Genomic DNA, 70,988 nt, shown 5'->3' with positions numbered 1-70,988 from the left:
GGAAGACGCCAATATCGGATGAGGCCATCCCAGACATCCGTGGTGAGCTCAGCGGGTTTGCCACGCTCATACCCCTTCACGATCCAGTCACCCTTCCAGTTGGAGACCGTGTCCAACAAGCGAACTTTCGCCTTCGCTTCAAACTTCTTTCTCACCCTCTCAGTGATCCCCAAGGCCCAATTATATTTTTGCTGTTGGAAAAAATAATTTATAATTAGTTTTTCAGAAAAAATATATATATAAATAATAAAAAAATTTAAAGATATATATTTAATTAATAGAACTTACAGCGTAAATTTTGAACCACGTCTTTCTGACGTAGTGGGGCGTCATTTTCCAGTTCGGATGTGCCATGGAGAAGTAACCTTTTATCGTATCGGTTACGTCCGATGCAAGACAATTGTCAATCCCCCACCTGAAAAATACAAATTTAAAATATAAATTATTTTTTAAAGTTATAAAAGAATTTAAAAAGAATAAAAAAATAATGAAACATACCATAAAGTTCCGTCCGGTCGGTCGGGGTCGATGACTGGTAAACCTTCTCTGCCTGGTAGACGGAGAATGTCCTCTACGGTGTACTGCGAGTAAGGAGCACTCGGAGGCACCATCAAATCGGGATGAATCTCGCCCGCGGGTATCGGAGGTGCCGGCATCGTAGGAGGCACAGGAGGAGGAGGCATCTGGGGAGGCACGTGAAGAACCGATGGTGCACTAGAAGAAGGAGATCCAATGACTCTCTGAGTGTACTGAGTCTCGGGGACAGTCTCCTGACCCGAAGAACCGGGAGCTGAAGAAGACGACGGGTCTAAACGACTTGAAACATACCCATCGGGGAACTTCACTTCTGATGCCACCCAGTTGAACAACACCGACTTTTTTTCTGAAGACAGTCTGAATATCGGAACAGGAACTTGTCCATTGCTTTTAATATGTAACTCGCTTCTTGAGCAAATATCCGGCAAGTCTAACCTCGATTTTATGTTGTCTTTTGTCTTCCCTGGGACATTCAATATTGTATTCATGATGTTCTCAAAGAAATTCTTCTCTATATGCATCACATCGAGGTTGTGTCGCAGAAGAAGATCCTTCCAATATGGCAACTCCCAAAATATACTCTTCTTGTGCCAGTTGTGATGAACACCGTAAGAATCAGGCATATTACGAGGGACATGCCAATTACCACCCCAACGAACTGTTTCGTTAGCTCCGTAGTAGTCGATTTGTGCTTCAATTTGTTCTCCAGTTAGATATGGTGGAGAAGTGTCTCTCACAACCCTTTTGTGCCTAAACAAATTCTTGTTTCTTCGGTAAGGATGGCCAATGGGAAGAAATCGACGATGACAATCAAACCAACTTGTCTTCCTACCATTCTTCAGTTGAAACGCATCTGTCGTTCCATTACAATATGGACAAGCTAATCTTCCATGTGTAGTCCATCCAGACAACATCCCATATGCAGGAAAGTCACTTATGGTCCACAAAAGCATAGCTCGCATCGTAAAATTCGTCTTCGTTGAACAGTCATACGTCCTCACCCCTGTTGACCACAAATCCTTCAACTCTTTTATCAGTGGTTGTAGGAAAACATCCAGGGACCTTTTTGGATGGTTCGGACCAGGTATCAATATCGTCAAGAATAGCAACTCCCGTTGCATGCACATCTCCGGTGGCAGGTTGTATGGCGTAAGAAAGACTGGCCACAATGAATATTGTCTCCCTGACATTCCGAACGGACTAAATCCATCTGTGCATAATCCGAGATACACATTCCGGCTATTGCTAGCAAAATCCGGATGTACTTTGTTGAAATGTTTCCAGGCTCTTGCATCTGATGGATGAGTCATCTCACCATCCGTCTGAGTATGCTCGGCATGCCATCTCATCTTTGCAGCAGTCTGCTCTGATTGATACAATCTTTTCAATCTGTCTGTAATTGGTAGGTACCACATCCTTTGGTACGGTACCCTATTACGTCCCCGTCCTTGCGGTTTGAATCGTGGCTTCTTGCAGAATCGACATACTTCTAGCTTCTCATCATCTCCCCAATAGATAATGCAGTTGTCGATGCAGACATCTATCATCTCCGAAGGCAACCCAAGACTATAAACTAATTTCTGAATCTCATAATAAGAATCAGCAGACACATTGTCTTCCGGCAAATACTCTTTAAACAAGTCCGCCCATTCGTTCATGCAACTTTCAGGTAGATTGTGATCAGTTTTAATATTCATCATTCTAGCAGCCAACGACAATTTAGAGAGACCTTCTCTACAACCACTGTAAAGTGGTTGATTCGCCGCGTTTAACATTCCGTAAAACTTTTTTGCATCTATATTAGGTTCTTCATCTTCATCATGAGCTACGAATGCATCAGCTACCATATCATGAACCCTATCATAATCTACCATCTCCTCCTGATGGTAACTATGTTCATTATGCAAATGATGATTAACCGGTTCTTCCTGAAAATTGCTATTACTACTACTAGCTTCATTCTGATCATAATTATAACCTTCCCCATGTTGAAACCAGATATAGTAATTTGGCGTGAAACCTCTATTTATTAAATGCTTCCAAACATTTTCACGGTTTGCCAATTTCGAATTGTTGCATTTCCGACAAGGACAGAACATCTTACCACTTTCTTGGGCGAGCGGTGTTGAATCTGCTTGGTGCATAAATGTCTCCAGCCCCGCAAGGTATTCTTTCGTCACTCTCCCGTTAGCATCTCTATGTATATGCATCCAATTCCGCAACTCGTAAATAGTCCCAGAGCCAGCCATTTTTTTTTCTTTCACGTTTTTTGTTGTTGGTGTGTTTAAAATGATGTTCCAACATCCATATTTATAGAAAATTTCGAATCTGGTAGTTGTAATTTTACTATGAAATTACGACGAAAATTAATTGTATGGCCAAAAAAAAACGTGAGCCACCTACCAAGTTGGTGGATTCAAAATTTCCTCGTTAAGTACACGTAAAATATTTCGTCGTAAAGCACTCGCGAAATTTACGTGGCTTTTACGAAGAAAAACTATTTCCTCGTAAAAGCCACGTCAATTTACATCGTCTTTACGACGAATATTTTTTGTCGTTACCTTACGACGAAATAACGATGCTTTTCTTTCCCAACGTACTTTCCTCGCAAAATCAACGTTTCTTTACGAGGATTATTTTTCCTCGTTAAACTTCCTCGGTAAAGATACGTTTTCTTGTAGTGCAAGTTGAAGTTGAACATGTTCCTGGGACCGAACAGAAGGCCGATATACTAACCAAGCCTCTCGGAAGAATCAAATTCAACGAAATGAGAAGTCTTATTAGAGTTCAAGATGTGAGTGAAGAAGAGTTCAAGCTTAAGGGGGAGAATGTTAGGATAAGCTTGAAGTGACTTGAGGAGGAAGTCAACTTAATCCTACCAACTTATGGTTATCTAAAGGATTAAGGAAATATCTAAATATTTTTTTCAAATAGGATTAGGAGTTATATAGTTCTATATAAAGAGTTTTATATGTGGTTGCATTAGTCATGAGTTGTGTGATTAAGAGCTTTAGTTTTTGAGTGAGTTTTCTAAAGCTTAATAAAGAAGAGTGTTCTTTATATCTTAATCTTTGAGTTCTATAAAATATATATGAAAATACAATATGTATTATGGTTCCTTTACAAAGTTAGTAAATTTTTAGACTTTGAATAAGGGTTTAGAGTAGAATGATTGATAGGATATCAGTGACATGTGATACACATGAATTTTTATTATATGCTATATGACAGTGTATATAGATTTATGTTTTCGATATTATAATGTGACACTGTCTGTAAATGAGGCAAGATATAAGAACGTGTTGGTAAAGATATATATTAATTTCAAAATTAATTATACCAAACCGAGCACAAATTATAACTCACTGATTTCAATTAATTTGCTTTGATATTGGATATCGGATTTATCAAGATTAGGTGTGTATTAGAAGGCAAAAAATTAAAAAAAAAAACAAATAACAACATTTATTATGATATAGTTAGAAAAATATAAGGTAGTACCAAAAATAATAATTAGTTACTAATAGGTGCAACAACTTTTTTAAGTATATTTTTGGGGATGATTATCTTTTAATAATATACTAGATTTTGACCCGCGCTTAAAAAACGCGGGTTTGTTTTTTCATTTATAAGAAAACAAATAATTTAAAAGTTGTTCTATAATAACTTTAGTTTCAAGAATTTTTTTCATATCCGACCCATATCCGTTGTCGAACCGTAGACCCAGTACGTTGTATATAACTTGGTTTGGATTTAATGAAAAAAATCTTTAATTAAAAATTTGATAGAACCCGGTAAAACCCAAAAATTCGCTATTAACCCGCGATCTGATATCAGTGATCCAATGAAAACACCAAATATCTAATAATATTTTTAAAAGTTTTTGATTAAATTTTTCATAACCTTTTTAATATTATTTAAACTTGTGATTCCTTAGATTTTGATAAAAATTTATTATGTCACCTAAATAAAAATGATAATGTAAAAAACCTTTGATATGACATTATTAGTTTATTTTCGTTATTAATAATCTATTATAAGTTTATATTTTTATTTCAGATTTTAAATTTGATTTTAAATTTTAAATTTAATTTTATGGTAATTTTTAAAATATTCTTAAACACTCATAATTGATATATCAATTTTATGTATAAAATGACATAGTAAATAATATTTTTTAAACCCATAAGTCCAATTCGAAGTGTAGTTAAATATATAGTCTTTACTTATATAAGTCCAAAAACGTAATGATTGTTTTGCCATTAGTGATTATTTAACTCTCTTTAAAATAATATTTTATTAAAGGTATAATTCGGTTTCATTGATGATCTTCTTTTAATGGTATTGATTATTTTTATTATTGTTATAGTTTTTTATTATGAATCAACCATGATTTCTTCTATAATACATAATAATTAACATATCTTATAAATTTTAAAGAATGAAGGTCTATTTATAATATTAGGGGTGAGATGGTATAGGCCATCGAAAATTAGAGTATAAATTTTTAAACATTTTGGTTGTTACTAATAAGAGATCTTAAAAGAATCTTTAGATATCATTTTTTATAAAATTTGACGATAGTTATGTAAAGCTATTAAGATAAAAATATATCAACATCAATAATTTTCAAAATCGTGTATAATACACAATCTAAAAACATGCATATATTTAGGATTCCAAAAAAGTCTCAATATTAAAGTATAAACTGTGTGTTTATTATTTCTGTTGCAGGGTTTGGTTTTGTATTTGTAATTCAACAAATGTAACGAAAAACACAATCTTAATTCTTATAACTAAGTTTTTAATATGAATCGAATAAGATGATAAAGAAATGAATGTATAAAATTGTTTTGACATATAAAATGAATGTATAAAATTGTGAGTGATTTACATTCAAGGTCACTTTTTGAATTTTTGTTACATTCAAGATCATTTTATGCTACTTAGACACTTTCTTTAACTACTTTCTTTCTTTTCTAACTACAACATAACTAGGATAAAACCAGTAGGACCCACTATATTATTTAATCCTCTACTCATCACTTCACCAACTATCACCTTCTCCTCGTAATCTTCATCAACCTTCAATTCTCAAATCTGAGTGACGGAGCAGTCATCTCTTTCTCCACGTGGTCGGGACTGGAGTGTGTCCACCGGAATTGTCGTGGCTTCAGTCACAGATCAGAGAGAAAAAGTGACGGAGTAGCCGGAGAGCTCCATTACAATCCGCCTCAAGAAACAGTCATCTCATCCTTGTTGTGGTCGTCATGATCGGGACCGGAGTCATGGTCGCCGGAATCGTCAAGGCTTTAGTCGCAGATCAAAGACAAAGCTTGATTTTAGCAACAATGGCAGATTTATATTATTTGCACCTCTGGTCTTTCCATTCTTGTTAATTCTCAAATTTGTCTCAAACTGCTAATTTATTCAAGTTTCTTTACAATTAGCCCCAAAGCTTTTAATTGTGCAATGTAAACTAAGCCCCATATAAGTTTTAAATACATGTGCAAGAATCCACATGTACACCTAATAAGTTTTTTTGATACATTTACAATTTGCAATGTCCATCATTTCACAAAAAATCTCATGTACACCGGGGTAAAAAATGTCATGGTTTTAATTTTTGTTTTCAAAATTTTGGGAAGTTTTTGTTAGCGAAACTATCGATTTAAAAAGGAAATTTAATTATTATAAAATGTAATATGTATACAGTATCCACACATATGATGTATATAATACTATGTACACAATTTGTTTCCATTCTTATGTACATCGATACACATGTACATCAGTTAATATGAGCAGAAATAAAAAATGAAGGGCCATTTATTAGGAGGAGCTGGGATAAACAATCAAGAAGTTAGATGTTAATTAGTCTAATTAGATAATATATTTGTGTACGTAAATACACGTGTACACATTTTCACATTGTACAACAATTACAGATGTACATGTGTACATCATATATTAATAAAAAAATATACCATGAAATCATGTTTACCCTTTAAAATCCCGATGCGTGTTTTTTTTTGAAACCCCAATGCAAATTTTCCGTCAAACCGCTAAAATCATATTTTCCCACAAATTTGTTTTTACCTCTACTTCTTAATTTAAAATGCTAAAACTGTAACATTATTTTTTTTATTGGGTTAAATTAACAGATATTTATTTTGCAACTAATTATGTCACTTTAATTATTAAATGGATAGATAAAACATTCCACTATAAAAATTGTAGTAAAAATTGTGAAATCGCTTTTTAATCAAAGCCAAAAATATTATACTATTAACATGTACACTAGTTCATTTGTACAACGAGAAACATGTACAACATTTCACAAAAAAACGATTCAATGGCTTATATCGTCAACGTGTACACATGTTTCACTATCCACATGTACAACATTTCACAAAAACTCCTATGTACACTGGTTCATTTGTACACCGAATAGAGTTTATCATTCATTTGAAAATTTGAACAGCCAATATAGTCTAATACAAACTAAAATCGTCTATCATAAACACGAGTGGGTGGGATTCATGTGAAAAATAAGTGATTCAAGTATTGGGGTTAATTTGCATCTCTAAAAAGCATTGAGGTTAAAATCAAATAATATAAAAATTAAGGGACCAGATGTGCAAAAACACTAAAGGTAGCCATTGTCTTTCTCGAGCTTTTCATGATGGTTGAAGGGCATGACAGAGAGGAACGGAGGTCATGGCGATGATGAATCACGCCTAGAAAGAAGAAACTGGAACACGATGCGGAGGATTGACTTCAAGTGAGAACGCGACGGAGTTATGGGTGTGACACCATGAGGAAGACGACAGTGAGTTGGATATCAAGCTTGCATGAGTTTCTCTGGCTATTTCGGAGCAATAACAAAGCACGGCGACACGAGAAAACAAAGACGCCATGGTTGAAGCTTGAACGGATCTCTGCCGTCGTCGTGGTATATATCACAATTACACCACCATTAGAGATGCAACTTTACATATCTCAAAAGATAAATCAAATCGTAGAAATAATAATTAAATCCAAGATTTTTAAACAAATTTTTTGAAGAATCAGATTTGATTTAACAAAAATAAATTAAATTTGGGAGGAAGAAGACGAAGAAGAAAGTTCTTTGGGACCCATTTTATTTTAGTTAGCATAATGGATATCAAAATATTAGCTTTTTTAGTTAGTGAGTGAAAAGTAGATTTAGTTAGAAAAAAGTGTGTGAGTAGTGACAAGTGACCTATAGTGTAATTGTAAACTACAAAAGTGACTCATGGCGTAAATCTTTCTAAAATTGTTTTGATCTTAAGAACTTGATGCTCTAATGGACGAGATGAAATATAAGATTGCTTTATACATGCCCCCGCTGAAAATCATTTGATCTCATTGAATAACATGTGTATGGAAAAAATATTTGATAAAAAAAATATTAAACATCACATTGATGCCTTTCTGCAAAGAACTTGATGCTTTAATAGAGGGGGATGAGACATATATGATATGGAGATATGGCCCTTTTGTATTGGAACATTTTATCTCGTTTGATAAAATGTGTGTATGAAATATCAATCGCATAATTTTGATAAAAGTAATTGTTTATACTTAATTTTTGGTTGATATAAACCGGTGGGTGCTGAAAATTATGCCGTGGAAGGGTAATATAAATTATGCATTTTGGTTGCATATAAAAGGTTAGGCTGAAAATAAATAGGTTTAACAACCTTGCATAAGTAGATTTTTTTCAAAATGTTTCCCTTTTAATAGTATATATATGTTGCATTGTAAACAAGTAAATAACCAGTTTGAGTCTCTATTCATTCATTTTATATTCGTATTAAGTAAAGGTAAAATCATAATTTTGTGGTCCTCCTCTTCTTTCGCTTATTTTTTTTGTATGGCCACCATTTATAATTTTTTTTGTCGAGACATCTTGATAAATTTTCGACAGGCGATTTTTGACGAATTTCCAATGAAAAAATTTGCATAAATGATTATCAGAAATTGGAAATAATATGTGCTATTTTGAAAATAAATACATGATATCCTTCTATGCAATGTCCATCCATATAACATATCATATGATGGAAAATCATATATTGTCCACATAAATACTGTTCGCATATGAAAAGTTTCTTCGCACGAAACATCGAATGTAAGAAAAACGTGCTTCCATAGTAATTCTAACTCATATACCAATGGCTATCTGAAAAAAACCATCAAGTGGTCTCTTAAGATGCTATAGCATAGAAACAAAAATGGAGAAGAACAAAAACTTTTGTTGAATGTACAAATCTGGTGGTATATTATAAGTTGTCACAATTACTGGCCACAATGAAAACTGCCTTTTTTGCTTTTCACACGGAAACTAGCAATACATAGTCTGCGATAGACATTTCTTCTCTCATAAACACATTATGGATATTTTGATTAGAAATTTATCTAAGCTTCAGCATCTAAAGGATGTGTAATCTAACAATATGTTGAATGCTCTGCATGCCATGTCATTGGTCATATAGTTTGTTTTAATTGATATAGTCTTTTCAACCTTGATGTCAACATAAAATAGCACATTCATTTATATGGAACTGGAACTCTTTCACTTGTCTCATGATACGAAGTTGTTGATAAAATTTACATCTCTTCTGGCCTCATCTGCTCTCATGTAAATCAATCAATTATCAATGCATACTTTGATCACTTGATACAGTAAACTAACACCAGCTACCAGTTTCTAAACTTCGAAGTATAAACCATGTGCACGATTATTCCCGGGTAGAATATCTCTCATAAAATCAAAAATTGCATCCACGCATTCCTAAACCAAATTATAATGTCTTTATCACCATGAATCTACTTGTATATGATAAAGGTTAATGGTCATATCTACATCTTTTGTACAATGAATGCGTAGCTGCATCTAACACATAAAAAACCTCATAACTTCTAAATTGGTTCTTCTCGTCTATCTCCTTCTTCTAAAGTTGACGAGAAATTTTCCTTCAATGCACCATTTTCTATCTCAAAAATACTTACACCAAAATATACATCCGTGCTAGGTTCATTTAACCAATCTGAAGTATGAAATTTGTTAGTACTACCATAATCTGATAATTTTCTATAAAGTTACCAAATCTTGTAATCCGGCACAAACCACTTAAAAAAAAACATATCCTTCCAAACTTCTGCATTCTTAATATGTTTATTATTCTTACAAGTAGAGCATGAACATTTCTAATTTCAACTTACCGGTTGTTGTTTCTTCTGGTTACCGTTGAGTTAATGCAATGAATTCGCTAATACCTTGTGCATATTCATCTGTAAGTAAGTTTTTATTCAAATCCATATAAGATTTATCCTTACAAAAAAAAAAATAGGAGAAAACATGATTTTTGTGCTTTGTTTTGACAAGTGAATGAATGGGGAGGAAAAAAGTATTTGTAGATAAATTTGAGTAATTTTCGACAGATTCCCGATATAACAAAAAAAATCCTCGGGAATTTGGAACTTATCAAACAGCTCTATAAAAATTATAAAATCCATTGAGAATCCATCATGACAAATTAAATGTTTCGTCAAAAATCTATCAGAAATTACAGCAGTAAATAACACATAGATTTTTTCCTCGAAACTTTGTCAGAAATTTACTGAGATTAGTTTCTTTTGATGATTTCCCATGGAAATATTTTCCATCAGAAATTTCAGATGCCTTTCCCATATGCATTTCCAACTGATAATTCCTTGGGTTTTCTCGGGATTTCCGTATGTTTCTTTTAGTGAACTACAAATTTTAAAATAGCCAAATAAGTAACTACTACGCAAAAATATAAAAATATTCAGTCATGTAGATTGTCACCTTTTCGTAAACTATATATATATATATATATATATATATATATATATGCAAATAAATAGAAAAAATCATTTGCCTTTGCGATTTGCGTTTGCGATTAACAAAAAACAACAACAAATGCTGACATATATATAAAGATATGTTAATTCTAAGGATGGTTTATATCTTGGTATCAATACAATACTAAAAGCTGAATCTAATCAACAGAGAAGCTATCCACGTTGGACTAAATAATCGACCAATAGAAAGTTTGCTTTTTGCCACATCAGCACAGATCTTGGGTATTGTTGGGTTTTTCTTTATATTTTTGATCTGTTTTGTTTGATTTGTCTAGCCCACGAAACCTAATCTGAGAAGCTGAGAAACCAAACGATGAATCCCTTCTCTTTCATGTTGTTCTTTGTCTCTATTTCTACCGTCTTCTCATCTTTCCTCCTCATACAAAAACGTTTCCCGTTTCTTCAGTCGAGATTGTCTTCTCATCTCCCGTACTTCCTCCATCTTTCATGATTATATATGTCAAAGTCACCAACAATAGATCAATCCAATTGTTTGTTTTAATTTCATCACCTAACCATGTACCAACCGTATTTGAAGTTCGGATCTCCGCCGTTCTTCTTCGCCATGGCCTCCGTGAAGATGCGAAAGGCTAGAATCCACGGTTTCTGATGTTTGGTGCGGTAAAGGAGTAGGGTTCTCGACGGATGCGGTGTCGCTGGATCCTCCGAGGAGGAATCTTCCGCCGTCGCGTCGCAAAATTGACGTGGACAAGAACAGTTCGAACCAAACAGAGGTAAAGGTGGTAGCCTTATGTTCTGTGTATATAATTGCAAGTCAAAGTTTGAGTCTTTTTTTGGTGGTGTTTTTAGGTTTAATACATTGATTTTCTCAGCAAATAGTTTGGGTTTAGGCAGAAACTGTTTGGAGTGGTTGGAGGTATAGTCATTGTAGCATCCCTATGTTGTTGCTGGGGACCAACAAACGTCATGTCGATCTGGTTCTAGCGACTTACTTTGCTAACGTGATTCGTGTTTTCTCACAGGTACTTACTTATATTACTCTAAACAGTGGCTTGAATCGATCGATTTGGTGATGCTGATTATCACCAGGAGACAAGCTTCTTCTCAGAGTTAGGGGAGCTCCGCTTGCTCTGATTCATGTCTCCTCCTCTGATCCTTTGCCTCACCTTAGTATCAAAAACACACCAATCTTTAGTCTCTCTCTCACTTTCTACAAAGATCTCACCTTTTTCGATTTTGGTTGGTGGAAAGTGACATCGTTTTAATGTTCTTGCAGGAGACATCATCTGCGCAATCAACGGTACACTGCTGCTTCCAGTGGACAGAAGCTTCAAAACTCTATAATAAGCGCTTATGAGGAAGCTCAAGATGATCACTAAACACATGGAAGCTGATATTGAAGAGAGTCTGATGTAAGTTGAGTCCATTGTTAGCCTATTCTTAGATTGGTTATGATGTTTTTGTGTGGGTAGATTTTGATTGATCTCAGTGTGAGATCATTGGATTGGTTTCCTTGCTTCAGGTTCTATCAGGCTTGCTATTGAGTGGATCTTTTACATGATTTTTTTCCAAAGCCGGAATTACCCTATTCCATATTATATCTGACTTCATAAGAAAAGTGGGCTCGATGCCACTGGATATGCCAGTGAGATGCAATGGATTGCAGGGTATTTGGTAGTCAGTAATGTGAATATGGAAGAAGGTGCCCGCTGAGTTGTTAATATCTCAGTCCTGCAATTTTGCAAACCAAGTTTAACACCAAGGTCAACAAGTTTCTTTCTTTCTTTGTCGTTTGTATATTCTGAGTTTTACCTGTGAAGAGATATGATCAGCTCATCCTTTTTTCATTGTACTATATTTGGTTGATGATTTGACGTTTCACAGGTGAAAATTACCAGGGCCAGCCGACCAGATCTTGGGAAGAAGAAACTCAGGTAGCAAGTTAAATAATCTTTTCTAATGTCGCAATATCTATATCTGTTTTTTTTTCAATTATATCACCTATCAACTAGCTTGAGTATAGGACTTCAGAAAACAATAATAATGAGGAAAAACAGCTCACTGATTACCAATAATTTTCATATCCATTTCTTCCAGAAGTAATACTCGCCCAATTATAGCATCCGAGCTTCTTTACTGGAGCTTCCTGAAGAAAAGGGCAGGACGTACGAGGCCATGGGTGTAGGCACTTAACATGTGTTCTTCCTCGCAAATGATGCCAATGTAAGTCCCATATGCTCAAGAGTTTGGTTAGGAAACTACCAGTGAGAGCAAAAGAAATGTGACTTTAAATAAGGGTTGTGTGGATATATATAATTATGATTCATACCAAGACGTGCAAAATATTTTTGGAATCAATGGCTTACATCTATTTTGCTGCAGTTATTGGCAAGGGTGCTGAATTAAATTTCCCGACAAATTTGCTAATGAGTGATATTGCTTTTTTTAACAATGAGAGACCCTTCAGTCAATGGTGTTTACCTTGCTTCTAAAGATTGATATCATCTTTTTCGTTTTGGATCATTGCTATTATTTTTTTTAGATATTATTTGAGCTCTTGGTTAAAGGTGAAACTGCCCAAGGAATGATAAAAGCAAAAGACTTGGTTTAGGCAAAGTATATGCTCTTCAGAGAAAAGTTTACTCGAAGCCATTTTGAAGAGAAAGTATATGAAGAAAGCTCTTGATGATAATTCTTGCTGATTCAAGACACCAAAGAAATAAAAGGCCCCACTACCATCCTCTAAACCCCAACAAATCTGGAGGTGGAACACATAAGAAGGTAATCTCCTATCAAATATTATCTTCCCTTGAATCAGATTTTATTAAGCTTACTTTGCTCTTTTCATTTCTTGATTCGACATAAGTGAACATCATGGTTCTCTTCGATCCGGAAACTAACAACAAGCTTCGGTCTGAAGCTCCTATGTTCAAGTTGATCAATCAATCCCTTCTATTCTGCTGGCGTTTTCATGTAAGTTACTATCTCCATTCTTCAAAGTTTCTAAAGTTTCAGTGGATAAGCTCTTACATCGTGTGTGTGTGTGTGTGTGTTTTGTTTTAGCTTTGAGAAGATATTTCACTGAGTTTGGGTAGTTATCGTTATCTTTTTGTATTAGTTACTGGTTCTTTCCGATGAGTGGAGTAGGAAGCTAAAGTGACAGGAGTCGTTCAACGGCGAAACAGAGAGGTATCTAAGGAGGAAGAGGAAGCGAGAGAAAAAAGTGAAAGGAATCTTAAACCTCCTAAGCAAGAATCTTCAAGCTTTGTGAATGTTTGGAACTGATTTAGTTCACGGAGTCACAACTGCTGTCTGAAATTGTAAGTGTTAAAGATAATAAAGACGTGTAACAAACGTGAGATGAGTTTTGTGTTGCAACTGAAAGAAGAGTTGTTTGTTTTCTTTTGCAGGAGAAGCGTCTTGCACCACAAAACATTACCCTAGACGCCATTCACAGATGTGACACCACCCTGCACATTTAAGTATCTAAGCTTTATCTCCATTTCTCCTGTTGGTAGTTTATCAGTGAATCCTTAACTCGAGACAGTACAAACCAGTTGGTAGTTTGTTCAGGACTTTCTTCAAATAGCTCAAACCAGTTGGAAAAGTGCCCATCAGCGACTACTGTAGGAGGCCGTAAGCTCCATCTCCTGAGTTTTCATAGTACATTCCATGACGTTCAAGCATATGTGATGGTTTGTTCTTTGTCAATGATATATGTTTCTGTGTCTGTCAAAACCTTTTGTCAAACTCTAATCCCGGTGAAAAAATCTTCAGTGTCGATTCTAGAAGACGCCGGCTGTAATGATGTGATCGCAGAATACTGTATCGATCAGGTGAACCAATGGTCTAACTTTACCATAGTTTTTCTCATAACTGTCATTTTCAGAGCTGAGTTGAATGCTTTGTAATGTAGTTTAAGCATAAAGAAATGGGAGTATACGTAGATAGATATTGTATATGTTGTAGCTCGCATGGGAAACAAATCAGATATGTTGTCTATTTTATTTATCATTTGTAGTAACTTTTTTAATTAATAATTATGAAACTCAAAATTTTCTACTCATCTTTTTGGAATTTTGTTAGGCAAGAAAGTTTCCATCAGTTTAAATTAGGAGTCAGCTATTGCCATGCTGTAGTAAGAAAAAGAAATGACTCGCTAAGTGCTTAACTTTCAGACTCACTAAAGCTTTGTTTATTATTCATGTATTAACATTATTTTTCTTTACTATCACTTTGTTGATAATGAGGGTTATGCAATCAATCATATGTGGGTTTGGTGAAGTCTTTGTTTAGGATAACACTAATACCACCTTGATTTAAAACTCATCTCTTTTTCTAAGTGATTGTTTAGGATCCTCATTCTCTGCTGTAAGAATGAGATCTTAATAATTAATCAACTCTGGAAAAAACAAAATAAAAACATCAATTTGTTGACAGGGTTTTTGATTTTCATATAGAAAAAGAAGATAGAAAAAGTTAGTTGTTTGTATGACACCAAAAAAATACCACTGAAATTCATATAGAAAAACAATCTAAAACTAAGAACAGACTTTAAAATTTGGTTATTTATATAACCCACCAATAAAAAAAATCACAAATAATTTCCTAACATATTGAAATGAATCTTTTTTTCTTCTAAAAGGGCATTATTGGAATGAGTCTTTAATTTTTTGTTTTTTAAATATTTTGTTTTATACGTTTGCAAGCCATAACAACCACAAGTCTTTCTCCTCACTCAAGTTACAAATCTGGGAATTAGAAAATCGAAAGTAGTAGCACATTAAGCAAGGGATTGCTAAAGTTAGAAAATTTTTATTTCACTTTTTTTTAAAATAATCTAGCATTAGTACAACACGAAAACAAGAGAGACGCAATATAAAATAATTTGAAAAAGCATATAAATTATATTAAAATTTTGACCCGTGAAAATAAGAAAAAATAGAGCTTAACCATATTAAACCATTATAAAAACCTTATTACCAAATTTAACATGACTCAACGAAACTAAATTTAAATATTTTTAAAAAGTCAATTGACGGATGTCATGAAAAATAAATAAGAGTAACTACCGAATAATGATTCACATATAATATAAAAATAAATCTTTAATATGAAAATAAATATTAACAAAATACTTAACTAAAACAAGTAAAATTAGAGAAGCAAACACACATAAAAAAGAGACATCATATTTGGATATATTTAAATAAATAATTTTACATATATTACATTCTTGATAATTTTAAAATTACTTAAGAAACTAAATTATTAAAAAATTAATATACAAATAAAACTAAAGCAAATATTTTGTAACGTCAAAATAATAAATGAATAAAAATATATTATGTTAATAAAATAGATTTTAGATTTTAAAGACTTCTAATTCATGTAATATTACAAAATTCAAAATTTGTTTATTACAATTAACATTTTACCATTAGATATATTAAAATAATATTCTAGATCGACATTCAATTATCAGTTTTCAACTATTACACGTAAAAAAATATTATTAAGTACGTTTTTTTTTAAAAGGGGGTTTTATATTTTAAGTAGGTTATTGGAGTACTTTTTCTTTGCGTGAATTTATTCGAGATGAGATTCCGATCTTTTAAACTAAGATAATTTATGTTCTATACATAATTATATATTTTTTTACATAACTCTAAAATCTCGGACTTGATTCATCATATTTTGTTAGTTAATTGTATTACATATAATAGAAATACTTACTTCAAACTAAAAATATAAAAAAAATCAAATTTAAAAATTAGTTATATATAATTTAATATACAAAAATTCACATACAAATAAAAATGATAAATGTAACAAATTTAAATATATTTTCCGCGCGTAGCGCGGAGAAAGGATCTAGTACCAATAAAAATGATATTCATTAATCAAAGCCAAAACGGATATTGGCCTAGAAGTCAAAATTAAAATTTCTGCTTTTTGTTTCTAAAAATCTTAAAAATATTAAAACACAGTTGTGGACTTGTGAACCCAAGTCTGTAAATACACTAGCAACCGATGTTACTAGTAGACTTACATGAATTATTTTTGTTTTTTTTTACGAAAAATTTCTATTATTATTGATCCCATAAAACATAGTTTTCTCCGGCCCCGAATGACATGTTTCATTGGCTTCCATTCAAGATTTGTTTTGGATGTAATTCAGCTGAAAGTGATCAACATAAACGAAATTGTTAGGCTTTCTATCAAGGTTAAAAACATTTAGGAGGAATTCTATTCAGTTAAAAAAAAACTCATTATAGATCAAAATAAAAAATCGGGTTTGAAACTAATAAATAAATATATAAAAATTTGAAACAAACAATCTACATTATTAATCAAAAAAAAATTGATAGACAGACGATTGTCTGAATCAAATTTCTCAGTAGTTTTTTTAACTTCCTTTGAGTCTTCTTCGTTATACATGCATCCAAAATTATATAAGCCTTTAACTGGGTAATTTAATGATCTAATATACCAACACCGATTTTTAAAAGTGATCGTTCCGTCCTGTATGATACCTTATCCAACATTGAAACAACAAAAATGAAGGAAAAACAAAGAGAATGTCAGCCAAATAACCAACAACAACAAAACAAAGCAAAAGATCCCTCAAAAGGTTCAAGATCCGATTGGGTTCGGTTATCTTTTCCTTTTTTCGTTTAAATTCGTTTTCTTTATCATGGAGTTTGACCGGTTGACTTTCTAGATAACTTACCGTCCAGTTTTACTCCTCGTGTAGAATAAGGCCTATTCTTATTATTAATGGGCCTTATTTTATAAGAAGAAGGGCCCATACAGTTCGTTGCAAATTTTCTTATCCGTCGGAGGTCGCCGGTGGAAGAAAAACGTCGACGATAGCCTCGGCGTGACTGGTTGAGAGTCTTTCAAGCTCTGTTGTGTGATTCGAGTTAACAGAAAATGGGACTGTTAAGCATCATTCGGAAAATCAAGAAGAAGGAGAAGGAGATGCGTATTCTCATGGTGTATGTCACATTCACAATCTTGTAAACTCTTCCGCTGATCTATATATAAACATTTCTCTAGTTTGATGATCTGGTGCTGTGTGTGTTTGTAGTGGACTCGATAACTCTGGGAAGACGACGATAGTTCTGAAGATGAACGGAGAAGACACAAGCGTGATCAGTCCAACTCTTGGATTCAACATCAAAACCATTATTTACCAAAAGTAACAACTGCTTGTAGTTTTCATGTTCTTGGTTGAGGAATAGATCATCAAACATGTTATGGGCAATGTGTTTGTAGGTATACGCTGAATATATGGGATGTGGGTGGGCAAAAGACTATAAGATCTTACTGGAGGAACTACTTTGAGCAGACTGATGGGTTGGTTTGGGTTGTGGATAGCTCTGATCTTAGGAGGCTTGATGATTGCAAGATGGAGCTTGACAATCTCTTGAAGGAAGAGGTATCAAACTTTGCAATGTGATGCTTGGTTGCTGTTTGTGATGATGATGATCTATATACAAATGGTTGAATGAGTTTTGGATACTGACTTTTGGTGGTTTTAATGGGCAGAGGCTTGCTGGGTCATCTTTGTTGATACTAGCAAACAAGCAGGATATTCAAGGTGCTCTTACACCTGAAGAGATTGGCAAAGTAAGTGTTTTGAAACTCTTATGTCTTTTTTCTAATGAATGTAAAATTTATTCAGAGAAAAAAGTTTTTTACATCAAGTGCTTCTATTTTTGATTTGTGTAAAAAACAAAAGAATAAATGAAAAAAATCAATCTCAGTCATATGAGCCTTGAATCTAAAGAGGTACTTTACTTAGTTTCAATGAGGATTAGTGGGTGAAGTGAGATATGTTTGTGTTGTACTTTGTGCTAAACAGAGTTTCATCTTCTTGCTTGTGCAGGTGCTAAACTTAGAGTCCATGGATAAGAGCAGGCACTGGAAAATCGTGGGTTGCAGCGCATACACAGGTGAAGGATTGTTGGAAGGATTCGATTGGTTGGTTCAAGACATTGCCTCCAGAATTTACATGCTTGATTAATTTTTGTGCTCCTCAAGTACCGAAGATTCACTTTTCCAGACACACCACATATAGAACCTGTCTATTTATTACCACTGTCTTGATTCTACTCAAGAGACTTCATGTCTCCCCATATTAGCTTGTCTTTCGGATTTAATTGTACCAAATGATTCTACAAACATACATTTACGTTTGAAGACAAAATCTTCTAATCTTGTTTGATTCAAAGTGACTTAACAACAAAATGATGTTTCATACATCCAAGTACAACTTATTACTGATAAGCAAATCCCAAATCTATCACCAAAGTTCTCCGTAAAGGAGAATGGTAAGAAGCATAGAAAAAGGAAAGGAAAGATCATTTCGACTTCTTTCCAACCTTCTTCTTAACAACTTCGTCGATGTACATGATGCCTTTGCCCTTATAAACTTCAGGAGGTTTGCAACTCCTAACTGTCGCAGCAAACTGATGCACCCTGTCCTTGTCGATTCCAGTGCAGCAAACCACATTGTTCTTGAAACAGAAGACACGAACAGCCGGAGGAACCGCGAGTTCAACTTCGTGACTGTAACCCAGTTTGAGGTATAAGAAACGCCCTGCTTCCTCAGCTCTGGCTTTGTATCCAACTCCAACAATCTTCAAGAACCGAAAGAACTTTGCTTCCATCTTCCCGTTTTTTTTTCCTACAAAGAATGCTCGCCACAAGAAGTACCTGTCTAAAGCAGAGAAAATGTTTTAACTTGTCTGAATCGCCAAGTTTTTTGTAAGAAAAAAGGGTTTTACAATTAGAAAACAAAAGGGTGCTTAGATCAAATCTCATAGACACAGAAAGGCAGCAGCCTTCGTCTCTCTAGTTCTCAATCACACAAAGAATCAAAGTTGACTAAACATGTCTAAGGAAGTGATGAGTTAACAAGTAAATACGTCGAACACTTTCCGTGCAATATTACGAGAAGAGTACAAATGCAAAACAAATCCAATTAACCCAATTCAAAACAACACATCTACTTCTCCCCCAATCTAATCGATATCGAAATCAAAATGAGAAAGAAGCACAAAAGATTTGCAAATGGTTCATTGCAAGGAGAAGAAAATAGCGAGGGATCCATATAGAAGAACAATATGTACCTTGATTCCGGCGAAATGAAAGGAGGATATTGCGACGGTGCTACTTGTTCGCCGGCGGATCCAGATCACTCCCCAACTCCTCCGGCCTTAAAACCTTCTTTTTATTTTGTTGAGAAGCAGATAAAATGGTTGATGTTTTTTAGGCGTGAAGAAACGACACGCTGTTTTGTTTGACATTGAGTGCTTAAGAAGAAGCCCATTGGGCTATTTTATAAATCCTAAAAGACGGATAAAACGGTTAACGTTTTTAGCCGTTAAGAACGAGACGACACGCTGTTTGCTTGACATCGAATACTTATGAAGCCCATTTGGGCTAAGTCATAAAGCCCAAAAAGCCTTTTAAGTTGTAATCTTGCTCCCTCGCCGCCCTTCTCATCACCTTTTGAAGTTCCAAGCTTTTCTTTTTCTCAGCAATGGCGGATTCGATTTTCAGAAAGCTAAGAGACGGAGGCGAAGAAGGCGAGCTCGCGCCAGCTCTCACCATAGAGGAAACTGTAGCTTCCCCTTTCGCCCTCGACGTCTCCTGCTATCTCCTCGCGAATCTATCTTCATCAATCCTGGCCGGAAAATCCAAGTCCGAGTACATCCTCGAAACACTAAAATTCAATCTCTTTTTGCTTCACTGTCGTGTTTTCATGAAATCTTCGTTGCTGTGCAGAGGCCTCGTGCTGGTCACATTCTCTCGGAGCCCTTCCTTCTATTTGCAGTTCTTGAAGCAAAAAGGAATCTTTGTCTCTTCATCCTCTAAATGGTGAGTTTGATTTGATTTTCTTTTAGATACTCTAAGAGTGTACTGATTGGTTTTTTGGATTTTGAAGGATTCGTGTTTTGGATTGCTACACTGATCCACTAGGCTGGATTGATCAGCCTTCCCCTGGTGTTATTACTGAAGGTTCAAGTTTAATTAAGTTACACAAGTGTGTTAGTGACTTGAAGAGGCTTTTCTCTTCAATCATTGAAGCTGGAAGAGGTAGTTCTATTACTTCTTTGCATCATTTTGTTTCAATTTGAGATTAAAGTTGATTCCTTTTGCTGTAGAGATGGTTGGAGATGGGAAGACACGTTTCTCTGTTGCCATTGATTCGGTAAGCAAATCCTCTCTTTGGAGTTTTAGATATGAGATTAATGATGATATATATATATATATATATATATATATTTGGTTGAATCAGGTGAATGAGCTGCTAAGACATTCATCCATGCCATTAGTTTCTGGTCTTTTAACAGATCTTCGAAGCCACGGTATATTTACATTCTTTGCTACCTGAACCTGAGCACTCACCATTTTGTTAGCTTTATTTCCTTCTTAAGTTGAATTTTGTTTGGTGTAGCACAAGTTTCCAGTTTGTTTTGGTCGTTGAACACTGACCTTCACCAAGAGAAGGTTACCAATGCGCTTGAATATATATCCACCATGAAAGCCAACTTAGAACCTTTTTGTCCATCTTCGGATGGGAAAAGGAATGCCTTGGAAAACCTCTTTTTGGTTCATCAGGATTTTGGTAAAGGACGGTTCCATATCCGGTTTAAGCTTAGAAAGGGACGCGTCAGAGTAATGGTGAGTGTTCTCTCTTGCTCCATTCTCTATACCCTATTTGAGAGTATCATATTTGAGTTAACAACCCTTGTAACGCTTTGCCTTACAGTCTGAAGAGTATCATGTTGATCAAACGGGCATAAACTTTTCACCCATTTCCTCCGTGGAAACTATTATTGCAGCCACCAAAAGCCTTATACCTAAGGCAAGTTATCTTGTTCTTTCTTAGTTTCTTCTTATCTCTTTGCTGTTAAGATGTGTGGCCTCAGATTAGTGGTTCTTTTGGTTCAGGTTCATTTCAATCTACAGTTGTCTGAGAAAGAACGTTTTGAGAAAGAAAAAGTTGTCCTTCCTTTTGAGCACCAAGGTGAGTTCGTACATCACAGACAGGATAATTTTAAGCTCATTAATGTCTGAGGTCTTGTGGATAAAAACATTTTTGATGTGATGTTCTACAGATCATGGAAAATCGACAGAGATTTATGATGGGCGGAGAATGCTTGCGGATGGCAAGACTGAGGCAACGCCATTGTCTTCAGGAGAGTTGCAGGCCGATGTGGTTTCATCTGGTAAGGGTGGAGAGATTATATATTTCAGAGATTCAGACGATGAGCATCCAGATTCTGATGAGGACCCTGATGATGATTTGGACATTTAGTTGCTCCTGTAAGAACCAGAGAGTGGGACAGTTTTGGTTTTGGCAAAGTACTTTGGGTTTTAATCCTGGGATCTTGATTGTTAGATTTATCCAACTTTGTACACTAGATAGCAGATGTGTAACATTTTATTGTGTTATTGTTGAATTATCAACACTAATTTTAGTTTAGATGCATCTGAATTGAATAAAAATGATCTTGTACTAAATCAAATAACTTCAGTTGCAATGGTAAGGGTTTAATAATTTAGTTTGGAAAATGAATCTGGTTTTTAAAATTGTTTTGAGGTCACATTTTTTTATTAGTTGTCGAGAAAGAAAGTTTGAACCGGTCAATGATATACTTCTCCAGAGCGGAAAGTTATTGTAACTCTCTTCAATTCACCAAGTCTCATCGACTTGCATATAAAGAGAGTTTGCAGAGCTAGGCATTAACTATAAGATGGTAACAGATGTCCTTTGGTCTGTGATGCGGAAACAAGAGACTAATGTTCTCCAGTGTGATATGGATAAGTCAAAAAAATTTAAACACCCAACAAAGGGCTCTAGGCAATTTCAAAGGACTGTTCAACATCCCCATTAGCTAAGAACTCTAAAACTGAAATTCAATTTCAGAACAGAGCAGTTCGTGTTCTGTTTTTTTTTTCTTTTCCCTCTTATAGATGCTTTGACAATGGAGCATGATTCAGGTACATGGAATAACAGTCGTGTTTATTTACACAAATAAAGCCACAACAACAGTGGATGGTGGGCTGATTCTTAAACGCATCATCATATGAGCGAACTCATCAAAGCTTAAAACTCCGTCAGCGTTAAGAACAAAAGCTTTGATCATGACAATGCAATCATCACTCGTTCCAGCATCGTCTTCAACCTTCTTGGAGCAATGCAATCTTCTCCTTCAGCGATATACATTCCATCATCTTGCTGTTGATCTGTTCCTCTGTAAACTCATCATTCCCTTTGATTAACTGAGCAAACTCCTCAAAATCCGACACCCAAACAGTTTAACCGCGGTTTCAGCTTCTTCTTCAGCAGAAAGTTTCTCTCCCAATGTGTTGAAACTCTTCTTAAGCTCTTCTGGACCGTCTGTGTTTGCATCCATGTAAGCAAACACAGATTTAAGTCTCTTATACTGTAGTTGTCGTATTCTTTGATTGCACATGCTCAACTCGTGTCTTGAAATGTTGTATGTACTTCATTGGTCCAATTATGTATGACACACATTCTGCTAGAAACCATCTAATGATATATTGATGATATTAGTCTCAAAACTAGATACTTATCTCAAGAGTTAGCATCACCGGAAATTATACTAAATACTTTTTGCCAACTTAGAAGACCTTAAAAAAAAAAAAAAAAAAAAATAATAATAATTAGAAGACCTTAAAAACAAAGATAGAAGCTGGCTTTGTTGTTGTTCTTGATCAGGCTCTCCTGTATCTGTCATCTTTTAATCTTCGCCCTCTTTTGTATTCTATCTCTGCATCAGAGCTTCTGCTTCCGTTTTTTACAGACCACACTCTTGATAATAGAGCCTCTTCATCAGTGTGGATGCGGTTTCTTGGTTTGTGATCTATGATACAATTAGCACAATGAAACAACCAATGGCAATGAATTACTCACCGAGGGGATTTGAGATTAATACGACAACACTCTCACCTTTCTAGCCCTTTGGTGAATGGAAGTCTTCAGCTTGTGATTCAAGATCAGCTTCTGATCTGGAGCTCGTTCGGCACGGCAAATTGGCTCCTCTTCTAAGCAACTTTTTTCCATCGCTTAGTGTATAAAGCCCTACTACTACAATAATGAATGCCGGAGTACGTTATTATGGTTCATTCTTTTATAACAGAAACCATCCCCAATAATGAATGCAACTCGTCCTGATAAAAGGTAAAGATAAGTCGATGAGACTCTTGACTCATTTCGTGTTGTAGTGAAGCAGTAGGTATAACTTAAATACCAGAACTCTAGGCCACGTCCTCTTGTACCAAAACTCCAGGCCACGTCCTGTTTAACAATCCAAATATTTCGTCGGGAAGAGACAGAATACTAAGAAGCGATAAATTGGAAGAAACGTTGTCCATCAAATACGCTGCACTGTTGCTACCAAAAATGAGATTAATGATCGATCGATTTAATAAGTAGATCAGGCCATCAGGGAAATGACAAGAATTGGAACATTTCATAGAAATTACAATAAAAAGCAAATTAGAGCAAATCTGGGTGGACTCGAACCACCAACCTCTCAACTTCAAAAGAAGAAGAGCGCTCTCCCGTTTTGAGCTTACAGATCTATTATCGAATCTTGAAAACTCAAAATGTGCTCATGGCAAGACAAACAGACTGTTCATATACTTAGCAACACGATCAAGTAACCTTTCACTTGCGGACAGAACAAAAATTTGAAAAGATAAAACTACCATGGGAGAAGAAATTTTAAACAATAATATCAATTTTATTAGTGAATTATCGGCAAAAATATATTCACATCAAAACAAAATGAAAACATGGAGTGTAATAATGGATACACTTCGATATATGTTAAGGAAATTAATCAATGTGTACACACAGCATTTTAATACCTTCATTTACAATAAGCTTTATAGGATGAGTCTACAAAGAGCTGTTGTATTCACACTGCTCCACGCTATAGCTTCCAATGTATTGCTCCACAAGCTAATATGATATCCCATTCTCACCCTTCAGCCATCAAATTTCGGATACATAATCTTGTGATGTTCTCTAACTATATAAATCAAACAGATACTTATAAACTTAGAAATATAAATAAAAAAATACTGTCTACAGCATAGAAAGCTTTTAGATCAGTAGGGTTTGTCAATTCACTCAAAAAAGAGAAACAAATAATAGAATGAAAAGTAACTAGTTGGCCCAATAAATTTGGGCAACGAATTTGTAAAATTCATGACGGAAGTAATGATTAATGTACGTATGATTGTTAATATGCATGGGTGTGATTGGATATTATTCTGAGTGACTAAATTATCAAAAATAACATACTTACGAGCGCATGCTTGTTGGGTGGGGCATGAATGGCGCAAAGTGTTACAGCTCCAGGTCGAATGAGATATAAGTGTTTCATGGCTATCTGTTGAGTTACGGTGCATAATAATAAATAGTGTGAAATTTCGCAGAGAGCAAGACACGCACACAGGAAGAGGAGAACCCGGGATAAAAAAAAAACACCCGTGCGAACTCCCCTCCCAACCACAAAACATATTGTTTTATTAAGATCTGTTTTTGACCTGCCATGCAAGCGCACCTGACATGGCAAAGGTCGGATGACAAAAGATGCAATTCAACATCTTCTACATCCTAATTTTAACTTAACCCACACAAGAACACAGCTTCACGTCCATAAACGAATTCGATTCAGCCTCAACGCGCTTCAACGCAACCGATTTGCATAATAGACACCCCTCACGCGATGATCCCACCGGCAGATCTAACACCAGAGTAAAAAAGAAACGTGATCAGAAACCAAAATCAAGTAAAAAACAAACGGTGACATGAGATAAGATTTACCCTTAGAGGAAGTATAGATTTCATGAGATCTGCATCAGATCTACCGATGAAAGACATAGAAGCGATTAAATCGATGGAAAATCAACACCGTTGTGTAGATCGGAGGACTCGCTATTACAAACAGAAGCTATAAATAAAAGATTCGCCGCCATAGAAGCGAGATCTAAAGGAAGCGATGAAAAAAAAAGTTTTGAGAAGCGCAAGGATGGAAGCGGCTGTTGAGATAACCCTAGGTTCAACACCGTTTCCTATTTATATTAAAAGGTTAGAATAATGGACGGTCATGATTAAATAATTAGATAACGCATCAACGGTATCGAAGCAGCCTCGTGGATCATTGCGTGCCTTTCGGGTCATTTTTAAAGCGAGGCGGTTTAGTAATGGACGGCTTTTTTTTTTTTTTTCCATCTAATTAGTTTTATTAACGCCAAAGCCCATAGAACAAACCCACCATTACAAAAAAACAATGAAGCCCAAACACATAAGGCGACTTTTAAAGATACATGGGCTAAAACCCAAAGCCCGCTAACAAAGAAGCCCACTAAACGCTATCCGTACCCACGTGTCGAAATATGAACTGGATAGACGTGTGTTGAAACCCTCACAATGAAGAAACACGCGTCTTTCAACACCGCCACGTCATCACCACTTCGAGAAACCGCCGCCGCCGAATCTGAACGGCGTTTCACCGTCTACGCACTGGACCAGAAGCCACACCACAGCTTCCTCCATTTCTAGATCACCTTTCCACGTAGTGCTTCAAACAAGACAACGAGATCTCATCCTAGAAGATCCCAAAGCACCCATCACGCGTTCTTTGTTAAAACTCCATGGAGAGAATCAAATCGACCCTTGTCGAAATCTCATCCAATCGAACGGAGTCACGATCATCTTTGGATACAAAAGCTGGCGACCACCGTCGAAGAAGACAGTACGGCCCTGGAAACACCCACCGGCGGAGAACAATCGAGATATCATCCGCCGTCCCAACCCTTTACAAACCAAGAAAGCCAGCCGCCATCGCCGGAGAAGAAGGCAACGACGCCGGAGACAAAGCCGGACGACCATCGAGAGAAACGATGCGACGCCGGAGACAGAGCCGGCCGACCACCGAAGGAGAAGGTGCGTCACCGGAAACAAAAACCCATCTGGAAAAACTCTCTTATCTCTACTCCTTGTGAAAGATTAAATTTGGGAACAAGGAAAGTAGAGAGAAAATCCTCTCTCTAAAAGAGAGGAGTGTTTTTTAGACCTCGTAATGGACGGCTTAAATGCGCTGTTTTGACGCGTCTGTTTAATTGGGATTATTGTGGGCCCCAACAAACAGGCTGTTGCTTATAAATCCTTTATACTAAAGGAAAAGTCACTTACCCGACACATCTATCTATCTATATTATCATCTCCAAAGTAAATTTTTAAAATCGACCTCTTACGTTAAAAGTTATAGTGATTAATATCGTTTATATCCTTAATGAATAAATTGTATCAATAAATTAAAAAATAAAAACGAAATTTTAATTTATTTGATTAGATAATTGATTAAAATTAATAATACTAAGAATTATCCAAAATCTGAAAATATAATTTAAACACAGATAATTTATGTATATATTGTATTGTTATCTTTAGGCCTGGACATTCGGGGTCCCAAACGGGTTTTGGTTTTATTCAATCGGGTTTCAGTTTTTCGGGTTTATCAAAATCAGCCTTATTCGGATTATATGAAAGTTCGGTTCGGAACCGGTTCGGGTTTTATCGGGTTCGGATCGGGGTTAGTAAATCTTCAAAGAACCGGTACAATCCAATATACTTTCGGGTTCGGGTCCCAATTGGTTTTTCGGTTTAAAAATACCTGAATTTTACCTATTTTATAACCAAAACATGAGTAAAATCGGTTTTTCAATTTTAAAATATCTGATTTATACCTATTTTGTAACCAAAACTTAAGTAAAATCGATTCAAAAATAAGGAACATCAAACGTGATCATTCAAAATCAAACGAAAAGTAAACATATTTATTGATAAAAAGAAAACCAAATAAACAAAAGCATAAAATGAAAACAAGGTTCTCATGAAATGAGAAACATTGTTTAACAAAAACAAAATCAAAATATAAATACTTTAAAATTCAACGGTCATCTTCAACCATCAACCTTCATGTAATAGTGCCACCAACCTTCATGCAATAGAACCACCAACCTTCATGTAATAGATAAGTATTTTAGATGTTCAATATTTCATAGTGTATTTTGGATACATATTAGAAATTAAGATCATATTTGGTACAAGATCTTTTCGAAGTATTGAATGTTTCGGATTTTATCGGATATTCATTTAGATTCGGGTTCGGTTCGGATAATACCCATAACCCAAAATATCACAAAACAAGATCCATTCGGTATTTACGTCGGATTCGGATCGGTTCGGATTCATTTTTATCGGATCGGATTCAGTTTGGGTTTTCGGGTTCGGTTTATTTGCCCAGCCCTAGTTATCTGAAAAATCTTTCAGTATAAAGTTAAAAAAATAAATTATAAAAATAAATATTAATCAAATAAAATTCTTAATTATATACTTAAAAATTGAATATTGAATTATCCAAAATCTAAAAATATAATTAAAAAAGATAATTTATATATATATTGTATTGTTATCTGAACAAGTATTTTAGTAAAAAATTTAAAACATAAATTATATAATTAAATATTAATCAAATAATTTTTTTAATTATATGATTGAAAATATAATATTGAGTTATTTTAATATTTATTTTAGTATAATAAAGATAGTGTACAAAGAATTTTTCAAAAATTTATGAAAAAGTTTAAGCCCGCATCGCGGGCAAAACACCTAGTGGTTATTGTTTTACAGAAAAAACTAAAAAAGCTAGAAAAATAATCACGTAATTTCCAAAAGGGGAATTGCCACTAATACCACTTTCCTAATATCACTTTTCAACTTTACACTTTTCAACTTTACCATTAAAATTTTAATGGCTAAAGAACCATTATACCTTTATTTAATCAAACATAAACATATGTCTTTTCTAACAAAAAAATTTCAAATTCAAAATCCCCAAATTGATCGACGATTCCGGCGAGAGACTCGACGATTACGGTGAGAGATTCGACGATTCCGGCGAGAGATTAGACGAATCCAGTGAGAGATTCAACGATTCCGGCGAGAGATTCGACGATTCCGGCGAGAAATTCGACGAATCCGGTGAGAGATTCGACGACTTCGGCGATTTCCCCGGTGAGATTTGATTATTCAGGAGATGTTGACGTTCGACGAGATTTGGCGAAGACTACAAGCTCAACGAATAGAACAATCTATCTTAACGAACGTAACAAAGGTCAGAGGATAATAGATAGTGATTTTCGTCTCTTTTCTGTAATTTTTGCTTGGTTTCTCAAAATTGATCGGTTTCTGGGAAGGAGACGAAGTTTTTTTCATGAAGTTTTCAAATCTCAGATTTATAAAACCTTATAAATTTTTATTTATGAGGAACATAGTGTTATGTATTCTCGGAATGGGACTGTACTCCTTCACCAGCCTCATCCCCTCCTCCACCGTCACCTTGTACTTCGGCAACTCGTCCTCCGTGAAAATCCATAACGCGACGTAATCCAATCCCACGATCCCGATCCTGATCGGCTCGTCGGTGACTATAGCCACCAGATCTTATTGTTCTGTATGATTCTGCAACTCAACCTTAGGTTTTCATGACACTTTGCCAATGAATTACTTTGATATTTCCAGGCACAATATTTCAAAAATGGTATCGAAGAGATGGCTGGAAGAACCTTACGATGTGTGGCACTGGCCTTCAGAATCTATGAGCTTGAAAAGGTCCCAACAGGCTAAGAATTCTCAGACTGGGTTCTCCCAGAGAACGACCATATTTTACGATCTATAGTAGGCATAAAGGTGAGGATTAGTTTTGTTTATTTATGTTCATTTTTACTTTTATCTTAACATTAGTCAAATGTATACATCGTATTTGTTTAATTTCAGAACAATAACCAACATATCATGGGCTGCAGTATTTTTGTAGTGTTTCTTATCAAACTATTTTCAAATGTGGATTCAGAATGCTGGTGTCAAAGTGCTTCTTTTGTTCGATTTTACCAAAAAGGCCCATTGCACAAATTATCTTTCTTAGCCTGCTAATAACGCTGCATGATGTTTGTTGATGTTCAGGTTCGTATGGTTACTGGTGACAACGTCCAAACTGCCAGGGCTATTGCTTTGGAGTGTGGAATATTGACTTCAGATGCTGATGCCTCAGAGCCTAATCTTGGAATGGACACGTGTATCCGTCTGGTTTGTAGATTTTTTGACTTCCTGACACTAGAGAGTATCTAATTGAGATATGCTTTGTTTTCCTGCAGAACATGAACCCTCATCAAAATTGGAAACAACTGTTTTCCATAAAAAGACGCAGCAGTAGATCATTTCTTAGAGTAATGCAAGATATGTACATGAACCTCTTCTTTGGAGATGAAGTGTTCAAATACTTTAGGAGTTATGATAGTTAGAGGTGATCTTGCAGTTGAACGTGGATGGGAGATACTAGATAATATACAAGAGATTATAGTTGTTTGCAAAGTTGATAGTGTACAGGTGATTTTGGCGGAGATCACAGATGAATGGCAGAAGGTCAAAAAATTTCACCAAAAGTAAACATGATCCTGCTAAATATTTATTTGTCTATGGAGTTTGAATATTTGTGAAGGGAGAGCTGTGTGATGTTGAACAAAGACAACTTATTATAAGCCTGTATAAATATTTTATAAGTCCTTATAAAACTCTATTCTATAAATCAACTTATTATTATTTATAATAAATTAACTTAGAAATCCTTACAAACCAGTTCATAAACTCTTATAAATTAAGTTATAAACCTTTATAATCAAAAACCGGTTTATAAACTCTGATAAATCAGTTTATAATCCCTTATAAGTTAATTTATAAAACCTTAGAAATTAATTTATAAACCACTTATGAATACTTAAAATTAATAATAGGGATTTACTATCAAAATGACTCATTTATGATTTCGCATAATCAACTATTGTTCAAACCAGTTCATAAACTCTTATAAATTAACTTATAAACCTTTATAATCAAAAACCAGTTTATAAACTCTGATAAATCAGTTTATAAATCCCTTATAAGTTAATTTATAAACCCTTAGAAATTAATTTATAAACCATTTATGAATACTTAAAATTAATAATTGGGATTTACTATCAAAATGACTCATTTATGATTTCGCATAATCAACTATTGTTCTACAAAACCACATAAAGCAATTGCTAATCATCAATTCAGGGTACAAGATTGATGCATACACATGTCCAATTATTTATAAACCATTTATAACACTTATAAATGACTTATACACCCTTATAAACCTTATAATTTGTTTAAATAATTTTATAAATGAAATAAAGACTTTTATAAATGATATATAAAAAAACTCTTATAATGATTATTTATAAATTCTTATAAATAAATAGCTGATATACCAATTATGAATTTTTTTAAAAAAATTATAAACTAATTTTAAAATATATTCTTTTATAGTTTCTATAAATTATTTGTTCTTAACCAATTTACAAATAATTAAATAATTATAAACTTCTATTAATGGGCACATTTGTTTATAGGAGTTTATAAATGATACACAAAACCTTCTAAATTCTTACAAAAGACATATCAGTTTATATGTACTTATAAAATTTTATAAATTGATTTATAAGGTCTTATAAACTGATTTATGGTTTATAAGGTGATTTTTGGGGTTTAAGATAATATATTATTTTTATTAACTAATTTTAATTCTATAAGTGTTATACACCGATTTATAACCCTTCTGATATTTTTCTAGCAGAATATATATTTTTCTAACAGCTCTAGAAATGCCTCTAAACCGTTTATATACCTTTTATAAATTCTTATAAAGCCTTTATATTTTATTTATAACCCTTTATAAATGGTTTATAAACTATGAATAATTTTTTTTATAAATCTTTATAAACTTTTATAAATTATATCTTTATAATTATTTTTTATAAATCTTTGTTATAGACCGTTAATTAACATTTTAGAAACCTATATAAACTTCTACAAATATTTATAAACCTTTATAAAAGGTTTATAATCTCTTTATAAGTTCTTATTAATTAACCTTATAAAATGATTTATGAACTCTTATAAAATCATTTGTATATTTATAAAAGATTTTATAAACTCTTATAAACTTTTTGTAACTGGCTTTATAGACTTTTATAAATAGATTTATAGACTTTGAAATAGTTTGTTAACTATTATTACTGATTTTTGAATTACTTTTTGCTTCTTAATATTACCAAAGAGATATCCACTTTTGTAATCATAGGTACGTGAGGCAGGACTAGAGACAAGTGTGGAAACCTCTGGAAAGAATTAGCTATTGCATTTAAGTTGAGATTGTTGGTTTTCCATCATAGTATAAGAAACCACAGAGAAGTGAAGTGAGCGTCCCTGCTGTTTTGTTGTGTTTTGGATGGCTTGGAAAGGAAACAACATGTGGATTTGTTCTGTTTTGTTACAATAAGATCTTATCCGTAATGAAGATAAAAGTCCCAAATAACTTATCTGTTAGACTCTCTGTTGCAACCCTGTTATACTATATGCCCAATGTTCTTCACATGCTTCCTTTTAACATGAAAACAAAACATATCTTGATCTTCATCACATGAGCCATCAAGAGGATGATTCTAGGAAGAAGAACAGACATTTCCTGATTATTTCATAAAATTAACCAATTGATAACTTATCTAGAAAAACACACATTATTTATGAAATATTAATCATCATTTTACAAGAAAAAGAAACGCTATGGAAGATGACAAAGCGGTTGATGACAAAACATGAGTTTCTAAGGTTACCAATATTGTTTCTGTAATGTGTGTCCCACAAAACGTAAGATACATGAGGGAATTTTGCTTGGTAAAACATAAAACACTGAACTTGGTCTAGCAGTTTCACCTTCAGAGAGATTGAAGGACTAGACTAGTTCAACGAGTAAAGGCATGGAACCAAGCACTTGTGTCAATGGTAACAGTAGCATGTATTTATATCACCGATTTTACTTTTTAAACTTTTTATCATTAATTTTCATAATGCTTTCTAAAATCTTATTATAAGATATATAAGGGGTTATAAGTTATTTATCAGCCTTTACATATCATTTTTTTGTGTTTAAATTTCATCTCTGAGTTTATATAATACTTTATAAACTAGTATATCTGAGTTTTACGAAGGTTTATAAGTGATTTTTAATAAATTTTAATACATTGTTGTTTATGAATCCATAGATAATGCTTATAAATGTTTTAATCATCTCTTGCGAAAAATTATTTATAGGCGATGTAATCTGTAAACAAATTATTTAGAAACTGTAATTTTAAGCTTTATACATTAAAATTTACAAAGCCTTATAAAATATATTAAATTTTATACTCTTATATCAAAGTTTAGAGTAGTGAATGTTGGAGTAGATGACGTCATCTACAAAAGATAAGATTAGTTAAGCTTAATATCAAAAAATTTATAAACATTTATATTCTCTTTTTTTAGAATTGTAACTGTAACTTTTGTTTCATGCATTTTTTTTCTTCACTTTTTTCAGTGTCTTCGTCTAGAGTGATTTTCTCTGTATTCTCATTTTCCCCAAGAATATTCACTAACGTCAGTTGTTGTGTATCAGAAATTTCTTCTTCATCATTTTCATCATCTGTTGCATTTCTTTTACCACCAGAATTTTCTTCTTTTTCATTTTCATCATTTGGTGCACCTTTTGTATCATCATAGTTGCATGGACTCTCATAACCATCAGGTGCCTTCAAGAAATCATGTCATAATAGGTAAAGAAAATAACATGTGAAAATATTTATAAGTGCTTGGTAAAGTTATTTGCTTACCAATCGTAAGACATTCTCGATTACTTCTTCTCGTTTATTCAAATCATAAAGCATTTGGATTAACTTATCGAGTTTGGAACCATCTTCATCTTGAAATTTCTCCTTAGCTTTCTCATACGCTTCATCTTTTCTTTTCTCTTTATTCTTCTTATGCTTTTGTTCCTAAACAGTATTATGATGGCTATATAAACATATTCATCATTCAATTTTGATAACACAATCAGAAAATAACATTTATAAACCATTATAAAAAGAGTTATTTACCTTATTTCCTCTTCTTCATTCTGCCTTTCAACTTGCACGGGCTCCTCAACTTCTGTATCAGCTTCCATTTGTCCTTCTTCTCCTTCCTCAAGTGTCTGCCCCTATTTCCAAGAGAAAAAAAAACAATAACAAATTTAGGATGGCTTATAATTTTTTTAAAATGATAGTCCAAATTTATAAGGGTTTATATATTAGCTTACTTCATTGATTTTTGATGTTTCTCTTTCTTTATCACCGTCGCCGAATTCAGCACCAGCTTCCACTTGTTGTTCTTCTTCATCTTGTGTTTGCTCCTATTTCAAACAAAAATAAGAGATTTATAAATGCTTATAATATTAAAATAACTTAGCGATTTCAAATTTGATAAAGTCTTATAAAACATCAAAAACACAATGACCTTAGAGGTTATGCTGTACATCTTTGTTTTCTGTCCTGCTTTGTCGACCAACGTCTTCTGTTGTAAGAAAACATCCACAAATCCTTCTTCCCAATCGCTTTTCTTCACTTTGTATCCTTGTTGAACTAGTTGTACAACACTGTCAAAGTCCTTATCATCAGGATGTGTTGGGTTCACCAAATGTTTGAATTCCTCAGAGAATCCAAACATTGTAGTAACCACACCCTTTAACAAGGATAAAACAATATTTTATAAGTCTATGTAAATCTCTTATTTATAAACCATTATGAAACAATATAGTTAACTTAGTAATCTCATGTGAATGGCGGGAGCTAATGAGGGCATGACACAAGCAAGGTGTTAAGACAAGTGAAACATGCAAGTTCACACACAAAACACAAGCCAAGAAGAAACATATCAACCATTCTCAATAATCTAATGTGAATGTTAAGGGCTAGTGTGTGAATGATGCAAGCAACGTGTTACAGAAAAAGTACAAAATGAAAAATATTCTTAAATCTCTAAACACTTCACATTTTTTACCAAGGCGCATGCTTGTAACCCTTTTTCAAGGAGTATGTTTATAAACATCTTTCTAAACAATACAGTACGAATAAATTTATAAACTTTAGCAAAAACTCACATTATTTTTCTTCTCCACCTCCAACACTTCAGTAATTGTCGGAGCCCTTGTTGAGTCCCTACGTAGACATAACGGATCTGCAGAAGAGGTTTCCTGGCAGAAACCCAGATTTATAAGGGGTTATAATTCTTTATAAATCATTGACTTGTATTTATCAATAATCTCATGAAACCCAGATTTATAGGGGGTTATAATTCCTTAATATTCAGTTTTCACTAACGGAAATTATCTCTTCTTTAATATGCAGTTTTCACTATCGGAAAATCTCTTTCTTAGCCGGAACCATTCAGATCAATCTTAATATGACTTCAAAACCAGATTTAAGTTTTCAAATACTCAATGTTTTCATTCTCAATGTTTCACTATCGAATATGTTTCTCTTAGATCGACATCTTTAAATGTGATATCTAAGAGAACTTTGTTTGATTGTTCGATAAGAGAAAGCACAAAATCGAATCAAACAAAAATACAAAAATTAGAGAAATACAAGTTGTGAATCACGTATAGGAGTTGACATCTTGTAGATTTTGAATCGATTTCATCGCCAGAAGTCGACGGTAAGAGAAAGTCGACGGAACTAGACGGTGAGAGAGACGCCGAAACTAGATGGTGAGAGAGACGCCGGAAATCGATGGTGAGAGAGAGAGACGACGGTGAGAGAGAGACGATGGTGACTCGAGGAGAAGGAGAGAAACCGATGGTGGAGAAGAAGATAAGGTAAGGGTATTATTGCCTTTTGCTCATTAATGAAAGTGGTATTTCTGAAAATATCCTTAGACTAATGGTAAAATTGAAAAGTGGTATTCAACAAAGTGTAAAAGTAAAATTTCCCCTTTCCAAAATTTGCAACTTCAAATATATCTAAACTCCTATATTTTCTCAAAGGATCTCATCCCACGTTCAAAATTAGTTTTCACCACTTCAAATATTTTTTTTCCTACATAACTTCTGATCTACGAATCTGTTTCACGTCATATATAACTTCTCAAATCATGATATGACTTCAACCTGTTTCATCTTCTACTATATAATTTTCCATAACTGTTTTTTTTTTCTCTTTTTCTCCATCGTTTCATATTCAATTTTCTCAACTTTTCTGTATATAAACAAAAATCAGTATACGTCTTTGACTATTCTATTCATATTCTTTTTCTATTCTGTTCAAATTAATATCATTTGACTTGTTTAACATGATTCAGATAGAAGATGTAACTTGAGTATTCTGTTTTTTTTCAGAGTTTAATTCTTCAAAAAGACAGAGAAACCATAGTATAATATTTGCAAATGAGGTAAAAATAAGTACATTCTCTCTATATAAAGAATTAGCTATTTAAAATTAGTTTTATGGCTTATCTTTAGAAAGGCATATTCTTCAAACAAAAAGTTCTAATTTTTAGAAGTTTTGCATGTTTTGGTGATGCTTATGTATAGAAATAGAGTGAACACGTGATTAGTGGACCATAAACACAAGTATTATGCAAAATATGAAGAGCCAATAAAAACAAAAACAAAAAGATAAAACGATGTGCGTACAAGTGAGTGAATTCTTCTCACACAACACTAGACTAGAGAATCCACATCATTTTACTGGATCAGATTATAACAACAGTATATCAGGTAGGAAACTTTTTTGAGGATCTGATTAGTTACCTCATTGGATCTTCGACCAATATTATTGTATATATTAGAGTATCATAAGATATGCATATTAATTTTTGTGCCCGTACGTAGTAAGAAATTTAAAATAAATAAATAAAAAATAAAAAAGATAAACAGTAAGTAAACATACAATATAAAAATAAAAAACTGAATTAAACATATATTTGAAAATGTATAGTTAAATAAACAATAAGTAAATATATAATATAAAAATATTACATTAAACATCTATTATAATATTAGAATAAGTAAATATAAAATATAAGAAATACAAAAGGCATATATCGTTATATTATCATTTGATATAAAAGCAAGAAAATTAGAATAAGTAAATATATATTTTAGAAATTAAAAAACTAAATTAAATATCTATCTGAAAATGTATAGTAAATAAATAATAACTAAATGCACATTATAAAAATAGAAATATTTTATTATACATTTATCAAAATATTAGAATAATTAAATATAAAATATAAGAAAAAATAAATAAGTACATATAGTGTATAAGAAATAAAATTATTACACTAAATACATATCGTAATATTACCATTGATATAAAAACAAGAAATTTAGAATGTTTAAATATACAAAATAAGAAAAGATAAACTGTAAGTAAATATAAAATATAAGAAATGAAAAACTAAATTAAACATATATCTAAAAGATGTATAGTTAAATAAATAATAAGTAAATATAAAATACAAAAATATATTACATTAAAAATCTATTATAATATTAGAATAAGTAAATATAAAATATAAGAAAAGATAAACTGTAAGTAAATATACAATATAAAAACTGGAAAACTAAATTAAACATATATCTCAAAGATGTATATTTAAATAAATAATAAGTAAATATACAATATAAAAATATTACATTAAAAATATATTATAATGTTAGAATAAGTAAATATAAAATATAAGAAAAATAAATAATAAGTAAATATACAATATAAAAAATACAAAACAATACATTAGACATCTATCAAAAAAATATATAATAAAATAAATAATAAGTAAAAATATAATATAAGAAATAGAAATATTACATTAAACATATATTACAATATTACAATTTGATATAAAAACAAAATAATTAGATAAGTAAATATACAATATAAGAAATAGAAAAACTACATTAAACATCTATCTGAAAAATGTAGAGTTTACATTTTTATTATTTCCAAATATTTTTATAAGTAAATATAAAATATAAGAAAAATAAGCATACAATATAAAAAATAGAAATATTACATTAAACATTTATCATAATATAATCATTTGATTAAAAAGCAAGAAAATTAGAATAAGTAAATATACAATATAAGAAAAATATAAAAAATAGGTAAAATACCATTAAGAAATAAAAAAAATTATATTAAACATTTCTCTGAAAAAATGTATAATAAAATAAATAATTAGTAAATATACAATATAAGGAATATAAATATTATATTAAACATTAATCATAATATTAGAATAAATAAATATATAATATAATGAAAAATACCCAATAAGTAAATATACTATCAAAACTAGAAAAACTAAATTAGACATCTATCTGCAAATTGTATAGTAAAACAAATAATAAGTAAGTATATAGTATAAAAAATAAAAATATTACATTAATCATCTATTATAATATTATAATATTAGAATAAAAAAAAAAATAATAATAATAATAAGTAAATATACAATATAATAAATATAAAAATACATTAAACATCTGAAAAATGTACAGTAAAATAATTAATAACTAAATATACAATATAACAAATATAAATAAGACATTAAACATATATAAATAATATTACCATTTGATATAAATGCAAAACAAAAATAGAATAAGTAAATATACAATATCAGAAATAGAAAAATTACATTAAACATCTATCTGAAAAATATATTGCTTACATTTTATTATTTAAAAACTAGTTATTTGCCCGCGCAATAGCGTGGGTGGCTAATTCCTTTCTATATATGTTACAAAATAAAATAAAATGTTTTTTATTAGAAGAAAAAAACAATTACATTTACATATGTAGTCAAGACTCAATGCTTAAGAGTTACATGTACTAAATCAATTATAGTTAAGTGTTATTTTGGAATTATATATTGACAAAAACAAAATAATTGAATTTAGCAACAAAATAATACACATAACTGAAGAAACTAAAAGACTTATCCAAATCGTCTTAAAACAAATATTTTCCCTTTGAGTGCTACTATCTTCATCTGCAGATAAATCTGCAAATCTAATAACAAATTTTTTTTTAAAGAAAATCTCATGTGTCTTAGCACTATATAACAGAATGTAACATGAATGTAAATTGATTAATGGTTTTTATTTTTGAAAAAAATGTAAATCGGTTAACAGAACTAACATATAAAATGACAAAGTGATAATTTGCATAACAGTTATTATGATTAACTATAATAGTTTTATTAAAAATTGACATTAATTTAGTTACCAACTAGGGTCGGCCCGCCCTACGGGCAGGATATTAGTTAATTTGATATTCACTAAATGCTCGAGTTGAAATTTGTTTTAAGATTCAAGAATTTGGTTATCTGTTATGTGTTACTTATTAGTATGAGGTGGTATAGTTGTTTTAAGATTATTATTGCTTTGGTATTGTATCAAATTAACTAATTGTCAAACTCATAATTATAGATGTACAAATGTGGATTTGTGATAAAGTTTGATGACAATACTGTTTTTTTTTTAATTCTTATTCATAGTGGAGTGTGCATGTGTCAGAAAGAGGCATATATCAACTTTTATGTTTTTGCGTATAGATTTTAAATATATATTATTTTGTATAATGCATACTTGCTCTACAACATTTGCTTGTAAACTAAAAAAACTATTTTCTATATTTTTAAAAGAGAAAATATTTAGTTTAGAATATAATATGGACATATGTATTGACTATATATAGAAGTTGGGTGTTATTTTAAAATGACATATGTATAGAGGTTTTTCAACCATTACTTCACTGGCACAAAACATTTATAATTATAAATACCTTCTTTTAAAAGCAAAACTAATAAAAGCGTGTACAACAAATGTATTTTGATATATATTATATGCATCAAGTTATAAAGGATGGAAACATTGCAAAACTGTTTGGAGCAAAGTTTTTAACTTCACGATCTTCATCTCGACATCAGTTCATTGCCGGTCCTGGCCACAAGCAGAAGAAGCATGGGCTTCCAGCCGACACGATAATAAGTATTTTCGCGGCCACATATTTATAAAAAGTGACTTTAGCCTAGTGGTTTTAAGAGAAATTACTAGTGCTTGAGGGGCTGGGTTCAATTACCCCTGACAGCCTTTTGTTTTATTTTGGCCCAAATATAAAATAGGACACGTGTCACTCCCATAACGCATGACTTGATGACGTGGCATCACAGGAGGGAGGCGAACATATTTATATATATATATATACTAGGGTCGGTCCGCCCTACGGGCGGGATATTAGTTAATTTGATATTCACTAAATGCTCGAGTTGAAATTTGCTTTAAGATTCAAGAATTTGGTTATCTGTTATGTCTTACTTATTAGTATGCGGTGGTATAGTTGTTTTCGATTATTCTTGCTTTGGTATTGTATCAAATTAACTAATTGTCCAACTCATAATTATAGATGTACAAATGTGGATTTGTGATAAAGTTTGATGACAATACTGTTTTTTTTTTTAATTTTTATTAATAGTGGAGTGTGCATGTGTCAGAAAGAGGCCTATAACAACTTTTATGTTTTTGTGTATGGATTTTAAATATATATTATTTTGTATAATGCATACTTGCTCTACAACATTTGCTTGTAGACTAAAAAAATTGTTTTCAATATTTTTAAAAGAGAAAATATTTAGTCTAGAATATAACATGGACATATGTATTGACTATATATAGAACTTGAGTGTTATTTTAAAATGACATATGTATAGAGATTTTTCAACCATTACTTCACTGGCACAAAACATTTATAACTGTAAATACCTTCTTTTGAAAGCAAAACTAATAAAAGCGTGTACAACAAATGTATTTTGATATATATTAAATGCATCAAGTTATAAAGGTTGGAAACTTTGCAAAACTGTTTGGAGCAAAGTTTTTAACTTCACGATCTTCATCTTGACATCAGTTCAGTGTCGGCCCTGGCCACAAGCAGAAGAAGCATGAGCTTCCAGCTGACACGATAATAAGTATTTTCGCAGCCACATATTTATAAAAAGTGACTTTAGCCTAGTGGTTCTAAGAGAAATTACCAGTGCTAGAGGTGCTGGGTTCAATTACCCTTAACTGCATTTATTTATTTTGGCCCTAAATATAAAATGGGACACGTGTCACTCCCAGAACGTACGAATTGATGACGTGGCTTCACGGGAGAGAGGCGAACATTTCTTTATATATATAGATAGATATATATATATATATATATATAGATGTCATTTTCATCTTTTTCAGTGGTAAGAAGATGACCTAGCCTTTCTTTTACCCTACAATAGACATAATAACCAAAACTTTTCTGTGAAGAAAATGAAACTCAAAAACATTGAAAAAATTTCATAGCTAACTGAAAGAAAAATACTCACGTTCGTTGAGTATTTTGTCTTCCTGAGAATAAGCCGCAGAAAAAAAATGATTTGTTATTAAGCAATCGCCTTTTTTTGTCAAAGGAAAAAAGAAAGAAAGAGAAAGTAGTCATCTATCTTAAAAATCATTTATATAACAGAGTCCTAAAAACTTCTTATTACCTCAATTGTTGTTGACAATGCTTTCGTTTTTATTCGTTTTTTGAAGAACTAAGCTGAGGAAATTCAACTGACATCTTCAATGTGTGAATCATGCAAAAAAGGTAGTTATAAACGTGTATCAGTTTTTGAAATTCAAAGTGCGTATCTTTTCATCAAAGCGTATGTACCTTTTTATCCACAAGGAAGCTTTCATCCCGAGTTTGGGATAGTAGTCCCAAATCCGAGAGACCTCACTCTGATTTTCCATTATTTTTAGATGAATTGAGCTGGGAAATAGGAGTAGACTCCAATGGCATCTTCAACCCAAGTTCTGCAGAAAGAGAGAAAGAATTATGTATTAGAGAAGAAGAGAAAAAATATTCTAAGAAAATTGATAGAAAACAAAACATAAACTTGCATCAGAGTATTTCGAAATTGGCGATGGTGAAGAGAGAGAAAGAGAGAGAGAGAGAGAGAGAGAGAGAGAGAGAGAGAGAGAGAGAGAGAGAGAGAGAGAGAGAGAGAGAGAGAGAGAGAGAGAGAGAGAGAGAGAGAGAGTGAGAGAGTGAGAGAGAGAGTGAGAGAGAGAGAGAGAGAGAGGGAGAGAGTGAGGGAGAGAGAGAGAGAGAGGGAGAGAAAGAGAGAGAGAGAGAGAGAGAGAGAGAGAGAGAGAGAGAGAGAGAGAGAGAGAGAGAGAGAGAGAGAGAGAGAGAGAGATGAAACGATGGCAAAAAAGATAAACAGAATAATATACAAACTAACATTATTCTAAAAGAGCGATGAGTGCGATGAGTGCGATTCTAAAAGCGATTTTACAGTTATGGTTTCTTCAACCGGTTGTTATCATAACCGCTCTTCTCCTAGCGGTTTTCCCTCAATTCATCTTGGTCGTGGGGCAGTTTCCGACGGTTCCAACCACTAAGTGTGTCATCTCCGTAGTGGAATCTTTCTACCATTACGATGTAACCGTTAAAGTGGAGTTATGTCCATCCCGGTGCCCTATATATGTTTATGGGGTTCTTCACTCCTTTGTTCATAAAAACTCCAATCATATTCTATATTCTTACCATTTTGATATCTATTTGGTGATAATGGCGAATAATTTGCGAAGAGCGATTCAGGATCTCACTTTGGGGATAGAGGATGAACCGGTGCCTCTGCCGGCGACGGTTTGCAATGAAGCAAGAAGGTCAATCAATTTTCACTGGTGGGACGCCCAACAATTCAACGTAAGCAGAACATTCGTGCTCTCATGACATCCCTGCCTAAAATGTGGGGTCTTTCTGGGATCATCTCGGGCCGTTTGGTGGAGAGGAGGAAGTTCCAGTTTGTATTCCCGTCTGAGGAGTTGTTGCAGTCGGTTCTCAATCGGGGTCCCTGGGCGTTCAATGATCGTATGGTGGTTATTAAGCGGTGGATGCCTGAAATGGATGATAATGATCTGATGCAGATTCCGTTTTGGGTCCAGATAAGGGGCATACCTATGGAGTATCTCACTGAGGGTGTCATCAGAAACATTGGTGATATCATGGGCGAGGCCATGCTGGTTGATTTTAACCCAGAGGCTAATGCAGCGGTTGAATACGTTAGGGTTCAACTGAATTGGAATCTTGCTCAGCCATTACGTTTCCAGAAGAATTTCCAGTTCTCTCTTGGCGTGAATACGCTTTTAAAGTTCCGGTATGAAAGGTTAAGGGGCTTCTGTGAAACGTGTGGAATGATAACTCATGATTCAGGGGAGTGTATTCCGCATGGTGAGGATCTTCAAAATGATAGTGAGCCAGATGATGAGGACAATGAAGGTGGAGGTATGGATGATGGTGAGGCTGAACCGGTACTGGATGGCAACGTTAACATGGAACATGCTGCCAATGTGGCAGATCAGGCTCCGCCGGGGGGGTCTCCTCAACAAGATGGTGTGGCACTGGAGGAATACTCTGGGAGAAACGATCCTACGGTAGAGCGTAGGGGAAGAAGGAATAAGTTTAGTGGTAATTTGCTGTTGGAAGGTGAGATGGTAACGGGCGAGTATGATGAGGATCTCATTGACGATAGTGATCAAGGGGCAGTTGATGGGGAAGAAAAATGGAGGGGTGATAGAAGTCTTTCTCAGTATGGAACTACCGTCGAGACTGGTGAAACTAGCAGGCCACAGGTGGGAAAACGTAAGAGATCAAAGGCACTAGTATACAATCGTAAGCATGGAGTCTTAACTGCCTGTGGGAGCAAGAAAATGCGGGCTGGTGTGGTGATTGTTGACAAGTTTGATGTGGAGGATTATGGTGCTAACTCTGCGGCTGATGCTCTCAACAAGATTCAGAGGGACTATGGTGAAGAATCAGATCAGGAGTTGGTTCCATCTATTGACAGAGGCGCGGTGGGCCCGGTTCCACCAAAGGTCCCATGAGAGTCGGGGTGTGGAACTGTCGAGGCATGGGGCAACGCCTGACAGTTCGACGTCTAAAGGAGATGCAGCGGCTGTATCTCCTAGACTTGTTGTTCCTAATAGAAACAAAGCAGCACAATGATTATGTCCGTGACATAGGGGTGTATTTGGGCTTTGATCAGATGGTTCTGGTTCCTCCTGAAGGTCTTAGTGGTGGTTTGGCTGTTTTCTGGAAAAATTATGTATCTGTTTCCTGTATTTCAAGTGATGTACGTATGGTTGATCTTCATGTGAAATATAAAGCTTTTCAGTTTTACTTGTCGTGTATATATGGTCATCCTAATCCTCAGCATAGACATCATCTTTGGGAACGTTTACAGAGGGTTGCGGTTAATAGAACTGGTGCGTGGATGATGTGTGGTGATTTTAACGAAATCACGAAGCCAGAGGAGAAGAAAGGGGGCCGTGTACGTACCCTAAACAGTTCCTATAACTTCAATACAATGTTACAGATTTGTGCTATGGAAGATTTGCGGTTTAAGGGAAATCAGTTTAGTTGGGTTGGGCGAAGAAGAACAGAGATTATTGAATGCTGTCTGGACAGAGTTCTGGTTAATTCGGCATGGCAACAAAACTATCCTGTGTCTGACACTGAATACTTGGAGCTGGCGGAATCAAACCATCGGCCAATGATAATTTCTATTGATTATCAGAAGAGGTCTAAGAAAGGGTGGTTCAAATATGACAAGAGATTGTTTCATGATAGGGATTTTGTGGAAACAATTTCCGAAGCTTGGAATAGTTTTGGCTCAATTGGGGGTTGGTCAAAGAAGCTTGCTCACTGTAGAAGATCGATTATTCAATGGAAGCGTAACAATGAGACTAATTCTGCGCTGAGAATTATGGAGATTCGTGGACGTATTGATCAAGCACTTCGTGATAGTTCAATCTCAATGGAATATATTCAAGAGTTAAGAGTGCAGTTGAATAAAGCGTTCAGGGATGAGGAAGAATATTGGTGTTTAAAGAGTAGAAACAGATGGTTAAATCTAGGAGACCAGAATACTCGGTTCTATCACGGCTTGACTAAGATGAAGAAAAGTCAAAACAAGCTCAAGGATATGTACGATAAGAATGGTGTTCTTCATACCCAGGATGAAACTATTGCGAAAATTGCTGAGGAATACTTTATTGAGATGTTCACTTGCTCTGACACAGTCCCTTTGTCAGAGGTGCTTCCTAACATCAACAAAAAGGTTACTGAGGAGATGAATAGAGAGCTTCTCCGAGATGTTACTGATGCTGAGATTAAAAACGCCTTGTCACTTATTGGACCTGATAGAGCTCCTGGTCCTGATGGCTTTACAGCCTCCTTTTATCAGCAATTTTGGAATGTTATAAGTGGAGATGTCTGTGAGATGGTGCACAGGTTCTTTCAGACAGGTGATCTTGAGCCTGATATAAATCACACGAATATTTGCTTGATCCCCAAGTTTGTGGATGCCAATCACATGAGCGATTTTAGACCAATCAGTCTGTGTTCAGTGGCTTATAAATTGATATCCAAAGTCCTATGTTTGAGACTTCAAGGTTGCCTAGAAACTATTATCTCAGATTCTCAAGCAGCTTTTGTCCCAAACCGTCAGATATCCGACAACATTCTTGTGGCGCATGAGTTGATGCATGCTTTAAGAACCAAGAAGGACTGCTCAGAGCAATACATGGGAATTAAGACAGACATTAGTAAAGCCTACGATAAAGTTGAGTGGGGATTCCTGGAATCAACTATGGAGGCACTGGGTTTTGATACAAGGTGGATTCAACTTATCATGACATGTGTTCAATCAGTGTCATACTCAGTTGTTATTAACGGTGTCCCTTACGGTCAGTTTCGACCTTCCCGTGGGATTAGACAAGGGGATGCGTTATCTCCATATATGTTTCTACTTTGTGCGGAGGTACTAAGTCAAATGTTGGTAACAGCCCAACAGATGAACTGTTTCAATGGAATGAAACTAGCCAGGAATTGCCCAACGGTAAGCCACCTTTTGTTTGCGGATGATTCTTTGTTCTTCTGCAAGGCAACTGTAAGAGATGCTCAGTGTATGGCTATGATTCTTCAACGATACGAACAGGTATCAGGTCAGAAGGTTAACTTGGAGAAGTCTTCAGTGGTTTTTGGAATGAAAATTGATCATTCTGTTCGTGATCGTATTAAAAATATCTTAAATATTCATACGATCGGGGGTGGTCGTAAATATCTGGGTCTTCCAGAACAAATGGGACGCAGTAAAGTTTCAGAGTTTGAAGGGGTGGTCAATCAGGTTAAAGCTCAAATACAACCCTGGTATAATAAATTCTTATCTCCGGCTGGAAAGGAAACATTAATAAAGTCAGTTCTTCAGGCAAAACCAGTGTATCCTATGAGCTGCTTCCTTCTCCCTAAAACTACGTGTGATGAGATTAATTCATTGCTAACAGAATTTTGGTGGGGTCACAATGGCGAAAAAAGGAAAATACCGTGGGTGGCTTGGAAGAGGATGTGCTTACCTAAGAAAGAAGGAGGTATGGGTTTTAGGGACTTGTACTCTTTCAATATAGCTTTGTTAGCTAAGCAAGCGTGGAGGATTTATCAGAAACCGGACTCTTTGCTAAGTAAAATCTACAAGGGTAGGTATTACTATTCGTCGTCGTTCTTACAGACGTCGAATAGAACTAATGCATCATACGGCTGGAAGTCAATTCAAGCTGGTAAAAAGTTACTTTGCAAAGGTACAAGGGTGTTGATAGCTGATGGAAAAGATACTAGTGTCTGGTTTGATAATTGGTTACCTACTCTACCACCGCGGAAGATTGGTAACATTACTGGTCCAGAGAACTTGAAAGTTTCGGATCTTATCATTCAGAGTTCGAGATCGTGGAATATTCCCCTTTTGGAAAGCCTTTTCAGCCAGGAGGATGTGGAGCTGATTAGGGGAATCAATCTGTCTAAATATGCTACTAAGGATAAACTGATATGGCCCTATACTAAAGACATGAAGTATACCGTAAAGTCAGGTTATTGGGCGGCTTTTCATGATTTAAGAGAAGAGGAGGCAATTGAGCGACCGCAAGGTTCAACTACTCTGAAAAACGAGGTGTGGAATCTTCAGATCCTTCCAAAGATAAAGCAATTCCTATGGAATGTTATCTCGGGTGCTGTTCCCTCTTATGTTGCTTTGTGTACTAGAGGTGTGAGACTGGATCCAACGTGTCAGAGGTGTTGTTATGACGAGGAAGATATTAATCATGCTTTGTTCCTTTGTCCTCATGCGTCAGCAATTTGGAGATGTGCTAATAATCCTTTAGCTAACCGGTTCACTGATAATTTGGAAGCGAACATAACAATGCATTTGCAACTTACGAGTGATTTGAAAGACGACAAGCTGCATCAGTATCAATCTTTCTGGACTCTGTGGTATGTTTGGAAGTCACGGAATGAATTCTTGTTCAGACATAGGAATGTACATCCTTCTGAAGACGCTAGAAGGGCAAAAGAAGCAAATGATGAATGGGTTCAGTGTGTTAAAACGCCAGAGAATAGAAGGGTGGAGGGACACAGAGATAGTAGATGGGAACTGATAGACCGCGGTCCACGGATCAGTACATGGAGCCGAACCAGCATGAAGTTCAGGACGTTCTGAAGTTTTCAACCGAGGTTCATGATTTTCACCATACTGGCCAGACTGACCGGACTGTCCCAAATGCATCCGGATGTGAGCTTTGGCTGGAACCATGGCCAGATGATCGATTTCACTATACTGGACTTTGTCTTCACCGTCCTGTTTTCCATTTGATGAAGAACAGTCGAGACGGAATCGCATTCGGACGCACGGATCCTGAGTTAGGTCATTGCTATACATTTCTGGACAGTACCACATGTACCGCCCGGATGTCCAGTTTGAGGCTTCATCAATACCCATGTCCAGACGATCGAATTCACCGAACTGGAGCTCGTATTTCCCGTACTGATTGGCATTTTAAGAGCAACGGTCGAGACAGATTTGGATTCGGACGAGTGGAACTCAAGATAGGCCATGACACTTCAAAACTGGCTACTTTGGACTGTCCTGCTTGTGTACTGGCCCAGTCCGCAGGACATGCTTCAGGAAGCAATGAACCTGGACGGAATTTGAAGGGTTTTTCACTAGTCAAAGTGTGATTTCGTGCCTTGACCAGATCTGGTCAATTTTATCATTTTCTATGTTTAGATTTCCCACATTTTTCTTTAAGTCTTTTGACTAGAACTTCTATATAATGTAACCATCAGATCTGAATAAGATAATTTGGTTTTGCTTTCATTCTTTTGAGTTTTTACTCTCTTTGTTCTTTGTTAGAACATTTCTTAGTTTCTTGGTGAGGTTATCTCCAAGTTTCGATCCTTCTTTTGTTGGACCGGTGCGTCACATCCGGCAACGATCGAAGTCTGGTAGTATCTTTGGGCTATTCCGCAACCCTTAGTGTCACCGTTCATACCATCAGTTCTCAATCCTCTCGGATCTGAGTTCATATCAACCTTACCGAAAGAGTGATCCTTATTTTGGTTCTATCAAGTGGTATCAGAGCCACTCTCTCGGTAACTCTATTATCATTCCATCTTCTCATCTTCTTCAAACACTTCTTCTTCTACCTTTCTTAAATCCGGGCCTCTCATTACCATCCATATATATAAAAAAAAAAGATTTACGATTTGATTCAAAAAAAAAAAAAAAAAAGTTCAAAGTTTGTTTTGTGAATTGGTGGTGGAAGAGAAAACCTGCTGGCTGAGGAGAAATCCAGCCTTTGAGGTGGTTAAAACGGATTTCAAAAATCAAAAATCTCTTATCTTTCTATCTTGAGAAAATTCCCTTGTTTGCTTGGATTTGCCCATTGGGATTCTTTGATTTGTTCTCTTAGAACATTGAGTAAAAACTTGTGTGTGATCACGTAAATCTGAGAGAAACACTTGTGTGGGTGAGGATCAAGCACTTGAGAGTGTGAGGTTTTTATCTACTAACTTTTGTGTTGAGATTTTCCAGGTTTATGATGTTTGGTTTGCAAAGGAAAAGTAACAAGGAGAAGCCTCAACGAAATTCTAACTCTCAAACTCCTTTTAAATATCCTTTGAATTATTTTGATGAGTTTGTTAGTGTGCAGGAACAGCCAGCTGTAAGGAGAAAAACAACCAGAGATGTGGGTGATCCAAAAAGGCAACCCTTTCAAATTGATGTCCAACAAATTTGTGATAACCTTGTGAAGGGAGTGGACAAAGCCCTTAAGGACTTCAGCAAGAGCCAAAAGAAGAGCACATCTACACGTGCCCCAGTAGCTGAGCCATCCTTGTTCATCAGTAAGAAAGCCCAAGGTGAATCTGAAAACCATTTTGAAGAACTTAAAGATTTTTCAGATTCTCTACCCATTTTTGATGAATCTGATGAAGAGCTAATTGAAAGCTTGATGTTTTGTGAAAAAGATTGTGATCTTCCTTCTCTTGAAACTGAGTTTAATCTTGATAATGAACAAGCTATTGTAGAACTAACTGTTTTGCAACCGGAGCTTCCGAGTAGTCTTGTTTTGTCTCCACAGGTTTTTGAGGAAGAGCCACTGGATTTTCCACATCAGTGCCCATGTCTTGACACTAGGATATGTTTGGATGATGATCTAGGTCCTATCTTTGATGAGGAGGACGAACCTGGTCCAGTCTTTGATGAAGAAGCAACAAGCATCACATCCATTGCTATGGAGAATTATCTATGCTTTGATCCCGGCACAACTCCTGCCCCTTTACCTCCGGATCTTCAAGAGCACTGTGAGGAACCTTCTTCTCTTAATTCTCTGCCTGACATGTTTGTGAAAGTCAGTACTGATGATGTAATTCGTTTTGGTCTTGACAAGATGAAAGATTTTTTTGTTTCAAAATCTGTTTTTGATAACCTGATTAATTCTTTAAAAATCTTTGAACCTGATAAATGTCTTGATCAATCACGTTTTCAAAATGTCAATGGCATCACTTATGGAATTATTTTGAGCTTTGATCAGTTCTTGGAACATAACAAAGGTTTTCATCTTCTTGGAAGGCCATTTGATCTTGATTTGCAACAAACTGATTTTTGTGCTGAAAAATCTCTTGATTCGTTTGTTTGCAAAGGAAATAGCTTTGATCTGAGTTCTTCTAGACATGTACTGATCACTGATGAATTGTTTGCATCCTCTTATGCCTTGGACGAAATTTTGATTCAGAAGTTGCTGGAACAGAAATCACTTGAAACTGAAAATGATTTTCGTGATCTTGAATTTTGTGGTTCTGTTTTGCAGCCTGATCTCTTGAGTTTTGAAACTGATAATACTTGGCATTTTCTGAGATCATTTCGTGATAATGGTGTTGTCTTGAGTTCTGATGATATTTTGGTTTACAACACATTCTTTGAGAAATGCCTTGAACTTTTGATAAATGATTCTCAAACTGAACTTAAGCTTGTGTGTTCAGATGTTGGGAAGGATATGCTCATTTTGAAAATGAATACTGTTGTTGCATATCTTGATAAAATTCTTGTCTGTAATATTTACTTTGATGAGCACCTTGAAAGGCTGAAAAATGTGCAATTTGTTCTTGGAAAAGATATCTTGATTTGTGATTTGAACAAATATTTATCTTGCACATTTGATCCTGGTCTTTTAGTGTTTGTTTTGAGTATCCAGGAAAGACAGGTTCAGCCTCTGAATGAAAGCATTGGCCGTGCCCAACAACCTCAGATTTGGAGAAGCTTTGTTGTTCAAACCGGCTACCTTGGTGCCAGCGACAGAGGTTCAGTCCAAGAAGTATATCTCAACATTCCGAAGGTATTTTGTCTTGAATCCAATTTTACAAGAAAGCCAACTCATCAAGGATTCACTGAGGCTTGGAAACGCATGAAAAGCTTCACGGATGAAGAAGTTATGAATTTTCCAAACCGGAGGTTCTTCAGTCCATCTATCCGCGAGTACCAGATTTCTAAGGAGATTCATGCCCCAGAAAGAATCAACCTGAGCCAAAACCGATCCTCCATGAACCAAAGGTGTTTCCTCGGTCATTCTCCTGTCTAAACCAAAAGCACTTTGCTTTGAATAAACAGGATAAGCATGATCAGTTTCTAAGGAGAGCAAGCACCAATGGACGCCAAAGTACTTGGAATTCCTTGATAAAAATGACTTCAAAACTCCAAGGAAGTTTCTGTCCATTCTATTCATTTACTGAATTTCCCTTGAATTTTAATTCCTTTGTATCTGATTTATCTCTTTTTGATATAGGTACATTGGATTTGAGGACAAATCCTTTTGAAGAAAGAGGGAATGATAGACCGCGGTCCACGGATCAGTACATGGAGCCGAACCAGCATGAAGTTCAGGACGTTCTGAAGTTTTCAACCGAGGTTCATGATTTTCACCATACTGGCCAGACTGACCGGACTGTCCCAAATGCATCCGGATGTGAGCTTTGGCTGGAACCATGGCCAGATGATCGATTTCACTATACTGGACTTTGTCTTCACCGTCCTGTTTTCCATTTGATGAAGAACAGTCGAGACGGAATCGCATTCGGACGCACGGATCCTGAGTTAGGTCATTGCTATACATTTCTGGACAGTACCACATGTACCGCCCGGATGTCCAGTTTGAGGCTTCATCAATACCCATGTCCAGACGATCGAATTCACCGAACTGGAGCTCGTATTTCCCGTACTGATTGGCATTTTAAGAGCAACGGTCGAGACAGATTTGGATTCGGACGAGTGGAACTCAAGATAGGCCGTGACACTTCAAAACTGGCTACTTTGGACTGTCCTGCTTGTGTACTGGCCCAGTCCGCAGGACATGCTTCAGGAAGCAATGAACCTGGACGGAATTTGAAGGGTTTTTCACTAGTCAAAGTGTGATTTCGTGCCTTGACCAGATCTGGTCAATTTTATCATTTTCTATGTTTAGATTTCCCACATTTTTCTTTAAGTCTTTTGACTAGAACTTCTATATAATGTAACCATCAGATCTGAATAAGATAATTTGGTTTTGCTTTCATTCTTTTGAGTTTTTACTCTCTTTGTTCTTTGTTAGAACATTTCTTAGTTTCTTGGTGAGGTTATCTCCAAGTTTCGATCCTTCTTTTGTTGGACCGGTGCGTCACATCCGGCAACGATCGAAGTCTGGTAGTATCTTTGGGCTATTCCGCAACCCTTAGTGTCACCGTTCATACCATCAGTTCTCAATCCTCTCGGATCTGAGTTCATATCAACCTTACCGAAAGAGTGATCCTTATTTTGGTTCTATCAGGAACCCCCTCCAGAGGGATGGCTTAAGTGTAATTTTGATTGCAGTTATAAAAATGGAGAATTGTTTTCTGGAATGGGTTGGATAATACGTGATCATCAAGGCAAATTTGTACTGGCTGGTGGAGCTAAAGTTAAAGGCATCCGTTCGTCCTTGGAGGGAGAAGCATCCTGTTTTTTATATGTACTTCAACAGATATGGTTAAGAGGATGGAGGAATGTTTGGTTTGAAGGCGATAACATGGAGCTGGTTCAGATTGTTAACGAAACTGAAGATAGCATGGAACTGGGAAATCTAACATTTGATATCAGACATTGGATTGGATTGTTGCCATTGTGCTCGTTGGGGCAGGTCAATATAGAGAAGAATCAAGCTGCTGATTGTATAGCTAAACATGTTCTGGAGGAGTTTGAGAGTTCTGTTGTTTTTAATATGCCTCCGATTTGGCTTATTGATTATTTGTATCAACCTTTCACAATTTGATTTAATATAATAACCGTTGACAAAAAAAAAAAAAATTTGTAAAGTAACTTCATAGTTGATCGTGCGATGATGGTGGTAAGTTAAGAATAATTAAGAATAATATCCATGTTTCTCTCTTTTTATTGTTAAATTAATTTATAGCAAATATAAAAGAATCTTTTAAAATATAATTGACAAAAACTCGTAGTAAAATTGAATCTTTTTTTTTAAAACACAGAAAAATTGTAATCTAAATTCATATTAATAAGCATAGAAAAGGTAATAATAATATTGATTATGGATTCACATGGGTGAAAATAATCCTTCATAAAAACATGAACTTATATTATTGTTGCAGCAAAACTAAGATCGATAACAATGAAACACTTAATTTTTCTTTTTGTTGATGTGTCGTAGACTTTTTTCAATAAAATAAAAATGATGTGCTGTAGACACGATGAAGTAATGCAATGATTGTTTGTTTTATGTAAAGCTTTGCCCTGGGTACAATTTAGAGAAACACTAACCTTGAATTATTGATCGTCAAATGTCAAAATTTAGAGTTTCATCTTTGAAGATACGATGCTTATGTCAGAGATACACAATATAGAAGAAAATAAATTAATTTATATAATAGATAATAAAATAGTTTCAAAAAATATAAGTTAACTTGAGTTTTTTAGAAAATATAGGAATATAGGTAGTTGAAGATGTACATTACAGAAAAATAGGAGAATCTTTTTTTAATAATACTTTGCCAAGTGTCGGATAAAAATTCAATTGTTTTTATTGTTTTTAAAATCTTTTGCACATCTCATTTGATTTTTTTCTAAAAACATTCTGCATGGCAATATCTGATTGGCCAAGCGACTTGTGCTTTAGTATATACGAGATATTTTCATAAATAAATATATATACAATATATGAAGAAATAACTATAAGTAAATATACAATATACAATATAAGAAATAAAAATATTACAAATTATAATAAGTAAATATAAAATATAATACATAATAAATAATAAGTAAATATAATATATAATAAATAAAAATATTACATTAAATATATATCACAATATTATCATTGACATAAAAGCAAAAAAATTAGAATAAGTAAATATACAAAATAAGAAAAGATAAACAGTAAGTAAATATACAATATAAAAAAATGAAAAAAACTAAATTAAACATCTATCTGAAAATATATAGTGAAATAAATAATAAGAAAATATACAATATAAGAAATATAGATATTACATTAAACATCTATTGTAATATACAACGTCCAAAAGAATAACTATATATAGTTAAAATTTGAAAATCAAAGCACGGGTTAACTCCTAGTCTATACTATATAAAAGTTGAGGCTATAAGCCATCGGTAACGTCCACGTAGGATTTAAAACCACCAATTGTATTATGACACATCATTATATTAGTTCTGATTAATCCCAATTTATTATTATATAACATTCAAGTTTATGCCAAATACATAAACTTAACATAAAAATTGGTTTAACTTATTTGGATAGGAAATCAATAGATATTTTAAGAATTTTAAGTATTTTATGTATCTTTTAGCTATTTTAAACATATACTTGTAACTATTTGTATATATTTTAAGTATTTTGGAGACATTAAAAAACATTTTATATATTTTGTATATTCTTTTAGATATTAAATTTAAAAATAATTAATATATTTAAGTATATAAATCTATTTCAGATATATTCAGATATCATAAATATTTTGGTTTCGGATCGATTTCGGTTCCGGTTCTCTAAATACCAAAATTTTTAATTCCATTCGGATATCTAACCAATTTTGGTTAAAGTTCAGTAGCCAATACTATTTTTTGGATCGGTTTTGCTTCGGTTTTTTGGATTCAGATTTTTTGCCCAAACCTATATTCTTATTGTGACAAAATTTTAAATGAAAATAATGATGGTTCATATTGATTTTGTGTTTTTAAACCAAAACACGTTTTACTATGTACGTGGCGTATTTAATTAATAATTAAAAACTGTTTTAGGCCCATTTAAGGAAAACAATGGGCTGAACTTAAAAAAGTTACCATTTAAGATTATCAATCGACACTTCAAAATATTCTTTATCGGTGTTGTGACGAACAGAAAGAGGGTTAGAGTTAGGAAAGCAAATTTATCGTGCAATCCATCCATGTTCACGCTGGATAATTTCAATAGCTTCTAAATAAATTTTCGTTGTATCAATCTCTTGTAAGAGTTTTGAACAATATTAATAAAATCTTACACATGCTGAATTGTTTCTCAATTAAAATATAGGAGATTAGAGTAATCACATGAATTAATACATCTTATTTATTTACAATATATTTATGGTAAATAAATCAAAATAATCATTTTATTTATTTTATATGGTATATACTTATATTTCAATGATATTAACATAAATATATAGTATATTTAATATAAATATTTATTATTGAGATTTCCTACTCATATGGTTTTATTAACATTTTATATTTGATGTAACAAAAAATTTAAACCATTAATCCCAAAAATTTTGATGTGATATTTTTTCAATGCAAATTTCAAAATTAAAATATTAAGTCTCAATACTCTTTCAATGCAAATTTAAAAATTAACATATTTATGTATTTTAAATGGTACATATTTGAATTTAAACAATATTAATATATATATATATATATTATTTAATATGAATATCTATTATATAAAAATTCATGTTAATACGATTTTTTTTTATGAAATTTAAAATTTATTGATCCATCAGTAAAAAAAAGTTATGTACAAGGTACCAAAAAATGAGCTAAGTGCTCTCTATGCTATGGTATAATAAATAAAAGAAAGATCTGATCTATAAAATGGCCTCGAACCATCTTTTTTTTTTTGAAACTCATATTGAATAAAAGGAAATTGGTTAGTTGGAAGCCATAAAAGCTTCATCAACCACCATATTGTCAGATACATTCAAAGCGAACTTTGCTAAACTATCAGCTTGGGTGTTTCTCTCCCGAGAAATCCAAGAAAATACAACAGAATCGAAAACAGATGCATAGGATAAGATATCTGCAGTCACTCCATAGAGCTCTGGTATGCAAACGCCGGTCTTCAAGAATCTGATCAAATGGGCAGAGTCTGACTCAAACACCACCGTCTTCAGCTGCTCACTTGTCCCTGATTTAAAGGCCTCCAGTAAAGCTAATCCCTCTGCCATGAGGGCCGAGTTTACCCCAGCCACCCGTTTGTGGAACAGCCGCTGAGAAGAGGGTGAGAGGAGCATCCATCCCAGCCCTGCCATCGTTCCGAGGGGGGACCAAGCTGCGCCTGATCTTACAATAGTCGCGTTTTGCGGATATTGGGGTGGGGCTTGTACTCTCGTCGCTTTATGAGGACCATCCTGATTTTGGCCTCGAACCATCAGGATGGTTCTATCTATCTATCTATCTATCTATCTATCTATCTATCTATCTATCTATCTATCTATCTATCTATCTATCTATCTATCTATCTATCTATCTATCTATCTATCTATCTATCTAATCTATCTATCTATCTAATCTATCTAATCTATCTATCTATCTATCTATCTATCTATCTATCTAATCTATCTATCTATCTATCTATCTATCTATCTATCTATCTATCTATCTATCTATCTATCTATCTATCTATCTATCTATCTATCTATCTATCTATCTATCTATCTATCTATCTATCTATCTATCTATCTATCTATCTATCTATCTATCTATCTATCTATCTATCTATCTATCTATCTATCTATCTATCTATCTATCTATCTATCTATCTATCTATCTATCTATCTATCTATCTATCTATCTATCTATCTATCTATCTATCTATCTATCTATCTATCTATCTATCTATCTATCTATCTATCTATCTATCTATCTATCTATCTATCTATCTATCTATCTATCTATCTATCTATCTATCTATCTATCTATCTATCTATCTATCTATCTATCTATCTATCTATCTATCTATCTATCTATCTATCTATCTATCTATCTATCTATCTATCTATCTATCTATCTATCTATCTATCTATCTATCTATCTATCTATCTATCTATCTATCTATCTATCTATCTATCTATCTATCTATCTATCTATCTATCTATCTATCTATCTATCTATCTATCTATCTATCTATCTATCTATCTATCTATCTATCTATCTATCTATCTATCTATCTATCTATCTATCTATCTATCTATCTATCTATCTATCTATCTATCTATCTATCTATCTATCTATCTATCTATCTATCTATCTATCTATCTATCTATCTATCTATCTATCTATCTATCTATCTATCTATCTATCTATCTATCTATCTATCTATCTATCTATCTATCTATCTATCTATCTATCTATCTATCTATCTATCTATCTATCTATCTATCTATCTATTATAAAGTAAGGTTCTCTCTCCTGTGAGAGCGCCACGTCACTAAGTCGTTCGACGATAGAGCGACACGTGTCCTGATTTATTTAACGCTGCGCATCATTTTCTCGCTGGTTACGTTTGTTTATGTGTTGTCTTTTGGGCTGTGTCTGGCCCGTTAGAAGAGAAGTCCTAAGTAACCCTAATTTGACTCCAGAGAAAAACAAGTGTCTTCTTCCCTGTACGTGCTACGCTGACCAGATGCCGATTCCACTTCTTCTCATCGACTGAAACGATCCATTAGTTCACTCCCCCCACTATTTCGTCTTCAATGCTTCGTTTTGATCTGAAAGGCGGTTGTTGTTGGGTATAAATATGTGTGAGTGTTTCTCCCTGTATCTCATCTTATATATCTTGCATCTCATACTAACTGATCGTGTTATGGCTGATTCTTTGTTTGTCGACATTTTTTTTTATTCGGCGAGCCCCTTACTGTTTGTTCAACAATTTGTTTTCTTCATTTCCTGCGAGTCCCTTACTTTTTGTTCATCGACATTTTTCTGAATCAAAGAGCCTCTTACTGTTTGTTCATGAATTTTTTTTTCTTGGATCTTCTTCCTCTTTGTTGATTATGAGATGTTTGATGGTTTATGAGAAGATACGTCATGGTGGTGACCGGGCGAAAGAAGAACCAATTTGCATCTGAGAGAGGAACAAGATGCTGCTTACAGGGCTGCTCTTGAAGCCGATCAAGTGAGTTTGCGTTCCTGGTGTTTACAAGATCTGTTGTGATTAGTCTAATGTCCAAATTTGGGAATCTTTTTTTTTTTGTGTTGATTAGGCACGGGAGAGCCAGAGACAGGAAGAGGAAGAGCGGTTAGAGAGGGAAGCTGATGTTGCACAAGTAAGTTCTCCTCCTTTTCTTTGCCATTCATTACTTTCTCTGTTTTGCTTTTGTTGGGTATTTATGGTACACGTGGACTGTTTATTTGCCGTGACAATGTAGGTTTTGGTAAGGTTCCCGAATGGAGAAAGAAAAGGGAGGAGGTTTGAAAGCAATACACCGTATGACTGCGTTGATTCATTTGGAGTGCTTGAAACAGAAGAGTATAGCTTAATCACAAACTTTCCAAGAACAGTGTACAGAAGAGACAAAGAGTCAATGTCACTGAAAGATGCAGGTTTGCATCCTCAGACAAGTGTGTTCATTGAGATACATTAAGTCTCAGATTCTTCTGTTTCTTTCTCCTTAAGCCACTTTTTCAGTTTTTTTTTCCAGCTCTTTTAAAAAATTAGTAGTGTAGCTTCAGTGATCTGATGAATAAGATAACATATATATACACATATTTTCAGAAGTTGTGTCACATATTTGATATATTTCTTTCTTAAAATAATGAGGTCTCGCATTGTACTTTTTCTCTTGGTGTCATTTTGAAGACATCAAGATTGGTCTTTGTTTCTAGCTGCAACAAATAATTCTTTAGCTGGTAAATTTCTGCAGATCAAAAATGTGTTATATATTGTGAACTGGAAGAAAAATGTGTGAAAAAGTACAATTAACTAACATTTTAAAAAAGGTCAAAAATAAAAATATTGATGACAATATTAAATAATTATATATTGGTGGTAAGCTAACTAAATGATTTATAACAATGATAATATAATAAATAGTAAAAATTGTAAGAGAAAATAGTAAATGATTTTTTGGATAAGTCAAAGCTTAATTACATCATTAATCATGATAAAATAAGTACTATTATAAGTTTAGACATTTTTTTGCTGCCATCTCAACAAATGGAAAAAGAAAACATGATACATCAATGTAAATTTTTAAAATTTATGATAAAAATCACATTTTTAACATTTGAATATTGAACCATATATATGAACAATACAGCAAATGCTCCATAAATAATATTTATAAGTAACAATACATCATATATTTATGGTTGTTTGTTATCTTTTTGGTTAGCCTAAACTTTGGTAGTAGAAAAAACAAATTACAGAATTTATTATTTTCAAATTTTTGTTAATGTGGGTTTGAAGAAACATATCAAAACAACATGAATATATTTTTCTCAAAGATAATAATACAATAACAACTAATATCAATTTTTTATGCTACTTGCCTATTTTTCTTAAAAAGATAAAAATTGGATTTTCAATTTCGATTTATTAAATTATATAATTTGAGAAGAAATGTATTTAGAATCCATTAAATCCAAGAAAAGCAAATGTTGTGAACAAAGTAAAATATTTATAATTTGATGATTGTTTAAATATAGTAACAAATGTACAATTTAAAAAACAAAAAATAGTAAAATTTATACTTAAAATATTGAAATTTATAATAAAATAAACTAAAATTTCCATTAAAATTTAGATATGTTTATATTATTGTTTAATTTGCTTATAATAAAATTAACGTCCATTTGCATGCCCGTCCGTAGGGCGGGTCCTACCCTAGTAATAAATAAAAGAAAGATCTGATCTATAATGGCTTTGAACCAGCGCACAAGTAAACCTCTGCACTTGTGATCCGGTTTGTATCGAAGGGAGACAATCCTATTTCTCATGGCTTTGTTAATCCTTCTTCTCATCTGATCATTGCTCATCGCAGGCTGCTGATGGCGTCTAGCATTCCTCTCTCTCCACACATGGTATACCATACTCTGAAATAGCAGCCTTGCAAGGATAGTATCTAACTCCTTATCTCTCATACGCTGCAGTCGAGTGATGGTCCACTACCAATCTGGGTTAATTCCATTTCCAACAAGCCGGCGTGCAAGCACTTCCCAACCTGTATATGAGTATGGACAGGCAAAATAAAGATGGTGTCTAGTCTCGTCTCTTTCTCCACAGAAGACACAGCCCTGTACTATGCCACATTGTCTCATTCTATCCCATGTAGACAGCCTGTTCCTTATAGCTAACCAAGTGATGAAGGCATATCTTGGAACACCTTGAGGTAGCCAAACCACTCTGCTCCATGCAACTTTATCCCTTTTGACCCGCACTTGATCCCAAGTTTTTTATGCTGAGAATGTAGGTAGATATTCATCATCTGCATGCTTCCATATTACTATATCAGCACAATTCTCAGGTTTGGGAGGTGTAATCGCGAAGATGTTGCGATACAGCTCCTGAAACCATCGACATCTCTGCCCTCTAATAGTCCAACCTTCCAAATTTACTGCATCACATACTCTAGCATGTCGCAGAACCCCAAGATAAGTGGTGCCAGTTGCTCCTGTGATATCGATCAAACGTCCCTTCTCCGTCCAATTGTTAAACCAAAAGTTGCATGTCTGCCCATCTCTAATATCAATTCTGAGAAAACCATACACCTCATCCCTTAACTTGAGTAGTTTCCTCCATATCCAGGAACCTTTAGAATCATCTCGCACATCCCAGAAAGAGTTATACTTGAGTAGATAATGAGTTACCCAGCTTACCCAAAGAGAAGATGATTGAGTGAAAATTCACCATATGTGCTTCAAAGAAAATTCGCCATATTAAAACGATTTTATGATCATTGTATCTTGTTATAACCAAAAAAATTAAGCCTTTGATCACAAAATTTTCAAAGGAAAATTTAACATTTTTTGTAATTTAAAGTCGTTTAAAAAATTCAAAATATAACATATAAGAAAAATCTTTTTTATTATATAGTTAATGTGATTGTTTAATTTATTTTAATAATATAAAATTAAGCAAATATGAGGAAGAATACAAAATTTTTTATCAAATGTTTATTATTCATATTCAGTAATTGCCATATATATTTTAATTATATTAGGTAATACAATAGCTTTTATTTAAGGAAATAATACACGCTTCTTATATGTTGGGTTAATATAATATTTATTAGCAATTGGATTTTGGAGCTACAAAATTTTCAATTAATTTTTTTGTTGTCATGTAAGCCGAATTGACAACATCCTAGTTAAGTGACTCATCATCAAGTCTGTTTTGTAATTAGTACAAAATAAAGGTTACAACTTTTTAAATGATTCTCAATTAATATATAAGAAATGTCTGAGAAATCCTTCATATAAAATAAAAATTTATTCAATCTATATTCTTAAACATACACATAACTCTTTCTGAATACATGTTATTAATAACAATAAGAAAATATTCCCAGGATAGTACAACAAGAAATATGCATATGTTTATGATAATAGGCATCAATACTATTAAAACTGAAGGGCCTTTTTTGAGGTACCCTTGAAGTTTTGAAGTATTTACCATTCTTTGCCACTGAATTATTTTTAATCTATGATTTCAATTAAATTTTGTATTTTTGAATTTTATTTTAATTAAAAGCAGAAAATCCTTTTGTTTAAAAATCATTCATAAAACGTTCAAACAAACTTCAGTTGCTATAATTTAGTTATTGTAATGGATACATGATATGTGCAGAAATCACGATACCCAAATTGTATGTTTAATCAACAATATCTCTTAACTTCCATGTTAAAAGGAATGTTGTTATTTTGAAAAATTAATAGCTTAATGTAGTTGACCACAATATATGCAAACTTCACGATTTAAGATTTAATTGACCACCATAGCTGACCATCATATCTGACCACCACGGTTAATATGCTTCACCATTTAGTTTTTAGCAAAATTATTAACTTAACGTAGTTGACCACTATAATTGTATAGTTCTATAAAATATTAATGAAATATTAATTATTGGTAATATTTATACACACGTTAGAAAATAATAATATAAAACTATTAATTTATAACAAAACACTAAATTTCCAAGCGCGGGTTTTTGGGATTATATTATAATACAAAGTTTTATTATATCAAAAAATATAATTTTTAACAGTTATATAATCTATGAATTAGTTTATTTGATATTTTATATGTACACTTTTACGTAAGTTTTTTTTAGGCATGAGAATTATATCCGGATCAAAAAAACAAACCAAACCGACCCGGAAATATAGGTTTAGTTCCAGAGAAGATAACCTATTGGGATTTTTTTTGGACCCCGCATGTCTTTGTTTGAGTCCGGGTCCTACCCTAGACCCGATCATAAATATGTTGTGTTTATTTGGTATATTTAGATATTTTGAATATGTTTCCGGCATTATGAATATTTTTTTAAGGTTTTTGGTTTACGATTACAGTTTTTAATTTCAGGTAAATTTTCAAATTAATTTTTTTTTGGGGTATAAAATTTTGGATATTTTCAGTTCAGTGTCAGATTTTGAATAAGATTTTGAATTTTTAGGTATTTGAATTTTTTGGGTATTTGTTTGGAGTTTCAAGTAATTTTCGTGTTTCGGATATTTTTCAGATTTTCTAGATATTTCGAATCTTTTTAGGATCCTAAATACCCGAACAGATGTGGACTCATTACGTCCATATCGGGTCCAACAACCTTTTGATATAGATTTTTAACGTAATTGTACAAAAACATGGTTGATGAAATATATTTTAGAAAACTCATTTTTAAATATGAAAATATCTATCAAACTATAGACGGTTGAAAGTTTAGTATATAATATGAGATTTTAGTGGGAAAATTTATATATGATATGATTACGTTATTATAAAGGAAAGAGGAAGTTAAAATGTACACTTATATGTTGTGTAGCTTCTCTTGCATTAAATTATATATTATATGATAAAAGTGATAATATAAAACATTAATTTCAATGCTTTTATGATTAAAAGTCAAAATGGTAAACATAATAATATTAATGATTAAGATTTAGGAGTGGTATTTGAATAAATAAAGGAATTGAATAAATTATTGTTAGAGAAATATATGATAACATATTGTTAGTCTAAGTTTGAGTTAAATAAAGTGTCCAAACAACTTTGTTAGGTAGATTTTTTAAGACTTCTTCCTTTTTAATAGTATTGATTTATCATGTTACTCTCTAAACATTTTGAAAACCAAACCAAGATCGACTCAGTATATATATTGGTTGATTGGTCTGACCAGTTTAACCTGCTTAACGAGTTTTAAATTTTTTTTATAATTATATATGTATATATACCATATGCTTTAAGAAAGAAAAATGAATTCTATATGAACTTAAATTATTAACATAATAAGATTAACATTCAAATCACCATGTATATTTTTTCTTACCACAAAATTTCAAATGTTATATTAATGGAAAATTTTGAAAACATATAATATTTAGATAACAAGTGGGAATAAGACATAATTTTTCGTATGAAATAATATGTGAAAACTGAAAAGACAAAAACTAATTAATCACTAACAGTTTCATAACAAAATTCTTAGAACAATTAAAAGACTATAAACTATGTTTTAGTTTAGCAGAATCCATGGTTTTTTTATCCGGGCCGGAGTTTTTCAAATACAGTTTTTATTGTTCCAAATCATCGGTTCTACTGGATTTTTCCAGTTTTTCTCAAATCCAAGTTGACTGGCCTAATCAGTTTAACGGGTTTTTAAAATTTTACTGTATATTATATATGTATATATACCATGTTTAAAGGAAAAAATGAATTCTATGTGAACTTAAATTGTTGACATACATAAGACTAACATTCAAATCACCATACATATTTTTTCTTACAACAAAATTTCAAGTCATCGGTTTTACTGGATTTTCTATTTTTTTTCAAATCCCAAATTTTAAACTGAATCGAACTCAACTTATTAGACGAGTCATGGTCGGACTGTTTTCGAGTGGTTGGCCCGGTCTGATTTCCAAAACATTGCAATGTTTATAACATAAAATATCCCGCGCTTTTAAAGCGCGGGTCAAAATCTAGTTAAATATTACAAGTACAGAAGCCATTCACACACTTATTAGATAACGATTGTTGCATCGATCTTGTGTCACCCTGCATGGCTGACCATGAATTGAGGTACACATGTGCAGTGATTCTGTCTGCATCGTTCTATCTCCCCAATCTTGCATCGTACATCTGGGCAATCTTTAGAATCTAAACAATAAGTAGCTTCCACTGTCGGAACACTCATCATCGTTGCACCTAATTAACCACATGGATTCCAAAAAAAAAATCAGAAACTAATATTTTCTAATTAAATTTTTAATCAAAATACGCTTAGAAAAAGGCTTGCTTGAGAGACTAGAGAGACTTACAAGCGACAACGAGAGCAAAGAGCAATAAGAATGTGATCTTTGATGCCATTCTTAACTGTGGTTATAACCAATAGACTTCTGATACTTAACAAACCAATAGACCTGGTATTTATAGTCTCTTCAAAATTCAGAATTTAATTTATTTTTTTATTCATTGACTTTAATGATTTTTAACATTATCAAGAAAATCTCTTATTTAAGAATATAATCTCTCTTTTTTTAATACTGGTCAAAATGTCAATTATATCAACATATAATCTATAAAGAACATAATCAAAATGAAGATTTATGTCTATTTAATTATATACTTTAATTAATGATGATACATGTAAATCACACTGTTTTAGTATGTAATCATAATAATTTAATGTATATGGATATAGATCTTCATGCTGTTTACATTCTAAAATTAATTGTTGTTCCAAAATTGAAAATAAAAAGTAAAATCATAATATTTTTTAAGATAGCATTTTTTAGTTTATTTTCACAAAAATAGTCTTCAAAAATAAAATGACCAAATTTTTTTTATTAAATGGTAAATATAGTTCCCCCGAGGTGGCTCTCGGACGAGGGATCTTCTTAGTTTCTTAGCCTTTTGCTGTAAAAAAAAATGGCAAATATACATTTATACCCAAGGATTAACTAATCTAGAAGTTAAGGAGTGGTTTTTGAGGGTGAAGTTTCAAATTTTTTAAAATAAAAAATAAATAGGAGTTGTTTTGATCATTTTAGGGTTATTTTGGTTACAAAAACTTAAAGGGACTATCTGAGAGAATTGCTCTATAATAAATGTAAAATATGTTTTAAACAAAAATAAAAATAGGTACAATATCATTTTGAATTACAAAAAAATAGGAAATTTAATGTTAAAGAAGTTAAAATAACAAAAAGTAAAACATCTAAAAATGGAAATTTACTTAATATATAAAATAAGAAACTTAGAATGGGGATTGATCCACTAGCTTACAGTCCGCGACTCGATCTCCTCGACATCTCATCCATCTTAGCATCCTCTCTATACAATTCTTCTTCACATCATGTGAACATGTCAAGACTCATGATGGATGATCATCGTTAGCATCAACAACAGCAACCATTGGTTAATCCGGAAATACTCGAGCTAGCTGCCTCTCTCTCTTCTCTCAAAACCAAAACCAAAACTTTGTGATGGACCATGACTCCAAAACCCGTGATAAAAAACGTCTTATCATCATGATGTTAAGAAACCAGAGTAAATCAATACCAGACCAACCATCACGAACTACAATATTGCTTGCCACCATTCCCCAACAAAGCTCACATTAACGATATGGATCACCACGGAGAACATACGTTTGCTTCAAACTCGAATACGTCGGTCCAAGATTGTGATATTCAGTCGTGCAACTACTATTCAAGCTCTAATTTTGTATTAGACCATTCTTATTTAGATCGATCATAGCTTCAACTTCGCTGATTCGGTCCTGAACACGCCATCCTCGAGCCTGGCTACATTAAACTCCAGTGCCACGACTTACATCAACAGTAGCAGTTGTAGCACTGAAGATGAAACAGAAATCTATTTCAGCAATTTCTTGAAGTTTGATATTCCCGACTTCCTGGACATTAATGGATTTATTATATGATTTCAAGAAACTAAATTTTATATATAGTTGTTTTTTCATGTATATTGTAAACTTTATAGAGTTTTTATATTTGAAATTTGTTTACATGTAAAAACTATTTGCTCTTGATGGCTTATAGCCATTAAGAGCGTCCACATAGGATTTATAACCACCAATCACATTATGACAAATCAACATTTTAGTTTGCTATTTCTAAAAATGTCAATATTATCATATATCGTTATTTCAAAATAAATATAAATAAATTTAAATATGGTAAACTTACAAAAGTCAAAGAATTATATATATTTAACTTAATATAAAATACATTTTCGAAAATTAACATAAAATATCTTACAAATATAATAATTAACTTAAAATTGTAAGATATTGAAACAATTAAAACAATATAAATTTAAAACATGTGATTTTAAAGTTTAGGTTATATGCTATTGAAAATATTCAATAATAAAACAACTAATCATAAAATGACAAAATAATTATTTTAATTTAATATTTTCAAAAATGTCAATATTTCCAAAAAATTGTTTATTTCAAATAAAACAGAAATCAATATCAAATAAGGAAATCTAACAAAAGTAAAAAGATTATATATATAAGTTAACTGAATATATAACTATTATTAATAAATTAACAAAAGTTATAACCAATATTAAAAAAGGTAATTTAATTTAGAAAATGCAAGACTGTCAAAATTTATAAGTAAATAAATTTTACTCCTCAATTTTAATATTTAGGGTATATGCTAATGATAATATTCACAAATAACATATACTATGTATAAGTTGAAGGTATAAATAATTAAAAATGTTAATATAATATATTAAAACACCAAAAATATGATAAACATCATTTTTTAACTATATAAAAGTTAGGGCTATAAGTCATTTAGATTATAAGCATAGGATTATAAACAACCAATCAAAATATGAAAAATTATAGCTACAGATTTACTATTTTTAAAATGTTAAAATTTTCAAAACTGATTATTTTGTGTCTTTTTCAGATCCTAGATACCCGAACCCGATAAAGATCCAATATGGACCCAAAAATTACATGTATTTTACAGATATTTAGTTATTGATCCAAATCAGCCCGTACTCGAAAAGAACCGACCCGAGTCTGAACCAAAATTTTACAATACCTATTGGGTCTAAATGTTTAGGACCCGAATGACCCGGACCTGGAAAAAACCGATCCGAACCCGAACCCAACCCCGACCCAAAAGCCCATGCCTACTCCCCCTTCCTCTCCTTCATTCCTTCCTTCCTTCCCTCCCTCCATCCCTCCCTCCCTCACTCTCTATATCCTATATTTACACAAAAAATATAATAGTACTTGGGCATAAAATAAGAAAACCCACGCGCATCAAAGAAAAATGGGTGTAAGTCTATCTCAAATGTTCAAAGATTTCAAAGTATGGTTATTTTCATAGTTTTCCCCCAAGTATGATTATCCTACCAATTAACCCATAATAAAATTCTGTGCAGGCCCAACATAATAATATTAATATTATGTTTGAATTGCATAGGACACATATCATTATCTTGTTCTACTATATTCCGTGAAAATAAGTTATAGTATAGTATATGTTTTTAGTACAGTTATTTATGTAAGGTTACTATACTTTCAAATATAGTTTCTTATTGGGTCCAAATGTCTAGAACTTGCATGACTCGGACCTGGAAATAACCGACCCGAACTAAACGCCCATTCTTAGTCTCCCTACCTCTCTCTCTCTCTCTCTCTCTCTCTCTCTCTCTCTCTCTCTCTCTCTTCCTCTCTCTCTCTCTCTCTCTCTCTCTCTCTCTCTCTCTCTCTCTCTCTCTCTCTCTCTCTCTCTCTCTCTCTCTCTCTTCTCTCTCTCTTCTCTCTCTCTCTCTCTCTCTCCCCCACACACATGTACCCGAAAAATAAAATAGTATTTGGATATAAAATAAGCATACCCACGCGCATCAAAGAGAATGGGTCTAAGTCTTTCTCAAATGTTCACGGTTTCAAAAGTATGGTTATTATCTTGGTGTTTTTCCTCCATTATGGTTATCCTACCAATTAATCCATTAACTCTGCGCAGGCCAAACATAATAATATTATGTTTCTTATTGGGTCCAAATGTCTAGAACCTGCATGACTCGGACCTGGAAATAACCGACCCGAACCCGACCTGAACGCCCATGCTTACTCTCCATACCTCTCTCTCTCTCTCTCTCTCTCTCTCTCTCTCTCTCTCTCTCTCTCTCTCTCTCTCTCTCTCTCTCTCTCTCTCTCTCTCTCTCCTCTCTCTCTCCCTCCCCCTACATGTACCCGAAAAATAGAATAGTATTTGGATATAAAATAAGCAAACCCACGCGCATCAAAGAAAATGGGTCTAAGTCTTTCTCAAATGTTCACGGTTTCCAAAGTATGGTTATTATCTTGGTTTTTTCCCTCTATTATGGTTATCCTACCAATTAATCCATTAACTCTGCGCAGGCCAAACATAATAGTATTAATATTATGTTTGAATTGCATTGGGTACATGTCATTATCTAGTTCTACTATATTCCGTGAAAAAAAGAAATTATAGTTTTTTTTTTGTCATCAACTTTACAGATTCATATTGACTCAATGAAAAAAAAACTATAGCATAGTATGTGTTTTTAGTACAGTTATTTATATAAGGTTACTATACTTTCAAATATAGTTTTGTATTCTTTATTTTTGTCTACATTATTTGTTTAAAATAGAACAATATGTCATGCATTTAAATTTTTCTCTTCTCTGCCATTTTGTATGATTGCTTGGAATATAAAATTCATTTCGTTCAATTTGACAAAGGGATTGTGTCTAGTTGAAGGATGTTTTCTGCATCAACAAAAGCTTTGATTTCTTCTCGTACTATTTTAGATATGATGCTCAACTAATGTAAATAGAATGGACTATTTTCTATATTGTTTTATTAAGGGTCCATATTATGTAATGTACATGAAAAACAAAATATTATAAAGTATTATAAATTTCAGATTTTGATTTTATTTAAAAAATATATATTATAATTTATATTTATATTTGGATTTAGGGTCTAGTTGCTAGGGTTTAAGGTTAGTAGTTAAAGGTTGGGTAAGGTTTATTATTTAGGGTTTGAGAGTGGAATTGAAGTCCTATACTATTTCGACTATATGGAATAAAATACTCTGAGATTATACCATTTATTGTAAAAGTGTTTTATTTTTTATCCACATATTTACTGCACACAGTGAAACTTTATGCAGTAAGTATGCATGTGGATGGATGCTTCCATTGTGTCAATAGGGAATAGGCCTCCGTAAATATTGTCCACATCTGAAGTAGTGGACGTCATCACCTTTGTACCTCATTTACCAGAGTACTTGTACGCAAGAAGTGTATAACCGGCTCAAGTCGTACATAATTTTAAGTTTCTATATTATGTCAAAATCAGTTCATTCTCTTCATTGTTTTTCCCATTTTAGTTAGGTAGCAAATTAACCCTTTTAAAATTACCCAAAATAAAAATGAGGCTCTTCGTTTGGTGAAAGAAGTGATTGAATCTCTGGTTAGCCAGTTTATGCAAACTCGTTTTGGTATATTTTCTGCAAGCTTGAATTATTTAATCTTGATTTATTTTTCAGCTTGAAAAGGTCGAAATTCATTTCTGAAATTTTAGTTTGAAGATGTGTTTCATAATGCAAAATATCAATGGATTTAGGTCATGTGATACCTAGGAAGTGACAATGTGAAGCTTTAACGATTGTGTTGAAAACTTAAAAAAAAAACTTGTTCAAGTGGCATGATAAAACATATCTTGAAGAATTTGATGTTTTGGCAAATACACAGTCTAATAGTCTATGATGGAGATCTATTTAGCTGAGATAAAATGAGATCTATTTAGCTAAAGGACAAACATGAGTGAGATTATTGGAGTAACTGAGTCTTAGAATAAAGTTTTAGAAATCCCATAGTGTCATAGCCTAATTTCATAAGTGTCATGGGTTTGCTTATACGTGAAGAACAATCTAAACGTAACAATGACATTGCTGTTTAGCTTACATGGCTTTATTTTTTAAACCTCAAAATCCCTCAAGAATCCTTTCTTTCGTTAATCTTACCATGAGGAAGTCGATTCATCTCTGGTGGCTTCATGAGAGATTTCATTTAGGAGCAGCCGGACTTTTAGTCTCTCGGGAATCAGTGCTACATGATCCTTCAGCTTCACTGCTTTGGAACTCTTGGCTCGACAAAGCTACATGTCTGAATTTCTTCATGTCTGCATTGTATGATGTCTGACTATAATCCGTGCTTGTTCCTGATGTCCCGTAAACTTTGCTATTTCCAGGCTTCACACTTTCATTTAGAGCATCTAGTGACATTTCTCCTTCTAATGCTCTTACAATCTGAATAAACATAACAAAACATTATACTATTATGTTACTATACGAAAAATTAGATTTGTTGGGTTGTTATTTTGATTCACCTGGCTCATCTTTGGGCGTTTACGTCCAGAATGGCGAATACTAGCAGCAGCACAAGTAACCATTCGAGCCATTTCTTGAGGGTTGTAGTTGCCTTCAAGCCTTGCATCGGCAAGCTCATTAAAGTTTCCATCTTCTAGTGCACGAGCCATGATAGGACGAGCCTATATTTTAGATTAAGTGCAATCATTACCAACCACAATAAAAAGGCAAAAAAATCTTACACAATTAACTGTTTATAAGTAAAAAGAGTGGAAATGAAAAAAATACCCAATCCACTAAAGTGTCATCCATGGTGCCGCTACTATCAACCGGTCGTTTTCCAGTGATTAGTTCCAGTAACATGACACCGTACGAGAAAACATCTGATTTCTCTGTTAATTTACCGCTTGAAGCATACTCTGGAGCTAGATATCTACACATGTTTGTGCAAAAAAAAGAAGCAAATTGGTCACACTACAATGGTTATGTTTGTTAAGTGACGAGTAAGATTTTATCTAGTAAAAGTAAACTTACCCGAAAGTTCCCATCACACGAGTAGATACATGAGTATAGTTATCAGAAGTTAACTTAGCTAATCCGAAATCAGCCACCTAAAAGACAAATGCATAAAGTCATTAGCTTTAGCAATGTTTGTATATACATAAATCAAAGAGGAATGCAGCCACTAGTTTATCACCATTGCATCAAAGTTAAAGTCCAAGAGAATGTTTGCAGACTTGATGTCACGGTGAATGATCCGAGGATGACCTGCGGCAATATATCAGCCATAAAAAAATTACTAGTTAGAAACAGAGCTTTCTCTTTTTTCTAACATTGGTTAAGAAAATGGTTTTTGGTGAAATGTTGAAATTTACAGTCTTCATGAAGGTAAGCAAGTCCTTTCCCAGCACCTAAGGCGATGCGCATCCTGGTGGAGAAATCCATTACTGGAAGATTCTTCCCTGCAACAACAAGAACAACAAAATTTACAACTTTCTTGAATCTATAGACGCTAGAGAAAACATTGTGTTGTAACCTAAAGTGTCTTACCATGAAGATGATACTCCAAAGTATTATTAGGAACAAATTCATAAACCAACATTCTTTGTGCATCAGCTATGCAATAGCCAACCAAAGAAACAAGATATCGATGATGCACACGACTAATGATATCAACCTCAGCTTGAAACTCTCTTTCTCCTTGTCCGCTACCCGATTTTAAGCTCTTAACTGCGA

General features: G+C 33.4%; 7 protein-coding genes, 2 long non-coding RNA genes and 2 pseudogenes across 26 annotated transcripts in view; 6 read left to right on the top strand and 5 right to left on the bottom strand.

Annotated features, from left to right (window-relative positions):
* The first annotated feature begins 10,597 nt into the window (after positions 1–10,597).
* Positions 10,598–14,479, top strand: LOC103828395. Of its 10 annotated transcripts, none has more exons than XR_004449444.1 (10): positions 10,598–11,186; positions 11,436–11,825; positions 11,936–12,176; positions 12,298–12,347; positions 12,511–12,636; positions 12,796–12,886; positions 12,956–13,194; positions 13,280–13,386; positions 13,532–13,733; positions 13,824–14,479. It is a non-coding gene; the product is annotated as an uncharacterized LOC103828395 (long non-coding RNA). The 10 variants fall into 10 exon arrangements; XR_004449441.1 differs by lacking the exon at positions 12,796–12,886 and having other exon boundaries at positions 10,619–10,881; positions 10,991–11,186; XR_004449438.1 differs by lacking the exon at positions 12,796–12,886 and adding an exon at positions 11,263–11,329 and having other exon boundaries at positions 10,632–11,186.
* A 1,788-nt stretch (positions 14,480–16,267) lies between these two features.
* Positions 16,268–18,636, top strand: LOC103828394 (ADP-ribosylation factor-like protein 2). 2 transcript variants are annotated; one of them, XM_033274720.1, is made up of 6 exons: positions 16,268–17,303; positions 17,340–17,414; positions 17,507–17,617; positions 17,695–17,857; positions 17,968–18,048; positions 18,308–18,636. In XM_033274720.1, exons 2-6 carry the CDS (start codon positions 17,350–17,352, stop codon positions 18,443–18,445), a joined length of 558 nt encoding a protein of 185 aa, XP_033130611.1. In that variant the 5' UTR covers positions 16,268–17,303; positions 17,340–17,349; the 3' UTR covers positions 18,446–18,636. The 2 variants fall into 2 exon arrangements, with proteins under 2 accessions (XP_033130611.1, XP_009102247.1); XM_009103999.3 differs by having other exon boundaries at positions 16,282–17,414.
* LOC108869037 (60S ribosomal protein L6, mitochondrial) lies at positions 18,592–19,745 on the bottom strand. 3 transcript variants are annotated; one of them, XM_018652997.2, is made up of 2 exons: positions 19,554–19,745; positions 18,592–19,141 (listed from the first exon to the last, which is right to left on the bottom strand). In XM_018652997.2, the coding sequence occupies exon 2, from the start codon at positions 19,089–19,091 to the stop codon at positions 18,783–18,785; it is 309 nt and encodes a 102-aa protein (XP_018508513.2). In that variant the 5' UTR covers positions 19,092–19,141; positions 19,554–19,745; the 3' UTR covers positions 18,592–18,782. The 3 variants fall into 3 exon arrangements, with proteins under 3 accessions (XP_018508513.2, XP_018508514.2, XP_033130612.1); XM_018652998.2 differs by having other exon boundaries at positions 18,592–19,137; positions 19,554–19,719; XM_033274721.1 differs by having other exon boundaries at positions 18,592–19,169; positions 19,554–19,669.
* Positions 19,746–19,877: 132 nt separating this feature from the next.
* On the top strand, positions 19,878–24,536 carry LOC103828393 (elongator complex protein 5). 3 transcript variants are annotated; one of them, XM_009103996.3, is made up of 9 exons: positions 19,879–20,133; positions 20,212–20,304; positions 20,372–20,523; positions 20,592–20,638; positions 20,726–20,795; positions 20,885–21,111; positions 21,200–21,295; positions 21,382–21,457; positions 21,549–24,536. In XM_009103996.3, the coding sequence occupies exons 1-9, from the start codon at positions 19,967–19,969 to the stop codon at positions 21,746–21,748; spliced, it is 1,128 nt and encodes a 375-aa protein (XP_009102244.1). In that variant the 5' UTR covers positions 19,879–19,966; the 3' UTR covers positions 21,749–24,536. The 3 variants fall into 3 exon arrangements, with proteins under 3 accessions (XP_033130608.1, XP_009102244.1, XP_033130609.1); XM_033274717.1 differs by having other exon boundaries at positions 19,878–20,133; positions 20,592–20,795; XM_033274718.1 differs by having other exon boundaries at positions 19,888–20,127; positions 20,592–20,795.
* LOC117126506 lies at positions 22,375–22,937 on the bottom strand (annotated as a pseudogene).
* A 6,709-nt stretch (positions 24,537–31,245) lies between the features above and the next one.
* LOC103843913 (coiled-coil domain-containing glutamate-rich protein 1-like) lies at positions 31,246–37,019 on the bottom strand. 4 transcript variants are annotated; one of them, XR_004449580.1, is made up of 7 exons: positions 35,059–37,015; positions 34,572–34,664; positions 33,929–34,153; positions 33,732–33,824; positions 33,532–33,632; positions 33,268–33,429; positions 32,123–33,186 (listed from the first exon to the last, which is right to left on the bottom strand). XR_004449580.1 is itself a non-coding variant. In XM_033275823.1 (6 exons), exons 1-6 carry the CDS (start codon positions 35,086–35,088, stop codon positions 31,989–31,991), a joined length of 615 nt encoding a protein of 204 aa, XP_033131714.1. In that variant the 5' UTR covers positions 35,089–37,019; the 3' UTR covers positions 31,246–31,988. The 4 variants fall into 4 exon arrangements, 3 of the variants coding, with proteins under 3 accessions (XP_033131714.1, XP_033131715.1, XP_033131713.1); XM_033275823.1 differs by lacking the exons at positions 32,123–33,186; positions 33,268–33,429 and adding an exon at positions 31,246–32,061 and having other exon boundaries at positions 35,059–37,019; XM_033275824.1 differs by having other exon boundaries at positions 31,246–33,448; positions 35,059–37,017.
* A 5,229-nt stretch (positions 37,020–42,248) lies between these two features.
* On the top strand, positions 42,249–43,385 carry LOC103828420. Its single transcript, XM_009104021.1, has one exon. It carries the CDS (start codon positions 42,249–42,251, stop codon positions 43,383–43,385), a length of 1,137 nt encoding a protein of 378 aa, XP_009102269.1.
* Positions 43,386–55,068: 11,683 nt separating this feature from the next.
* Positions 55,069–55,449, bottom strand: LOC103828419. Its single transcript, XM_009104020.1, has one exon. It carries the CDS (start codon positions 55,447–55,449, stop codon positions 55,069–55,071), a length of 381 nt encoding a protein of 126 aa, XP_009102268.1.
* Positions 55,450–57,210: 1,761 nt separating this feature from the next.
* On the top strand, positions 57,211–57,974 carry LOC108869038. The gene is made up of 3 exons (XR_001955233.2): positions 57,211–57,314; positions 57,403–57,465; positions 57,568–57,974. It is a non-coding gene; the product is annotated as an uncharacterized LOC108869038 (long non-coding RNA).
* A 5,443-nt stretch (positions 57,975–63,417) lies between these two features.
* LOC103828418 lies at positions 63,418–65,914 on the top strand (annotated as a pseudogene).
* A 1,936-nt stretch (positions 65,915–67,850) lies between these two features.
* Positions 67,851–70,988, bottom strand: part of LOC103828388 (proline-rich receptor-like protein kinase PERK4) — a 9,205-nt gene continuing 6,067 nt past the window's right edge. Inside the window, exons 2-8 of the mRNA XM_009103994.3 lie at positions 70,803–70,988; positions 70,628–70,714; positions 70,450–70,520; positions 70,287–70,363; positions 70,041–70,185; positions 69,773–69,934; positions 67,851–69,692 (exon numbers count right to left, since the gene is read on the bottom strand). The exon at positions 70,803–70,988 is cut by the window's right edge and continues 369 nt beyond it. Coding sequence (XP_009102242.1) covers positions 69,450–69,692; positions 69,773–69,934; positions 70,041–70,185; positions 70,287–70,363; positions 70,450–70,520; positions 70,628–70,714; positions 70,803–70,988 — 971 coding nt within the window. The 3' untranslated portion in view covers positions 67,851–69,449. The remainder of the gene's footprint in view (positions 69,693–69,772; positions 69,935–70,040; positions 70,186–70,286; positions 70,364–70,449; positions 70,521–70,627; positions 70,715–70,802) is intronic.

Source organism: Brassica rapa, chromosome A07, assembly GCF_000309985.2.
Source record: "Brassica rapa cultivar Chiifu-401-42 chromosome A07, CAAS_Brap_v3.01, whole genome shotgun sequence".
Taxonomy (NCBI): domain Eukaryota; kingdom Viridiplantae; phylum Streptophyta; class Magnoliopsida; order Brassicales; family Brassicaceae; genus Brassica; species Brassica rapa.
Note: the sequence above shows the minus strand (reverse complement) of the source record. Positions and strands in the feature narration are given on the sequence as shown.

Coding starts and splice junctions, on each gene's coding strand:
- LOC108869037 (XM_018652997.2), bottom strand. CDS start 19,091: ATGGAAGCAAAGTTCTTTCGGTTCTTGAAGATTGTTGGAGTTGGATAC.
- LOC103828394 (XM_033274720.1), top strand. CDS start 17,350: ATGGGACTGTTAAGCATCATTCGGAAAATCAAGAAGAAGGAGAAGGAG. Junction 17,618..17,694: donor AAAACCATTATTTACCAAAA/GTAACAACTGCT, acceptor ATGTGTTTGTAG/GTATACGCTGAATATATGGG. Junction 17,858..17,967: donor ACAATCTCTTGAAGGAAGAG/GTATCAAACTTT, acceptor TTTAATGGGCAG/AGGCTTGCTGGGTCATCTTT.
- LOC103828420 (XM_009104021.1), top strand. CDS start 42,249: ATGTGGGGTCTTTCTGGGATCATCTCGGGCCGTTTGGTGGAGAGGAGG.
- LOC103828393 (XM_033274717.1), top strand. CDS start 19,967: ATGGCGGATTCGATTTTCAGAAAGCTAAGAGACGGAGGCGAAGAAGGC. Junction 20,305..20,371: donor GTCTCTTCATCCTCTAAATG/GTGAGTTTGATT, acceptor TGGATTTTGAAG/GATTCGTGTTTTGGATTGCT. Junction 21,112..21,199: donor AGGGACGCGTCAGAGTAATG/GTGAGTGTTCTC, acceptor TTTGCCTTACAG/TCTGAAGAGTATCATGTTGA.
- LOC103843913 (XM_033275822.1), bottom strand. CDS start 35,088: ATGTCAACTCCTATACGTGATTCACAACTT. Junction 34,665..35,058: donor CTATACGTGATTCACAACTT/GTATTTCTCTAA, acceptor GGTTTCTGCCAG/GAAACCTCTTCTGCAGATCC. Junction 33,825..33,928: donor TGTACAGCATAACCTCTAAG/GTCATTGTGTTT, acceptor TGTTTGAAATAG/GAGCAAACACAAGATGAAGA.
- LOC103828419 (XM_009104020.1), bottom strand. CDS start 55,449: ATGGCAGGGCTGGGATGGATGCTCCTCTCACCCTCTTCTCAGCGGCTG.